Raw genomic sequence first — 72,089 nt, 5'->3', positions numbered from 1 at the left:
CATGGTGTCATGTCATGGTACTACCGTGTTGTGGTAAAAAAAATTGCAGAATAGGAACAAGTTTTGGTATAAGTTTCTTGCAAACTGGAGCTTCTCTCAAGAAGGCTCGTGGTTCTGAGAGGGAACGTGTTAGTGTGCATAATTCAAACTTTAAATACAAGCACATGCTCCAGTGCACCAAAGCTAGTTGAAAAATCACATGTGTGTCCTCGGGTAAATTTCTTGGTCCCATGCCAGAAATGGGAATGAAATTCAAACATCTGGGCGTCATGGCTCGGCTGGAAACATTGAGAAACTTAGTTTTTTAATTCCTATAAATCCGAAACACGCATGAAAATCATGAAACTTGGCTTGGTGTCATGACATGGCACCAACATGCTGTGGTAATTTTGTTGTCCGATTTGCGAAGCGCACACATTAACAATCAACAAAGTCATTTTGGAACAAGTGCTGTCACATTACAATCGGAAACACAAATATTATTGAAACCGGGGGCGTTCTATTTACCATTTACGTGCCGCCACATGTCCCTTTTTTTATTAGCTAGGAGGCGCCGTGCAGGGTAGCTATTTGAGTATGGGAGGCATGTGAGCCCTTTGACCTCCATCTGCCGTCCATCTCTCTCCCAAGGTGTCCATTAATGGCGCCCGAGCCTCTGTTTAATGGCGTGGCAATGTCTCACTCGACTGAGATTTAAGAGAGAAAAAAGAAAATCTGAAAAGAAAATTTTGCACGGATCTTGATGTAAGATCCGACAGACCTATATAACATCTACTGCGACTTATAGCAAGACTGGTGAATATATATAAGGACAACGAGAGTGGATAATAATTGTCTTACATAATTAGGAAGATAATTAAAAAAGCCACATGAAATACACAAGGGCAAAAGAAGAAGGAAGACGCATACAACGATCTGGCTCGCTGATCTCTACTTTCTTTATGCGCTGCAGGTCACGAAGACTAGTTCCCGCGACGGGCGATGATCTCTTTCATCAGTTTCATGTCCTTAATACGCTGCTTGGCAGCATCCATGGATTCCTCCACCAGCCTGTTGCACTCGATGCGGAGCATGGCATTCTCGTCCATAAGTTTCTTGATGATGACGCCCGTCCTCTGCAACAAGGCAGCGGTATCCTCCTCCTGCTTCGCCCTTCTGGCGATCTTCGCCCTTAGCAGGTCGCGCTCGCCCTGGAGCTTCGCATTGCCCTCCCCTAGTTGCTGGATGACGCCGGTGGCCTCGTCCTGCATCCTCGCCCAGCCGGAGATCTGGTCCATCTAGCTATGGACTATCGCATGCATGCGCCTGTAAGAGTCCTCGCCTACCCGCGAGAAATTTTCCCAGGCTGCCGCGGCACGGTGGGACATCTGTGCTGCTTCCGCGGCATGGCCAGACCAGTCTGCTACATCGACGGCGCGGCGGGACCTCCGTGCTGCTTCGGCGGCGTGGCGGGACCTCTGTGCTGCTACTGCTGCACGGCTGGACATGTCGGCTGCTTTCGCGGCGAGGCGGGACATCTCTCGTGCTTCCTCTTCCATGCTCACCTCTCCCTGGTGGAAATCTCTCGACCCAGCACTCATGCTGGCTATGGCTTGATTGACTTGATTGTTTTTTGTGGACGAGGAGTTGAGGAGGAATGTGCAGTCATCTTAGCATAGTAGTATTTATAACCGAGTACTACTAATATGCTCCTAAGTGGGAAACCATTTAGGTTGTGATCGGTGTGAACAGGTTTGCAATTAAATATAGCGTGGTAGTAGTAGTAATTTGGAATGTGACGAGACGCGCTCAAAATTTATTGACGGTTCTAGTTCCGAAGTGTGGCACTATTCCCGGATGGCGTAACGTCGGCACGTTTTCTCGGCCGTGGTGTAGCATATGCCATGGTACTAGTTATTTTTCTACTATTGTGTACGTGCAAAAACTGGCACCGTCGGATAGATATCTTACGTTTGGCGTTCGACAGGAATAGCCTCGTGGCGAGCTATAGACTAGTCTTTTTTCAGACGCATTACACCTATCTCTCGGGACTTCTCGCACGCACCATCACTGCTCCCTAGGTCCATGCCACACACATACAGTTGTACTCTGAGAAGAGGTGCACGCACACACTCGTCCTCTCTCACACACGCATCTATAGCTACGAATTGTAGTGTTCTCGACCATCTGATTGGCTCTATCATAGGTTTCACGTTGCTCCTTGGCCTTGAGATTGAGAAGTTTAAAACGCGGAGGCTAAGATGGAGGCGCGAGGATTTGGTTAATGTGCGGGCCGCACACGGCACCAACACGACACAAGCTTCGTCTGCCTGGTGCGCAAGCAGTTGGGTGAGTTGTCCAAGTATAGACACAACCAGGCCCTCGTTGGTATCCGCGCCTTGACTTTGGGTGGTCATAGTGGAGAGTAGCATAGACTTGTTACTAGTCTATGTTACTAGTTCCTTCATAGTGGGTAGTGTCATATAGTATATGCATAATTTGGCGATGAGCGCTCTCTATATGTACCACCTTTTTTCCTTAAAGACATCTTGTTAGTTTTGCTCCATGGGGCAATCCATTGATACTACTACTGTACAAATGTATACATTTTTTAAAGGCTAGAGGGCGGGGCAGTCTAGCTTGGTCCTTTTCACAAGAGGCGAGGGCCTTTGTGATTTGACGGCTCATTACTGTTGGAAGGCAGGGCCTTGTGATTTGACTGCTCATATAAATGTGCCGACGACCCGAGGAGGAGCAAAGAACCATGCGGTATACTCAAGTTTTCCACTGGAGTACGACAGAGGAGCACGGAACACGGCAGCCTAGTGCCATATCCTCTACTCTCTACTCTTATTATATATTACTAGCAAGAGGCATTATTCTATTGGCGATAAAGAATGAACTAATTTGCTAGTCATCTCCTTTTTAGCATTGTTCTATTCATGCCTCACAGAGAAGGTGACACGTGCGGCCAAACACCCAAAGGAAAATAAGAAACACATGAGCAAAAGAATAAGGAGGATTATCACCCCCAAAAAAGAAGGAAGACGCACACACAAGTCTGGGGCGCTGCTCTCACTACATGAAGGGTTGCTGGCCGCGGAGTCGTAACTGCTTCTTCATCGCCTCCACGACCTCCATCTCCTTGGGCGTCTCATCCGCCATCTTCATCATTGTGTCCATGAGACGGGATTTCTCAACGCGAGCCTTCATCATCTGTTCCATGGCCGCATTACGTACCTTGACAACAGCCGGGTGCTTGATGTGGAGCTTCGCCAACTCCTTCTGTTCCATGACAAGGGCCTGCAAAATCTTCATCGAGGAACTACTATTCTCATGTAGCTTCTTCCAGCCGGCGTTCTCCTCCTTCAGCAGGTCAAGCTCATGGCAGAGCTTCGCCTTGTCCTCCTGAAGTTGCAGGATTTCGTCGGTCGCCTTCTTCTCCGAGGCAATGCTCTTCTTCAGCAGCATCACCAAGCTGGCGGTCAACTCCCCCTGCTCATTGAGCTCAGCGGGCTTGCCATCGAGGCTCTCCTTCAACAGCTCCACCAAGCCGTGGATGAATTCCTTCTGCTTATTGAGGTGCTTATTGAGCTGATCAGGCATGCCGTCGAGGGATAACGACTCCAGCGCCGCCAGCTCGGCATGTTCGCCTCTGCGTCTAGGGCGCTCCTGGGAGCCATCACCTGCCCATGAGAGATCTTTCGAGGTCTCTGTGTGGCGGCGAGCCCTCTATTTTTTCCACAGCCTTGGTTGCCGCTCCCTTGTTACGAGTAGTTCTCAACCTAGAGCTCTGCACACCGGCCATGGCAAGGACGGACGAAGAAGGAGGACTTATGAGGAGGAAGGTAGAGTAATTTTCGGTTAGGTAGTTCCCCTTTTTATAACCTAAGTACTAGCACTAGTACTAAAACCTGCATAGTGGGAACACGTTCAGGTTTGGTACGTACTGGTAGGTGTGAGCAGGCTTGCACTTAATTGTAGCACTAGTACTTTCGAATGTGATGGGAACAAGGTAAAGATTAATTGATGGTTTTTGGTTTCGAGGCCCGAAACGGCTCCAGATGAGTTTAGTGGAACATAAATTTCAAGTAGACTGCACTACTCAGATGCGTAAATATTATGTTACTGTCAAAAATTGGCACAGAATACGAAGGAGACCAATGGAAGTACTACTAGCAACCCATGATTTAACTAATCGCATGTGCGCAATGGAGTAGTAATGTATTTCTTCCGCCCTCACGTCCACTCAATTTGCATGCGCTGTATTAATTGACCATCAATGAAGTGAAGGACTTTACACGCGTCAAATTATCACATGGGGTGGATCTTGGTACAAAATTGCGTCCACCCATGTACCTACGTGTGCGTGCGAGGGAATGAGTGTGTGCGTGGCGTGCGTGCACATCTTCGCTTCGTGCATGTACCGCTAGTGCGGCTCAGGGAGGACGAGTACATTCTTCTGGAACCAGCAGCACGTCACTGTGATCAATCCACACAAGGATGTCGTGACAACGCCTCCACATGTGCCATGTGGCTTCATGAACTGTAAGAGAGACACTGTGTAGCATGCCATTGTGTTTTGCACATACTCGAAGTACTAGTAAGGTACACGTGCATTGCACGCGTCAGATTTTCCAACCAAATTATGAATAAATACCACACTGTAGCATGTAAGCTCGGAGTCATATATGCCTGATGTAAACCTTCATTTAATTCTTTATAGTTCATCTCATTCAAAATCAATTAGTTTTTTATAAAAAACCTAGGGCCTCTTTGATTCGTAGGATTTACAAAACGCGGGAATAGGAAGAACATGGGATTAGAGTGGAATGTCGTCTTGAATCCTATAGGATGGTACGAGTGTTCGATTGTGCATAGAAAAAATGCACAATTCTTTCAAAGAGGTTTGAGTGGATGGGATGTTTCCTATGAAATCTAGTGCAAATGAATCATATGGAAAAATTCCTATGGTTTACGATCCTACGAATCAAACAACCAAGATAGGAAAAATTCCTAAGGATTAGAATCCTCCAAAATTCCTCTGAGAATCTTTTGAATCAAAGAAGCCCTTAATCTATTTTATGATTCATGGAATTGTGCGTTGTAAAGCATAAAGTAAAAAAACAAATAGTGGCAATTCAACTAGAAAAAAGTTTGGGTAGTTATGATACGAAAGATTCTAGAAAAAAGGAGAACCACTGTTGTTTTGAGATTTGTGCATTATGCTTAAGTTCAACCATGGAGTCTGCTAGATTGTACATGTGGCAAAATCCGGTGGGGGCTAGAAGATGGTGCGAGGGGCCGAGTGGAGGGAGACTATGAAGGAGTGCACAACTGCAAGACCGATATTTAGAGAGAGGGGGCGAGAACGTGCGCTGTTGTGCGCAGTGGCGGAGCCATGAAAAATGTCCCATGAGCTAGGGGGCCAAGCATTGCTAATCCTTTACGAGGAGGGCCAATTCTTCAACTTAAACCATTTTTACCAGCAATTGTCTAATGATCACATTCATATTAGCCTCGATATATAGTGCTGTTAGGGGGGAGGCAGGGCCCTTGCTGCCCCCTGTCTTCGCCATTGTGCGCGCATCTGAGAGATGAAGCGGAAGGCATGGATGATGAGAGGGGGCGTTGGATATATAATTAATGTGGGTGTATTAGATATATATGTAATCCTATATAGAGAGGTATAGATTGATCGATGTGGATGTGGGAAAGAGGGTGAGACCTCACTAGATATATAGATTGATCGGTTTATGTGGAAAACTATGAAAGACCTAGCTATATACACACACACACATAGAGGAACATCGATCGTTGCGCATGCACGTGAGAGATAAAGAATGCCCGATATGATGGAGAGGGGGATGTGTGTGTGTGTGCCTTCATGGGAGACCGACCTGAAGAAAAAGATTGCATGTGTGTGATGGATAATGCCGACTGGTAGTGTGTGTGCATGCATGCACGAGAGAAAGTTAATGGTACAATTATAAAGAGAAGACCAATGTGTGGGTGTAAAAGACTAGGTGAGGTCATAATCAATGTAAAGTTGAATTGAAATGTTTGAATAAGAGATCATGATGTTTGAAACCCATGCATGCATGAATATAACGGAGATCTGCGCGGTGTGGTTTGGAAACGAGCATGTTGTAATGTATACACATTGAACAAGGTCAGACTGGTTTGAATTTGAGATACCGATGGCAGACATCATTTGGCCACATTGCATCCGTGCATGGACACACTATTCTAATTGGAGATGATGGGTGGATTTCGCATCACATATCTATATTTATACCCCTATATATATGTATTATTTTATATTTTTATATAGTGTGCAGATAACTTTAACTTTGAAAGATGGTCGTTCGATGAGGCCAATCCGATGGTCCAGAGCTGGCAAATTTGAGCACTACTGGCCGTTGGATATCATCTAGATTCCACCAGATTTTGCCACATGTACAATCTAGAAGACTCTATGGTTGAACTTAAGCATAATGCACAAACCTCAAAACACAAGCACTTCTTTGTTCTAGAATCTTCCGTATCAGAATTGCCCAAATGTTCTTGTACATGATTTGTTTTTTACTTTATGCCTTACAACGCACAATTCCATGAATCTTAAAATAGATTAGCTTTCTTATAAAAACTAGATGATTTTGAATGAAATGAACTATAAGAATTAAACGAACATCTACATCATGCATATATTACTCAAAGCTTACATGCTATAATGTGGTATTTATTCATAATTTGGTTGCCAAATCTCATGAATGCAATGCACGTGTACCTTACTAGTCTAAATGGTGTCTGTGTGTGTTGTGCGTGTTAAACACATTGTACGTAGTATATCATACTAGTATAAATTGTCTTTTTTTCTTTTGGGTACATGTTAAGCTTGTTCTCCCAAAATTTCAAGCCACGCCTTGTTATGCCGAAACTTCAAGCTAGTGTCTCTGTCTATCGTGCTGCGAAACACCCGCCTCTTCAACCCGCGCCTTGTTACCCCGAAACATTTAAGATAAATCTTTGTCTCGTTTGGCTCCGACAACTCCCTCCATCTCAACCCGCGCCTTGCTATTCCAAAATTACAACGCGCGCGAAAACTCCCACCTCCTATGAAATCCCGACACGCGAAATGTCCGTGATACCCCTGAACTGAAAGAATTGCCTCAAATCGGTGGGGGTACTTTCGTAACTTACCCCACATTTCGGACAAGCGCATCCCTAAGCTATGGTTCCCCACTCCCATCCCATCCGCCCACCCATTCGTACACCGAGGCCGGGAAAACCCGCGAAGCCCAACACCCTCCTCCGTCTGCCACCCAGCCGGAGCCTCTTCCCCGATGATGTCGTCCACAGCAACACCTCGACGTCCCTCATCCACCGTACCGGATGAGGATCCGTCATTGATCTGGTCGTCCTGCCGGTTCAGCCACCCCGTCGTCCACCTCCAAGGAGCTACCTTGATGTTCCCCTCGTCTTTCGTGCCACCTCCATTCCCATACCGCCGTCTTCACCTGCACCACCGGAAGAGCATCATCATCACCGTTTCCTCAAATGAAGTTGCGGCCTAATCGGCGCCACCAAAGAGGTTGTACACTAATCGCCGCATTTTCTTCTTGATTCGATCTCACGGTGCTGCTGGCACTTGGTCCTGAGCCGACACGACGTGGCTCCATCCACGGCGGCGTTGCCGGCCACCTGCTCCACGGCGTCGCTCCCTCGGCGGCGACATCCACATCAGTAGGAGTTGCTGCTGCTTTAGCTCTTGCTCGCGTTGCTGCTCTGCTCTTGCTCTCGGTCCCCTGCCTGGTCTGCTCTTGCTCGCGCTGCTGCTCTCGCTCTTGCTCTTGCTTGCGATGCTGCTCCGATTTAGCTACACTTCAGTCGACTAAATCGACTTTTGGGTCAGTCGATATTCAGGGGGTGGGAGGGCTCGCCGGAGTTAAGGAAGAAACAGCCGCAGCGGGGAGCGGGGCTCGCCAGAGAGGTACCCCACTATCTATCTTAGGGTTCAGGGTGGGGCGGTGGTCGCCGGCGGTGGTGGGGCGGTGGCGTGGGGATCGCTGAAGAAAAATCTCGGCATGGGGGGCCTACAGGGATGGTCGGGGCTGCGGCGGACCGGCGGTGGGGAGTGTTTTCAGGGCGGGCGGGGAGGCACACCGCCGGCCGTGGGCAGCGGGGGTCGGCTATTTGGCTGGTGGTGACTGATACATCTCCAACGTATCTATAATTTTTGATTGCTCCATGCTATATTATCTACTATTTTGGAATATATTGGGCTTTATTTTCCACTTTTATATTATTTTTGGGACTAACCTATTAACCGGAGGCCCAGCCCAGAATTGCTATTTTTTTGCCTATTTCAGTGTTTCGGAGAAACGGAATATCAAACGGAGTCCAAACGGAATAAAATCTTCGGGAACGTGATTTTCTCACCGAACGTGATCCAGGAGACTTGGACCATACTCCAAGGAGTCAAAGAGGAGGTCACGAGGGCGGGGGCGCGCCCCTACCTCGTGGGCCCCTCGGTGCTCCACCGACGTACTTCTTCCTCCTATATATACACACGTACCCCCAAACGATCAGAACAGGAGCCAAAAACCTAATTCCACCGCTGCAACTTTCTGTATCCATGAGATCCCATCTTGGGGCCTGTTCCGGAGCTCCGCCGGAAGAGGGCCGTCATCATGGAGGGCTTCTACATCATCATAGCCTCTCCGATGAAGTGTGAGTAGTTTACCTCAGACCTTCGGGTCCATAGTTAGTAGCTAGATGGCTTCTTCTCTCTCTTTGAATCTCAATACAAAGTTCTCCCCCTCTCTTGTGGAGATGTATTCGATGTAATCTTCTTTTTGCGGTGTGTTTGTTGAGAACGATGAATTGTGGGTTTATGATCAAGTCTATCTATGAATAATATTTGAATCTTCTCTGAATTCTTTTATGTATGATTGGTTATCTTTGCAAGTCTCTTCGAATTATGCGTTTGGTTTGGCCAACTAGATTGGTAATTCTTGCCATGGGAGAAGTGCTTAGCTTTGGGTTTGATCTTGTGGTGTCCTTTCCCAGTGACAGAAGGGGTAGCAAGGCACGTATTGCATCGTTGCCATCGAGGATAACAAGATGGGGTTTATTTCATATTGCATGAATTTATCTCTCTACATCATGTCATCTTGCTTAAGGCGTTACTCTGTTTTTAACTTAACACTCTAGATGCATGCTGGATAGCGGTCGATGAGTGGAGTAATAGTAGTAGATGCAGAACCGTTTCGATCTACTTGTCACGGACGTGATGCCTATATACATGATCATGCCTAGATATTCTCATAACTATGCTCAATTCTGTCAATTGCTCAACAGTAATTTGTTCACCCGCCGTAGAATACTTATGCTCTTGAGAGAAGCCACTAGTGAAACATATGGCCCCCAGGTCTATTCTCATCATATCAATCTCCATCACTTTAATCTTGCTTTGCTTTTTTTTTACTTTGCCTTTACTTTATACTTTGCATCTTTATACCAAAAATACCAAAAATATTATATCTATCAGATCTCACTCTCGTAAGTGACCGTGAAGGGATTAACAACCCCTAATCGCGTTGGTTGCGAGTAGCTATCGTTTTGTGCAGGTACGAGGGACTTGAGCATGGCCTCCTACTGGATTGATACCTTGGTTCTCAAAAACTGAGGGAAATACTTACGCTACTCTGCTGCATCATCCCTTCCTCTTCGGGGAAAACCAACACAAGCTCAAGACGTAGCACGAAGGATTTCTAGCGCCGTTGCCGGGGAGTCTACGCAAAAGTCAACATACCAAGTACCCATCACAATCCCTATCTCTCGCATTACATTATTTGCCATTTGCCTCTCATTTTCCTCTCCCCCACTTCACCCTTGTCGTTTTATTCGCCCTCTCTCTCTATCCTCCCTCTCTATTTGCCTCTTTTGCCCGTTTGCTCTTGTTTGCTCGTGTGCTAGTTTGTTTGCTTGTCATCATGGCTAGTCTCATATCTTCTCCGTTGTCTCCCGAGAGTGAAGTCTTAAATTTTAAAAAAAGGGAGGGAGAAAATCTAAAAGATGCTTGGTATAGAATTTGCAATGCTCAAAATAGATCTACCAGGAAGCAATCTACCTTAGTTCTTCTCCGCAATTTTTATGTAGGTGTTAATCCTTGGTATAGATATATCCTCGATACCATTACCGTAGGGAACTTCTTGGGTAGCCATACTTTTGATTCTTATAATGCTATGCTAAATTTATTTGGCTCACCACCTCTTTTGGTTAATGGAACCATGTTAACTTTGGAGCATGTTATGAAAAGACTTGAAATTATTGAAAATAAAGTTGCTACTATTGAATTAATTGAAAATCTAGATACAAAGATCCACAATCAAATTACTCAATTTGGATCTAAGGTAGGAATGACTCTGAAAAATATTAAGGAAAAGGAACCCATAGTTAATGAGAAGATAAACTTAGATTCTACTAGAATTGATAAACTTGAGGGTATCCTTACAAACTTGGGAACTGCCTTTTCTTCCATAAAGAATACTCCAAGTCCTCCTACTAAAATTTCCAAGCTTATGTATGTTCCTAAAAATAAGGGTGAATCATCTAGTAAGGAAACTGTGGATCTTAAATCTATAAGTATTCATCCCAATCTTTTTGCTATCATTAAGGAACCAATTGCTACAAATGAATTTTTTGATCTTGTGCCTAAAAGTTTGATAATCCCTAGAAATAAAGAAACTCCTAAGGGAAATAGATGCCTCATCGAAGAATTGCCAACCAAAGATGGCAATACCTAGATCTATCCTCGCTTTTATGCCTAGCTAGGGGCGTTAAACGATAGCGCTTGTTGGGAGGCAACACAATTTTATTTTTATTCCTTGCTTTTTGCTCCTGTTTAGTAATAAATAAATTATTTAGCCTCTGTTTTGTTTGTGTTTTTTGTGTTTAATTAGTGTTTGTGCCAAGTAGAACCGTTGGGAAGACTTGGGGAAAGTCTTGTTGAACTTGCTGTAAAAAACAGAAACTTTAGCGCTCACGAGAACTGCTGTCATTTTTATTTGAAGAGCGATATTTAGTTAATTCTTTTTGAATATGATTAATAGATAAATTCCTACGTCCAGAAATTTATTTTAGAATTTTTGGGGTTGCAGATCTTGCGCTAGATACAGATTACTACAGACTGTTCTGTTTTTAACAGATTCTGTTTTTCGTGTGTTGTTTGCTTATTGTGATGAATCTAGTGCTAGTAAAATAGTTTATAATACATACAGAAGTTGGAATACAGTAGGTTTAACACCAATATAAATAAATAAGGAGTTCATTACAGTACCTTGAAGTGGTCTTTTGTTTTCTTTCGCTAACGGAGCTCACGAGTTTTCTATTTTGAGTTTTGTGTTGTGAAGTTTTCAAGTTTTGGGTGAATTCTTTTGATGGATTATGGAACAAGGAGTGGAAAGATCCTAAGCTTGGGGATGCCCATGGCACCCCCAAGATAATCCAAGGACACCAAGAAGTCAAAGCTTGGGGATGCCTCGGGAGGCATCCCCTCTTTCGTCCACTTCCATCGGTAATTTATTTGGAACTATATTTTTATTCACCAACATGATATGTGTTTTGCTTGGAGCGTCTTGTATTATTTGTGTCTTTGTGTCTTATTATGCCACAATCATCCTTGCTGTACACACCTTTTTAGAGAGCCATACATGAATTAAAATTTGATAGAATACACTATGTGCTTCACTTATATCTTTTGAGCTATGTAGTTTTGCTCTATGTGCTTCACTTATATCCTTTGAGCGTTATAATTTTGCTCTATGTGCTTCACTTAGATCTTTTAGAGCACAGTGGTGGATTTGTTTTAAAGAAACTATTGATCTCTCATGCTTCACTTAAATTATTTTTAGAGTCTCTTAATAGCATGGTAATTTTCTTAATAATAATATGCTTGGTGTTCAAGATTTGTGAAACTTTCTTTTGAGTGTGTTGAATACTAAAAAAGATTGAAGCATGATAATTGTTTTGAGATATGGAGGTGATAATATTAAAGTCATGCTAGTTGAGTAGTTGTGAATTTAAAGAATACTTGTGTTAAAGCTTGTGATTCCCATAGCATGCACGTATGGTGAACCGTTATATGATGAAGTCGGAGCATGATTTATTTATTGATTGTCTTCCTTATGAGTGGCGGTCGGGGACGAGCGATGGTCTTTTCCTACCAATCTATCCCCCTAGGAGCATGCGCGTAATACTTTGCTTTGATAACTTCTAGATTTTTGCAATAAGTATATGAGTTCTTTATGACTAATGTTGAGTCCATGGATTATACGCACTCTCACCCTCCCACCTTTGCTAGCCTCTCTAATACCGCGCACTTTTCGCCGGTATCATACACCTACCATATACCTTCCTCAAAACAGCCACCATACCTACCTATCATGGCATTTCCATAGCCATTCCGAGATATATTGCCATACAACTTTCCACCATCTAGTTCATCATGACACACTCCACCATTGTCATATTGCATATCCCGGTACACCGCCGGATGCATTCATATAGAGTCATATTTTGTTCTAAGTATCGAGTTGTAATTGTTGAGTTGTAAGAAAAATAAAAGTGTGATGAGACTCCGGACGAAAGGATGATGGAGACTATGATTCCCCCACAAGTCGGGATGAGACTCCGGACGAAAAAAATATAAAAAAATATAAAAAAGGGAAAAAGAGAAAGGCCAAAAAAGGAGAAGGACCCAAAAAATAATAAAATAAAATAAAATGAGAGAAAAAGAGAGAAGGGGCAATGTTACTATCCTTTTACCACACTTTTGCTCCAAAGTAGCATCATGTTCTTCATATAGAGAGTCTCTTGAGTTATCACTTTCATATACTAGTGGGAATTTTCATTATAGAACTTGGCTTGTATATTCCGATGATGGGCTTCCTCAAATGCCCGAGGTCTTAATGAGCAAGCAAGTTGGATGCACACCCACTTAGTTTTCAGTCTGAGCTTTCATACACTTATAGCTCTTAGTGCATCCGTTGCATGGCAATCCCTACTCACTCATATTGATATCTATTGATGGGCATCTCCATAGCCCATTGATACGCCTAGTTGATGTGAGACTATCTTCTCCTTTTTGTCTTCTCCACAACCACCATTCTATTCCACCTATAGTGTTATATCCATGGCTCACGCTCATGTATTGCGTGAGGGTTGAAAATGCTGAAGCGCATTAAAAAGTATGAACCAATTGCTTGGCTTGTCATCGGGGTTGTGCATGATGTGAATATTTTGTGTGGTGAAGATGGAGCATAGCCAGACTATATGATTTTGTAGGGATAACTCTCTTTGGCCTTGTTATTTTGAAAAGACATGATTTCTTTATTAGTGGGCTTGAAGTATTATTGTTTTTTATGTCAAATGATAGACTATTTCTTTGAATCACTCGTGTATTAATATTCATGCCATGATCAGATATGTGATCAAGATTATGCTAGGTAGCATTCCACATCAAAAATTATGTTTTTTATCATTTACCTACTCGAGGACGACCATGAATTAAGCTTGGGGATGCTGATATGTCTCCGTTGTATCTATAATTCTTGATTGTTCCATGCCAATATTCTACAACTTTCATATACTTTTGGCAACTTTTTATACTATTTTTGGGACTAACATATTGATCCAGTGCCCAGTGCCAGTTCATGTTTGTTGCATGTTTTATGTTTCGCAAAATATCCATATCAAATGGAATCCAAACGGGATAAAAATGGATGGAGCTTATTTTTGGAATATTTGGATAATTCCAGAAGAAAATTCCACGCGAGACGGTGCCTGAGGTGGCCACAAGGCAGGGGGCGCGCCTGCCCCCCTAGGCGCGCCCCTGACCCTCGTGGGCCACCCGTCAGGCGGTTGATGCCCTTCTTCGGCCACAAGAAATTTAATTTTTGGTAAAAAATCACGGCGAAGGTTTCGGGCCAATCGGAGTTAAGATCTCCATATATATACGAAACGGTGAAAGGGTAGCAGAACAGAATGCAGAACCAGAGAGAGACAGGGAGACAGATCCAATCTCGGAGGGGCTCTCGCCCCTCCCATGCCATGGAGGCCAAGGACCAGAGGGGAAACCCTTCTCCCATCTAGGGAGGAGGTCAAGGAAGAAGAAGACGACGGGGCCCCCTCTCCTCTTCTCTTCCGGTGGCGCTGGAACGCTGCCGTGGCCATCATCATCATCACCGCGATCTACACCAACACCTCCGCCATCTTCACCAACATCTCCATCACCTTCCCCCCCTCTATCTACAGCAGTCTGCTACCTCTTGAGCACTGTGTTGGTTTTCCCCGAAGAGGAAGGGATGATGCAGTAGAGTAGCGTAAGTATTTCCCTCAGTTTTTGAGAACCAAGGTATCAATCCAGTAGGAGGCTATGTGCCAGTTCCTCGTACCTGCACAAAATCCTCGCAACCAACGCGATAAGGGGTTGTCAATCCCTACACGGCCACTTACGAGAGTGAGATCCGATAGATATGATAAGATAATATTTTTGTATTTTTGTGATAAAGATGCAAAGTAAAGTAAAAGCAAAGTAAAAAAGCAAAGGAAATAACTAATTAGTAGGAGATTAATATGATGAAGATAGACCCGGGGGCCATAAGTATTCTATGGTGGGTGAACAAATTACTGTTGAGCAATTGACAGAATTGAGCATAGTTATGAGAATATCTAGGCATGATCATGTATATAGGCATCACGTCCGAGACAAGTAGACCGACTCCTGCCTGCATCTAGTACTATTACTCCACTCATCGACCGCTATCCAGCATGCATCTAGAGTATTAAGTTAAAATCAGAGTAACGCCTTAAGCAAGATGACATGATGTAGAGGGATAAACTCATGCAATATGATGAAAACCCCATCTTGTTATCCTCGATGGCAACAATACAATACGTGCCTTGCTGCCCCTGCTATCACTGGGAAAGGACACCGCAAGATTGAGCCCAAAGCTAAGCACTTCTCCCATTGCAAGAAAGATCAATCTAGTAGGCCAAACCAAACTGATAATTCGAAGAGACTTGCAAAGATAACCAATCATACATAAAATAATTCAGAGAAGATTCAAATATTATTCATAGATAGACTTGATCATAAACCCACAATTCATCGGTCTCAAGAAACACACCGCAAAAAGAAGATTAGATCAAATAGATCTCCACAAGAGAGGGGAGAACATTGTATTGAGATCCAAAAGAGAAAAGAAGCCGTCTAGCTACTAACTATGGACCCGTAGGTCTGAGGTGAACTACTCACACTTCATCGGAGGGGCTATGGTGTTGATGTAGGAGCCCTCCTTGATCGATGCCCCCTCCGGCGGAGCTCCGGAACAGGCCCCAAGATGGGATCTCGTGGATACAGAAAGTTACGGTGGTGGAATTAGGGTTTTGGCTCTGTATCTGATCGTTTGTGGGTACATAGGTATATATAGGAGGGAGGAGTACGTCGGTGGAGCAACATGGGGCTCACGAGGGTGGAGGGCGCACCTGGTTGGTAGGCGCGCTCCTACCTCGTGGCCTCCTCTTTTGTGTCTTGACGTAGGGTCCAAGGCTCCTGGGTCTTGTTCGTTGAGAAAATCACGTTCCCGAAGGTTTCATTCCATTTGGACTCCGTTTCATATTCCTTTTCTTTGAAACCCTAAAACAGGCAAAACACAACAATTCTGGGCTGGGCCTCCGGTTAATAGGTTAGTCCCAAAAATAATATAAAAGTGGATAATAAAGCCCAATAATGTCCAAAACAGTAGATAATATAGCATGGAGCAATCAAAAATTATAGATATGTTGGAGACGTATCAAGCATCCCCAAGCTTAATTCCTGCTCATCCTTGAGTAGGTAAATGATAAAAACAGAATTTTTGATGCGGAGTGATACTTGGCATAATTTTAATGTAATTCTTCTTAATTGTGGTATGAATATTCAGATCTGAAAGATTAAATACAAAAGTTTATATTTACATAAAAATAATAATACTTCAAGCATACTAACAAAGCAATTATGTCTTCTCAAAATAACATGGCCAAAGAAAGTTCATCCCTACAAAATCATATAGTTTAGTCATGCTCCATTTTCGTCACACAAGAATGCTCTCATCATGCACAACCCCGATGACAAGCCAAGCAATTGTTTCATACTTTAGTAATCTCAAACCTATAAACTTTCACGCAATATATGAGCGCGAGCCATGGACATAGCACTATGGGTGGAATATAATATAATGAGGGGGGTTTATGTGGAGAAGACAAAAAAGGAGAAAGTCTCACATCAACGAGGCTAATCAATGGGCTATGGAGATGCCCACCGGTTAATGTTAATGCAAGGAGTAGGGATTGCCATGCAACGGATGCACTAGAGCTATAAATGTATGAAAGCTCAACAAAAGAAACTAAGTGGGTGTGCATCCAACTTGCTTGCTCACGAAGACCTAGGGCACTTGAGGATGCCCATTGTTGGAATATACAAGCCAAGTTCTATAATGAAAATTCCCACTAGTATATGAAAGTGACAAAACAAGAGACTCTCTATCATGAAGATTATGGTGCTACTTTGAAGCACAAGTGTGGCAAAGGATAGTAACATTGTCCCTTCTCTCTTTTTCTCTCATTTTTTGGGCCTTCTCTTTTATGGCCTTTCTCTCTCTAATATATATTTTATAATTCCTCACTTGGGACAATGCTCTAGAAAATGATGATCATCACACTTCTATTGATTTACAACTCAATGATTACAACTCGATACTAGAACAAAGTATGACTCTATATGAATGCCTCCGGTGGTGTACCGGGATATGCAATGAACGAAGAGTGACATGTATGAAAGAATTATGAATGGTGGCTTTGCCACAAATACTATGTCAACTACATGATCATGCTAAGCAATATGACAATAATGAATGTGTCATGATTAACGGAATGGTGGAAAGTTGCATGGCAATATATCTCGGAATGGCTATGGAAATGCCATAATAGGTAGGTATGGTGGCTGTTTTGAGGAAGATATAAGGAGGTTTATGTGTGAAAGAGTGTATCATATCATGGGGTTTGGATGCACCAGCGAAGTTTGCACCAACTCTCAATGTGAGAAAGGGCAATGCACGGTACCGAAGAGGCTAGCAAGGATGGAAGCGTGAGAGTGTGTATAATAAATGGACTCAACATTAGTCATAAAGAACTCACATACTTTTGGCAAAAATCTACAAGTCATCAAAAACCTTGGCACTACGCGCATGCTCCTAGGGGGATAGATTGGTAGGAAAAGACCATTGCTCGTCCCCGACCGCCACTCATAAGGAGGACAATCAAATAACACCTCATGTTTCAAATTTGTTACATAAAGTTTACCATGCGTGCATGCTACAGGACTTGCAAACTTCAACACAAGCATTTCTCAATTTCACAACTACTCAACTAGCACGACTTTGATATTATTACCTCCATATCTCAAAACAAGCATCAAGCATCAAACTTCTCTTAGTATTCAAAACACTCATAAGAAAATTTTACTAATCTTGAATACCTAGCATATTAAGATTTTAAGCAAATTACCATGCTATTTAAGACACTCAAAATAATCTAAGTGAAACATGAGAGATCAATAGTTTCTATAAAACAAATCCACCACCGTGCTCTAAAAGATATAAGTGAAGTACTAGAGCAAAACTATATAACTCAAAAGATATAAGCGAAGCACATAGAGTATTCTAACAAATTCCAAATCATGTATGGCTCTCTCAAAAGGTGTGTACAGCAAGGATGATTGTTGTAAAATAAAAATTAAATAATCAAATCATACAAGACGCTCCAAGCAAAACACATATCATGTGGCGAATAAAAATATATCGCCAAGTAGAGTTACCGATAGAAGTAGACGAAATAGGGGATGCCTTCCGGGGCATCCCCAAACTTTGGCTTTTAGGTGTCCTTAGATTATATTGGGGGTGACATGGGCATCCCCAATCTTAGGCTCTTGCCACTCCTTGTTCCATAATCCATCAAATCTTTACCCAAAACTTGAAAACTTCACAACACAAAACTCAAAGTAGAAAATCTCGTGAGCTCCATTAGCGAAAGAAAACAAAAGACCACTTCAAGGTACTGTAATGAACTAATTCTTTATTTATATTAGTGTTAAACCTACTGTATTCCAACTTCTCTATGGTTTATAAACTATTTTACTAGCCATAGATTCATCAAAATAAGCAAGCAACACACGAAAAACAGAATCTGTCAAAAACAGAACAGTCTGTAGTAATCTTTAGCTAGCGCAAGATATGAAACCCCAAAAATTCCAAAATAAATTTCTGGACGTGAGGAATTTATCTATTAATCATCTGAAAAAATAATTAACTAAATAATATAACTTTCCAAATAAAAATGGCAGCAGTTCTCGTGAGCGCTAGAGTTTCTGTTTTTTACAGCAAGTGTAACAAGACTTTCCCCAAGTCTTCCCAACGGTTCTACTTGGCACAAACACTAATTAAACACAAAAAACACAACCAAAACAGAGGCTAGATAAATTATTTATTACTAAACAGGAGCAAAAAGCAAGGAATAAAAATAAAATTGTGTTGCCTCCCAACAAGCGCTATCGTTTAACGCCCCTAGCTAGGCATAACAAGCAAGGATAGATCTAAGTATTGCCATCTTTGGTAGGCAATCCATAAGTGGCTGTAATAATAGATTCATAAGGTAATTTAATTTTGTTTCTAGGAAAGTGTTCCATGCCTTTCCTTAATGGAAATTTGAATCTAATATTTCCTTCCTTCATGTCAATAATTACACCAATCATTCTAAGGAAAGGTATACCAAGAATAATAGGACATGAAGGATTGCAATCTATGTCAAGAACAATAAAATCTACGGGCACATAATTCCTATTTGCAACAATAAGAACATCATTAATTCTTCCCATATGTTTCTTAATAGTGGAATCTGCAAGGTGCAAGTTTAGAGAGCAATCATCAAAATCACGGAAACCTAACAAATCACACAAAGTCTTTGGAATCATGGAAACACTAGCACCCAAATCACATAAAGCATAGCATTCATGATCTTCAATTTTAATTTTAATAGTTGGTTCCCACTCACCATAAAGTTTACTAGGGATAGAAACTTCCAATTCAAGTTTTTCTTCATAAGATTGCATCAAGGCATCAACGATATGTTTAGTAAACGCTTTATTTTGACTATAAGCGTGAGGAGAATTTAGCACGGATTGCAACAAGGAAATACAATCAATCAAAGAGCAATTTTCATAGTTAAATTCCTTGGAATCCATAATAGTGGGTTTCGCAACATCTAGGGTTTTAATTTTTTCAATCCCACTTTCATCAATTTAGCATCAAGATCTAAAAACTCCGAATTCTTGGAACGTCTTCTAGGTAAAGGTGGATCATATTCAGTCCCATCAATATCAAGATTCATATTGCAAAACAAAGATTTAATAGGGGACACATCAATAACTTTTAGATCTTCATCTTTATTTTCATAGCAATCCGGTTTAGCGGTCATCCTATTGACTAAGGTAGCCTGCCTATCCGAAATTTCAGCAGTCAATTTCTCAAGATGAGCAATCTGGGATCTTAAACCATCGAATTGTTTAGACATAATCAAGCTCTTTATTCATAAAACTCATAAAAGTTTTCTGTTCCTTAAGCTCATTTCTGAAGAAACTATTATGTTCAAATTGCAAAACCATAAAACTCCTGACATTGCTTTTGATCTCTTCTAACCTTTTAAGGTGAAGATCACCAAATTTAGGTAGAGCCATCGTGACAAACAAGAAAACTAACACACAAGCAAACAAAAAGCAAGTGGGCAAAAAGAGGCAAACAAAGAAAGAGAGGGAGGAAAGAGAGAGAGGGCGAATAAAACGACAAGGGTGAAGTGGGGGAGAGGAAAACGAGAGGCAGATGGAAAATAATGTAATGCGGGAGATAAGGGTATGTGATGGGTACTTGGTATGTTGACTTTTGCGTAGACCTCCCAGGCAACGACGCTAGAAATCCTTCTTGCTACCTCTTGAGCACTGCGTTGGTTTTCCCCGAAGAGGAAGGGATGATGCAGCAGAGTAGCGTAAGTATTTTCCTCAGTTTTTGAGAACCAAGGTATCAATCCAGTAGGAGGCTATGCGCCAGTCCCTCGTACCGGCACAAAACAAATAAATCCTCGCAACCAACGCGATAAGGAGTTGTCAATCCCTACACGGCCACTTACGAGAGTGAGATATGATAGATATGATAAGATAATATTTTTGGTATTTTTGTGGTAAATATGCAAAGTAAAGTAAAAGCAAAGTAAAAAGCAAAGGAAATAACTAAGTAGTAGGAGATTAATATGATGAAGATAGACCCGGGGGCCATAGGTTTCACTAGTGGCTTCTCTCGAGAGCATAAGTATTCTACGGTGGGTGAACAAATTACCGTTGAGCAATTGACAGACTTGAGCATAGTTATGAGAATATCTAGGAATGATCATGTATATAGGCATCACATCCAAGACAAGTAGACCGACTCCTGCCTGCATCTACTACTATTACTCCACTCATCGACCGCTATCCAGCATGCATCTAGAGTATTAAGTTTAAAACAGAGTAACGCCCGAAGCAAGATGACATGATGTAGAGGGATAAACTCATGCAATATGATGAAGACCCCATCTTGTTATCCTCGATGTCAACAATACAATACATGCCTTGCTTCCCCTACTATCACTGGGAAAGGACACCGCAAGATTGAACCCAAAGCTAAGCACTTCTCCCATTGCAAGAAAGATCAATCTAGTAGGCCAAACCAAACTGATAATTCGAAGAGACTTGCAAAGATAACCAATCATACATAAAAGAATTCAGAGAAGATTCAAATATTGTTCATAGATAGACTTGATCATAAACCCACAATTCATCATTCTCAACAAACACACCGCAAAAAGAAGATTAGATCAAATAGATCTCCACAAGAGAGGGGGAGAACATTGTATTGAGATCCAAAAGAGAGAAGAAGCCATCTAGCTACTAACTATGGACCCGTAGGTCTGAGGTGAACTACTCACACTTCATCGGAGGGGCTATGGTGTTGATGTAGAAGCCCTCCGTGACCGATGCCCCCTCCGGTGGAGCTCCGGAACAGGCCCCAAGATGGGATCTCGTGGATACAGAAAGTTACAGCGGTCGAATTAGGGTTTTGGCTCCGTATCTGATCGTTTGGGGGTACGTAGGTATATATAGGAGGAAGGAGTACGTCGGTGGAGCAACTGGGGGCCCACGAGGGTGGAGGGCGCCCCCCTACCTCGTGGCCTCCTCTCTTGTGTCTTGACGTAGGGTCCAAGTCTCCCGGGTCTTGTTCATTGAGAAAATCATGTTCCCGAAGGTTTCATTCCGTTTGGACTCCGTTTGATATTCCTTTTCTTCGAAACCCTAAAACAGGCAAAAACAGCAATCTTGGGCTGGGCCTCCGGTTAATAGGTTAGTCCCAAAAATAATATAAAAGTGGATAATAAAACCCAATAATGTCCAAAATAGTAGATAATATAGCGTGGAGCAATCAAAAATTTTAGATACATTGGAGATGTATCACGGTCCACTCTCCCGCAACCCGATGTACCCTCTACTTGAACATGGTGCTTTATGCTTCATATTATTATCTAATGATGTGTTGCCATCCTATGATGTCTGAGTAGATTTTCGTTGTCCTATCGGTGGTTGATGAATTGCTATGATTGATTTAATTTGCTTGTGGTTATGTTGCTGTCCTTTCATGCCCATCATATGAGTGCGCGTGTGGATCACACCATAGGGTTAGTTGTTTGTTGATAGGACTATGTATTGGAGGGCAAGAGTGACAGAAGCTTCAACCTAGCATAGAAATTGATGCATACATGATTGAAGGGAGACCAATATATCTTAATGCTATGGTTGGGTTTTACCTTAATGAACGTTAGTAGTTGCGGATGCTTGCTAATAGTTCCAATCATAAGTGCATAGTATTCCAAGTCAGGGATGATATGCTAGCAGTGGCCTCTCCCACATAATACTTGCTATCGGTCTAGTAAAGTAGTCAATTGCTTAGGGGCAATTTCGCAACTCCTACAACCACTTTTCCACACTCTCTATATTTACTTTATTGTGTCTTTACTTAAACAGCCCCTACTTTTTATTTACGCAATCTTTTATTATCTTGCAAACCTATCCAACAACACCTACAAAGTACTTCTAGCTTCATACTTGTTCTAGGTAAAGCGAACATCAAGCGTTCGTGGAGTTGTACCGGTGGTCGATATAACTTGAGGGAATATTTGTTCTGCCTTTAGCTCCTCGTTGGGTTCGACACTCTTAGTTATCAAAAATTGTTGCGATCCCCTATACTTGTGGGTTATCACCGCTCTCTGAGGATGAGGTGGGCCTCGGCACCGAGGATTTCATCGTGCCTGAGGAACCTCGTGAGCAGCAGCGCTTTAAGTGCCAACTAATAGCCACTGCAATGAGCCTGAAAAAGAAGCAGCAGCGGCTTCAAGCTGACCAAGATCTGCTCAATGATAGATGGACCAAAGTCCTAGCCGCCGAAAAATACGGCCTTAGTGGACCAGCCAAATGCTACCCGAAGCATAGATTGCTACCCCAGGGCAACGATAAGGCGCCGAAGCCCATACCATCATCGCACAATGCGGCAGGTCGACCACAACTGGGCCCAGGTAAAGCGGAAACTCAAGCCGAACACCAGACCGCCCCACCTCGCAGTAAAAGAAAGAACAAAACAGCTCGGGGTTATACATATGACTGTCAACAAGACTTGGGTAGTAAAGCAGGAAACTCAAGAGCGATCTACGGATCGCAAGGACATACCTCGAAATGTGACGTTGGCCACCTATTCGGACGTGACAAACCTAGCCACGTCTGGGCTGAAAACCGCAAATGGACTCTGTCAGAGGTACGCCACAGTGTGGCCCAACATAGAGGTGACACACACCTCTTTGCTTCCCAAATGAAGTAATGGAGCATGAATTCCCAGACGGGTTCAAACCCATGAATATCGAATCATACGATGGAACAACGGATCCCGCGATATGGATCAAAGACTTCCTCCTCCATATCCACATGGCCCGAGGAGACGACCGTCACGCCATCAAATACCTACCGCTAAAACTCAAAGGACTAGCTCGGTACTGGTTAAACAGTCTGCCGGAAAATTCTATCGGCAGCTGGGAGGATTTAGAGCACGCCTTTCGTGACAACTTCCAAGGAACATATGTCCAGCCATCGGACGCTGATGACTTAAGTAACATTGTCCAGCAGCCCGGAGAGTCAGCCAGGAAGCTCTGGACTAGGTTCCTAGTTAAAAAGAACCAAATGTCAACTGTCCGGACGCGGAGGCCCTTGTGGCCTTTAAACACAGCGTCCGGGATGAATGGCTTGCACGCCACCTCGGTCAATAAGGACCTAGATCCATGACAGCCCTTACCGCTCTAATGACCCGCTTTTGCGTGGGAAAAGACAGTTGGCTCGCTCGTAGAAGCAACAACACCAGCGACTCGGGCACTTTTGAAATACGAGACGGCAATAGCAAGCCACGACGAAGCATACACAATAGTCGCAATTACAATGAAAGATCATGCGACACAGTGGTCAACGCCGGATTTAGCAATCCCAAGCCCGGTCAACGGAAAAAGCCATTCAAGGCAAGCAGAGACGGACCATCCAACCTAGACAGGATATTGGACTGGTCCTGCCAGATTCATGGCCACCCCAATAAACCAGCTAATCACACCAACAGAAGGTGTTGGGTCCTCAAGCGGGCCGGCAAGCTCAACGCCGGACACAATGGAAATGGGCCACCAGGCAATAGGGACAACAGAGAGGCTCACCAGCTAAATGCCGGAGGCCAGAAGCAATTTCCCCCTGAAGATCGATCAAATCCGGAACATAAATAGCAGTTCGGTTTTCGCTGCCCATCTCATATACCCGTTAAAACTATACCGCGCATACATAATTACGCACTGAAGATACCATGGGCATTGACGGAAGCACAATACGGACAAATCTGCAGGCACTCCGGTAACATTCCTTAACTGCTTTCCTATTTTCTTTTGTTTCATTATCTCTTAAAAGCAGGTGGCTCAAAGGGGAAACACCTACGACCGACCCCATAGGAAGTTCGGTTCTGTACACTCACCTATGGGGCTACTTCCTTCAAGGATTCCCCTCGCTGAGGACAGGCGGCGCAGACGTGCGACAGGAGGTCCAAAATAACTTTTTGTAGACCACACTCTCTTTTCGAGCCTGTAACATGCCTTTTTCCTCTGCCTTCGACCCAGGGCATATCAAATTGTCAGGGTCGTGGCCTTTATGTATATCAAGTAACCATTGGCATATCACTCAGGTCCCAGTTCAAATTATCCGAATTAATCACTCGCGTCTTTTCGCAAAAAGAATACGCCTCCTATGGTTGTTTCACAGATATACCCCGGCATAACTTGCCAGGGGCTCGGTACGGGAACAAACGAGTTGCCAACAAAGTCCGAACAGCTTTTACAGCGTACTTCGGCATCACGAGTTTGGCCTTATATGCATCAGCTCTGAATCATGTCTTGTGTCAATAGTTGGGTTGACCGGCTCCTGTGCTTGCTATCCTATGTTCCACTCTATCGGCTAGGGTAGTAAAGGGAGAACTACTGCGATTGTGCTACCGGTTCACCTGGTGAAGCACCTCAGTAGAGAAAGCCGAAAACTGACTGTCATGATGCGGCGAGAGCTAGTCAACCACTCAATGACTTATCGGAATCTCTAGCGATTCCTCTGTGTCACACGAAGGACCTCTTTTCTGGTCAATTATGTAAACGCATCATATGAGTAAGCCGCATACGTACTAGGGGCTATGTCGTAGACCCGCCGTAAAACACCTATGGCTAAGTGAAAGTGTTAACGCCCTATAGTCTGGTTGCTTGGTTCGCCGCATTGACACCTCCTTCACAGAACAAGACGTTGGGTCAAGAGTGATTAGATGCTTTTTCGAACACCCCTGTACTTCCTACAAGGGGGCCGAAGCCGACGACTGGAAAACTTTCATATTATATTATAATGGCCACACAGGAGGAACACAAGCTTTCGAGCAAAATATACAAATAGATTTACTATAAAATTGTCTCATACAATTCTCATACACCTCACTCGACCATTATGTCTTTCGAGCATTGACCCCCTATCAAGCGGGCGGCTACAAGGACGTCTTCAAAATAAGGCTCCGGTTCGTGGCGGTCCTTGCCCTTGGGTGGACTCTTCACCGCAACGTCGATGGCCTTCATATTCCCCCAGAACGTCTTGACTCGGGCAAAAGCCATCCGTGCACCCTCGATGCACACCAATCGCTTCGCAGCATCGATACGCGGCACTTCATCAACAACACTGCACCAAGCTGAAGTAACTGTTCGAAAGAGGCTCAGTTGGCCATAACCGGATTATGACGTTCTTCATGGCAGCACCCGATATCCTATGAAGCTCGGCCCACTGGGACATCTGCTCATTCAGCAACAAGGGGCGCTTCGAGGTGCCGAATTGTGACCAGAAAAGCTTCTTCGTTGCGTACCCGTCTCGCGCCTGATAATACCGCACCACATTAGAAGAACTCTTCAGCAAGTCTAAAAAATCGTCCGGAGAACTCCACAATTGATTAAGCTGAGCATAGTTTGGATCGCTGAACTTAGCCTGTAGCAAAAATGGCTTACCAACTGCAATCTCCCCAGCTTTCTGGATCTCCTCACAGGCTGCTCTAGATTCAGACCGTGCTTCTCTCGCCTCTCGTAGGGCCTTGTCAATTTCAGCCGTTTTGGCTTCATTCTCCTTCTCAAGGAGTTTGCACCGGCTAGCGGCACTTTTTAGCTCGAGCGCCATCGTGGATATCTTCTCCTCATCTTGACGCCGAGCAGCTCGTTCGGCTTTTAACTTAGCCGATGCCTTCTCGGCAGCCGCATTCCTACATCGGGCATGCTCCTTGGCCCGGGCTAGCTCCGCCCGAAGAATTTCAACGGCGGCAGCACCATCTGCAGCCAGGCACAACTTTCAGCGTGATGCTTATATCACAAAAATGTATGTGCAGGGACTGCTCCGAATACATACCTTGTGACTCGTCAAGACGCATATTAATTAATGTAATGTCATCCCCGACCACATCAAGCTTCCCTTGTAGCTCGGCAATATCCGCAGTCTGGGAAGTAGCCAGGGGGAAGCAGCATGTGTTCAAAGTTAATCAAATTAGTCCTCGAATATTTCTTTTGATCCTTCGTTCGCTTCCTCTGGGAAGCCAAACTGAGTCTCAGGGGCTACTGTCTATACACAGGTGTATTTTCTAAATAAAACACAATTGCACATATTACAATACAAACCTCGAAGCCTCTCAGCAGACTCGCAAAGGCCTCATTCAATCCGTCTTTGCGGATAGGACCTTTTCAACCACCGTACCCATCAAGGTACGATGTTCCTCTCAAACGGACGCCTGCCGCAGCATGTTCGTCAAGATATCCGGTGCCTCTGGGTCTTTGGAGGTAGCTGCAGGAGTATGGTCACCCTTTGAAGGGATCCATTATTTGTATCCGGCTACATTCCGGATTGTTCGGGGTCTTCATTGTTATTCCCCGGACCCTTGGCCACCGAAGTATCACCTTCATGTAGTGTCTTCTTCATCCCTTGCACCACTTGTTGGTCGGGGGAGACCCTCCGCGACGACACCTCAAGGTCGTCTGCCCTATTGGACGGAGAGGCCGGTGGGGGCGTCTCGCTTTCCATCATCTCCGGGAGAAGGTCCCCCGAGGAAGAGGATTGTTGAAGGGGACTACGCGCTGAGCTGCAAAAAATATATATTCCAGGCATCATAAGAAAAGAACGGGATATGTTTAAAACGGCCTTGTTCACTTACGATTTAGCCGGAGTCTTGTCCTAATCATGAGACTGTGCTTCGACGTCCTCCAGGCCCGGGCCGCCCCCTAGAGGCATCTTGCCTCTCTTAGGAGCCTCCTTCTCCCAATGTTCGGAGGTGGCCCTCTTCTTCCTGGGAGGGGAAGAGATAGTGGCCCCCCGTTCACTTTTGTCTTCAGATGAGGGGATTTTTATTCTTCCGGACACAAAGTCCGAGGTTCCCTAGGAATAGAGGCCATCCTTGGTCCTCTTGCCCTCCACCTTGTCCTCCTTCTCCGGCATCTGGTATGGTGTTGGGGCCAGCATCCTTGTTAGGACAGGATTCGATGGACCCTCGGGCAGAGGGGCCGAACACATAATCAGTTCCGCCTTCTTTATCCAGCCCTGGAAAGAGATAGATTGCTCAGTACCATATTACTGTATGCATGACTGCAAAGTATTCGAAAGCCAAGTGCTTACCGGGGTATCCGGACGATTACAGTTAAGGCCAGCGTCCTCAGTAGTATCCGGCCAATGTTTCCGCTTCCCAAAAAATAACTTCCACATCCCTTCGTGTGTGTCACCGAAGAAGTGTTGGGGGGTTTGTGGTCCTTCTAGATTAAACTCCCACAGTCGGCGTTCTGGGAACGGGGGTCCCCAGACTTGCCTGCCTGCGGCCTGCGGCGTGGCTCAAAAGGGGGCCCAGCACGGCCCGTCATCATCAACACAGACCCACGACCCTCGCGAGGGGCCAAGCCTCGCGGGGCGGACGACACGGAGCTTCCTCAGGCACGGCCTCATCAGGCTGGCTCGCGAGGAGGCGGAGAGATCAAGGCGGGGTACCTCACGAGGTGCCCGTGACGCAAGCCATGACGACCAAGGGTGCCAGGTGGGCGCCAGCCCGCGCAGTGTCCTCCTTTCCTCTTTGGTGCAAAGGGAGCAAGCGCAGGCGAGAGCATCAAGCAAAGGCACCCGTTTCGATGCAACGAGACCAAGACCAGTCCACCGGCAGGGAAGAAGTCATTGTGGAGCCCAAGCCAGCATCACCACCAGAGCCTTTGGCAGGCGAGGACCAACTTTAGTCAGGATCAGTGTACCAGATGTTCCCCTTCAAAATGGCCAATTGTTGGCGCTTCCCGCTCAATATTTGGGAAGAGGCCCTGGGTCTTTACCTATAAATAGGACTAGCCACCCCAGGGTAGGGGGGATCGAGAATCGGCCAACCCAGAAACAAGCTGGGATCAGATCGTGTAGCATCACACACAGAGAGAGAAGGGTGATTGAACTCCTCCCAGCAGTTCATCGCCCCAGCCAAGGACAGACCCTCGCGAGGCTGTTCTTCCTTGTATTGCTCATCATCATCAGCCCAAGAGGCAATCCACCACACCACACACTGGAGTAGGGTATTACACCACAACGGTGGCCCGAACCAGTATAAACCCTGTGTCTCTTGTGCTGTTCTTTCCATAGCTTAGATCTTAGCATGGCGGTGGGGCGCAGGTAGGTAGAAGGCGAAATCTCCGCGCGCACCCCAGTGTTCGAACCTCAAGGGTCTGCCGGGACCCGGATTCCGACATTTTGCGCGCCAGGTAGGGGTGCGCCGGAATTCGTCTTCCACCACCCCGTTCTCCTCCGACCATCGCGTCCATGTATGACGCTCGTCGGGCCCGCACCGAGCGCCGGGTCGCTCACGCTTCCCGCGTCGCCCAGATGGCTCCTGTCGGCGGGCATCCTCGCCGTTCCCCGTCACCTGCCGTCAACGCCGCCACCGGCCCGGTGGGGGACGAGCAGCAAGCGTCGTCTCAGCACCCGTCTGTGCAGCAAGACGGCCGCACCGCTACTCCCTCGCTCACCCCAGCTGGTTCTTCGTCCTGCGTGCTCCGCGCACCCATGGAGGCTCGAGCTGCACTCATCACGGCAAACGAGCTCCTGCGCTACTGTCCCGTCGACGACATCTACAAAGAATGGCTCGACCGCGTCGCCGAGCTCGTCCGCGCCGCAGGGGGCTCTCCTGCGCCGTCCATTCAGCTGCACCGCACCCCGCCCCGCGCGGGCGACGAAGCTCCGGCGGCGCCCCGGCCGCCTCCTCCTCAAGAAGGCGCCATGGCTCCAAGGCGCGTGGCCCCTGGGCGGAACCCGCTCCGTCAGGTGCCAGCGCGGCAAGAGCAGAGCTGCCAAGAAGTCCCTCGCCCGCAAGAAGCTGCCCGGGCGCTCCCTGCTCCAGCACGTCGCGACCATGCTCCTGCTCCCGCACGTCAAGACCCCGCACTGCTCCCAGCTGCAGCGCATGGGTACATGCAAGACCAAGCTCTCCATCACCCAAGGCCTCCCATGGCCACAGCAGGCTGCCGCACCTTCGCCATCGAGCTACGCAGCGTCGCGTGGCCCGGCAAGTTCAAGCCAGACCTGCCTCCTCGTTACGACGGCACGGCCGACCCTGCGGAGTTTCTCCAGCTCTAGGAGCTGGGCATCGAAGCTGCCAACGGAGACGAGAAGGTCATGGCAAACTGGTTTCCCATGGCGCTCAAGGACGGGGCCCGCACCTGGCTCCTGAACCTGGCTCCAGGCACGATCTCCTCCTGGGACGAGATGCGCACCCGCTTCATCGCCAACTTCCAAGGTACTCGCGACCGGCCACCCGCCGTGAGCGACATGCGCCGCATCAAGCAACAACCCGGAGAGACCCTACAGAAGTACATCCAGCGCTTCAACAACGCACGCCTCAAGATTCCCAAGGTGACCGAGGAGGCCATCATCTCAGCCTTCTCCGACGGCGTGCGCGATGTCAAGATGAAGGAGGAGCTGGCGATGCGTGAAGATCTGTGCACTTCCTTGGAGTTGTTCAACTTGGCAACCAAGTGCGCCAGGGCTGAGGAAGGGCGTCTCTCCCTCCTCGAGCTGCCTTCCGCAGACCCAGAAGAGAAGAAGCCCAAGGCCAAGGATGTGAAGCGCAAGGGGGCTGCCGTGCTCGCCACAGAACCAGACACCAAGCGGGGCAGAGATCAGCCTGAACCTTCCAAGGGCAGTCGGTACTGTGTGTACCACGACCTCCACACCCACAACACCAATGAATGTCAAGAGCTCCGAGCCGTGTGAGAAGGAAGGATCGGCCGTCACCTCGACCGCAGTGATTGGGGCTACAGTCAAGGAGGAGGAAGGAACGCAGGACGCTGGGAAGACCGCTGCCCGCGCCAAGGGTGGTGCGATCAACCTCGCGAGGATCGCTGGCAAGACCCGCCTCGCGAGGGAGACTGGAGGGATCAGCCTAGCGAGGATCGCCCGCAAGGCAACGCAGGCCTCCCTCCGCTGCCGCCGCAGCCAAGAAGAAACGAGGACCGCCATCAGGACGAGGGGGCTAGGGGCTTCCAGGAGCCGCGCGCGATCGCCTGCATCCTAGGAGGGGCTCAAGCCCCAGCCTCTCAGCGCATCTTCAAGCAGTTAGCCCGCGAAGTGAATGCAGTCCTCCCCAAGTTGGAAGCCACGTGCCCTCTCAGGTGGTCGGCGTGCGCCATCACGTTCAACTCAGCAGATCATCTCAAGTGTGCGGCTACAACCGGAGTCCTCCCGATGCTTTGTTCCCCAATCATCAGCAACGTGGTGGTCACCAGGACCCTCATCGATGGCGGGGCAGGGCTCAACGTCCAGTCCGTGGAAACATTCAACAATCTCCAAGTGCCCTACAGCCAGCTTCAGCCAACCAAGCCTTTCTCCGGAGTCACCGAAGGCTCCACGGTCCCGATTGGGCAGGTCCGCCTCCCTGTCACCTTCGGGGCACGCGACAACTACCGCACCAAGCTCATCGACTTCGACGTCGCTCACACTCACCTGCCGTACAACGCCATCCTTGGGTACCCAGCGTTGGCCAAGTTCATGGCCGTAACTCACCACAGCTACAACGTCCTCAAGATGCCAGGAAGTGGCGGAGTCATCACGGTGCCCTGTGAAGAGAAGGACGCGGTGTGTTCCCTGGAACGAGCCTTTCAGGCCGCATCGCTGGAAGACCCGGATCGCGGAAGCAGGAGGCTTCCCAAGACCACCCCCAAGGAGAAGAAGACATCGTCCGGCCCGGCCCCTCAGTAGGCAGGCCCCTCAGGGCCCGCGCCTGCCTAGGGGGAACCTCCTTCCATCGCATAGGAAAGCGCGCCCGGCGCCCTCCTCAGGCAGGGCTCGGGGGCTCTCCCCTGGAGGGCCACCGACCTGGCTAAGGTCACGAGGGAGGCGCTTGGGCACCACATGGAGGCGTGCTTCGAAGCACGTTTCCCTCAAGAACGAGTAAGGCAAGGAGAGCCAGACCCTCGAGAGTTCGTCAGCAAGGCCATTCAGGAGCTACAGGAGGCAAGAGTCATGAAAGGCGGCCGCCGCCTACCAGCTGTGGCTCCCTATCCAGGCGAGGATGGTGGGTTGCGCATCTGCATCGACATACCAGGGCTCAATCGGGTCGCCTCTCTGGAGCGCCTCTGGCCCTCGTGAGCGAGGCGCTGCGAAGGTCCACCTGACAGCTACGTTTGCATGCCTTATGGCTTGCCGAACACGGCTGCCACGTACCAGCGCCTCATGAGGGGTATCATGGAGGCTCAAGAGGCCAGGCGTTCCGCAGCCCTAGCGGAGATGGAGATGGTTCGCGAGGAGCCACCAGCGCCTCCGGAGCCTCCAGAGGCCCCTAGGCCTGGGGGCTCGTGAGGATCGGCTTCCGCAGCCCACCGAGCCTGCTACACCAGCACTCCTTCGTCCTCAACATCATCAGGTGACATCTTTCAAGTTTCATTTCCAGCTGGGAGCGCCCCCTGGGCTGCATTATTCCCAGGCCGCGTGGGTCCGTCCCTGTGGCATGTATCCCTTTTGTTTCATGTTGTTAGCTTGCTTTGTTGGGGGTGCCCCACGGGCTGCATCATCCCCAAGTCGCTCGGGCCTGACCCAGTGACGTCCGCTTTCCCAGCATCTATTTGAATGAATCCACTCCTTCGCGGCTAATGTGTTTGACCTAGTTGCCCGCTCAAGTGACGCCAACTGACGGAGCTGCTCCCAAACGGCACGACGCTTGTGCATGGGTCCGTCCCTGCAACGCCGACAAACCTGAATGGCTGAGCTCTGGCTGCGGCAGCCCCGCATGGCGCCACCTCGTCAAGCCTTCAGTGCCTCATCGCCCCTTGGAAGCAACCAACGGCTGACTGTCAATTGTCATGGCAACCCCTCGTTCTTTCTATGATGGGTCTACAGGGTCTCCTAGAGGAGCTGCGTCAGGAGAGGCCCTCGCGGTGTCTCCTTCACTCTCATCCGCACGAACCGCTTGCACGTTAAAGGGGGGGTGCCTGAGCATCGCGACTCAGGGCTCCCACAGGCTCTCCAGCCCTCACCCTTTGGCCTTGTCCATGGCATCGCGACCTGGCATACCAGCGATGGCTGAGACTCGCTCGAGGGCCAGGACCCGAGGACGTAGAGAAGAAAGGGGAGCAAAGGCGAGAGGGGAGGGACACGCGAGGACCTGCCGAGCAACCTCACGCCTGCCGAAGCACGGACCCGGCGACACACCAGAGAGCGGTCCCTGATTCTCGAGATAAGTCACCACCCGGAAGCACCAGCTACCGTGGCACCATCCCCGCACCTAATGCAATCCCGTGTTAGCGACGCCGCTCTCCTTTCTCACAGAACAACGGCTGCTTGAGCGCCAAAGGGGACCTCCTGAGCATCGCGACTCAGGGGCTCTTACCAGACCCCGGGTCGCTCACCTCCTGACCTTGACCACGGCATCGCGACCTGGCATACCAGCGACGGCTGAAGCCGCCATGGGACTGGGACCTGTCGGCGCAGAGCACCAAGCCCACGTGAGGTTCGAAAGGTAGGACTGAGCTAAGACGGAATGAGCAACTCGCACAGTTCTACGACAAGGGTTATATTAACAAAACAGGATCACAGGCACCTTACAAGTCCCCACGAGACGCGTCTTTGATTCCTCGCAGGGAACAGATCCTAAAAGGATGCTAACTACGCGCGCCCTTGCAAAAGACGCCATCATCAACAGTGGGCCGTCAAGCACCGACGCCAACCCCATCCAGATCAGAGTCGGCGGCGGCCTGACGGGCCCGCCCTGCTCCAGAAGCGGCGCCGGCTCGGGGGCTCATAGCTGTCGTCGCTCGTCTCCGGAGTCGCAAAGAGCTCGCCGGAGTCGCTGGAACCTCCGACACCTCCGCCGCCTGAGGAACCGCCAAGGGAGCGGTCGGCGGGCCCAGTCCTCGCCATAGCAGGGTCCCGACCACCCCTCCCGGGGCAGCACTCCAGCCGGCGCCCGTTAGCATCGAAGACCTTGAAGAACATCAACGAAGCACCATCATACTCCAAGTGGATCGCGAGGGCGCCTCTTGTCCTGCAAACTCGGGCGATTTCGCTCCAGCCTCGAGTCATGAAGACCTCGCCCGGGGCAACGACCGCGACCTCTGCCTCGGTCGCGAGGGTGCTGCAGCCGGCGTGCTGTAGCCAAAGCTCTAGGAGTTCTCCCTGCGGGATGATAGAGGCAAAGAAGGGAGGAAGGCGAATCCAAGACTAAGGAGGCATGGCGGCGTGGAGCACGAACTCTCGGGAGGAGGCCTCGGTGTGGACCCCAGGAGGGACGACCCACACCTTCGTGACCCGTCGGCGCCGACGGCGGCGCCGCCCGTGGCGATCGGCATCGACTCCTTCAGAGCCCTCGATGTGGGCGTACAAGGGAAGCGGGAACCCCGACGGTGTCCGCTCGCACCAAGGCCTCGACACCACCTGATGGGCCCCCTCGTCCCGGCCGCGGAGGGCGAGCCGTTTCTTCGGCGGGAGCGGGTCTGGTTCCTCTCGGGGAGCCTTTCCCTTCTCTGCCGTCGAGAACCGGTGGATCGGAGCCATCATAGTAAGACGGAGCAAGGACCGGGAAGAAGGAGAAGCAAGAAGGGATGGACTGGAAGGGCGCGCGCCATTCCGTACTTATGGTCGGCGAAGGCCAACCGCCGACCTCCACGATCGCAGGTAATCATGACCCGCTTTGCATGCAGGGACTTGTCCAATCCATGCAGTTGCCGAGGCGCCATGGGGAAGTGGAGGCGCCCACGTCCAGTCAACCGCCACGCGGCGCCCAAGGCCGCAGGGTGTTAGGGCCCGCGGCGCTACGCGCTTGCCCTTTCGCCTCCCTGCACGGCCAAGTCCAGGCGCGCCTTGGGCCCGGGGGCTACTGTCGGCGTTCTAGGAACGGGGATCCCCAGACTTGCCTGCATGCGGCTTGCGGCGTGGCTCAAAAGGGGGCCCAGCACGGCCCATCTTCATCAACACAGACCCAAGACCCTCGCGAGGGGCCAAGCCTCGCAGGGCGGACGACACAGAGCTTCCTCAGGCACGGCCTCATCAGGCTGGCTCGCGAGGAGGCGGAGAGATCAAGGCGGGGTACCTCACGAGGTGCCCGTGACGCAAGCCATGATGGCCGAAGGCGCCAGGCGGGCGCCAGCCACGCAGTGTCCTCCTTTCCTCTTTGGTGCAAAGGGAGCAAGCGCAGGCGAGAGCATCAAGCAAAGGCACCCGTTTTGGTGCAACGAGACCAAGACCAGTCCAACAGCAGGGAAGAAGTCATTGTGGAGCCCAAGCCAGCGTCACCACCAGAGCCTTTGGCAGGCGAGGACCAACTTTAGTCAGGATCAGTGTACCAGATGTTCCCCTTCAAAATGGCCAATTGTTGGCGCCCTTCCCGCTCAATATTTGGGAAGAGGCCCAGGGCCTTTGCCTATAAATAGGACTAGCCACCCCCAGGGTAGGGGGGATCGAGAATCGGCCAACCCAGAAACAAGTTGGGATCAGATCATGTAGCTTCACACAGAGAGAGAGAAGGGTGATTGAACTCCTCCCAGTAGTTCATCGCCCTAGCCAAGGACAGACCCTCGCGAGGCTGTTCTTCCTTGTATTGCTCATCATCATCAGCCCAAGAGGCAGTCCACCACACCACACACTGGAGTAGGGTATTACACCACAACGGTGGCCCGAACCAGTATAAACCCTGTGTCTCTTGTGCTGTTCTTTCCATAGCTTAGATCTTAGCGTGGCGGTGGGGCGCGGGTAGGTAGAAGGCGAAATCTCCGCGCGCACCCCAGTGTTCGAACCTCAAGGGTCTGCCAGAACCCAGAATCCGACACCCACATACGGTGAGGCCTGCGCTGGTAGGGCAGGATTCGGTGAACTAACATCACTTGGATCGCACTGACGAGATTGATATCTCTCTCGAGGAGGGACCGGATGCGGATTTGTAGGGTCCGCACTTTATCCACTAATCCCTAGTCTAGCCCCTTGTTGACCCATGACGTGAGCTGTAACAGTGGGCCAGGACAGAAGGTGGGGGCGGCTACCCATTTAGCACGGCGGGGCTCTGTAATATAAAACCACTCCCGCTGCCAGTAATTGGAAGCCTCGGTAAAAGAACCTTTTGGCCAGGGAGTGTTGGCGAGTTGGCTGATTGTTGCACTGTCGCACTCCTCCAGTTCCCCGTCAACTACCTTCGGCTTCACACTAAAGGTCTTGAGCCATAAGCCAAAGTGTGGGGGGATTCGAAGGAAGGCCTTGCATGTAATGATAAACGCCGAGACTTGGAGGATAGAGTCCGGGGCAAGATCATGGAAATATGGTCTGTAATAAAACATTAGCCCTCGGACAAAGGGGTGAAGAGCAAACCCTAACCCCCGGAGGAAGTGGGAGATGAATACCACCCTCTCGCCGGATCTGGGGGTCGGAATAACTTGTCCTTGAGCAGGAAGCCAGTGGTGGATCTCCACGGTCAGATATCTGGCCGCCCGAAGCTTTGCGATATCCTCCTCTATAACGGAGGAAGCCACCCATCGGCCTTGGGAGCTGGATCCGGACATGATGGGAAGGTTGAAAGTAATGGAGTCGAACCTTGGGTGCTGTAACTCGGGGTTGGGGAGGCTGAGGAGAGGTTTGGCATAAAGAGACGACCCTTGGTTCCTTTATAAAGTCCACCGGTATTGAACGTCTCCTCCTAAGCCTAAGAACCTGCCTATTCCTAAGGAATCTTTCTTACAGGACAGTTGGGTTACGCACACTCGTATTGATGAAAATCCCGCAATAAGGGGGCACGATCCCTGCTTCGACAAGACATGCCAGAAAATCCACGCCCTGAAATGTGGAACAGCGGGACGGGAAACGGTTAAAAATAAAGGTCGGGAAGGCGTTAGGTCACATTACTAAAGTTGCCAGCAGATCAGATTCATGAAAGTGCTATACTCTCCACGGCTGTGTGTTGTAGATCCGGACATGTTTGTCTCGTCCGAAGACTATTTTTTGGAGTTCGAAAGGAGGAACCCGCCTTGCAATGCCAAAGACAGCACTACGCGCTGGATACCTAGTCATTGAAGCCAGGTTCAGGGGCTACTGAAGGGGTCCTGGACTAACGGGTCCTCGGGGGTCCGGCCTGTTATCTATGGGCCGGACTGATGGGCTGTGAAGATATGAAGACCAAAGACTGTACCCGTGTCCGATGGGACTCTGCTTGGCGGACGGCTATGAAGATCCCATCTTATGTAACTGACTTTATGTAACCCTAGATCCCCCCGGTGTCTATATAAACCGGAGGGTGTAGTCCGAAAAGGATATACTTAATACCATAGCCATACAGGCTAGACTTCTATGGTTTAGCCATTACGATCACGTGGTAGATCAACTCTTGTAATACTCATATTCATCAAGATCAATCAAGCAGGAAGTAGGGTATTACCTCCATAGAGTGGGCCAGAACCTGGGTAAACATTGTGTCACCTGTCTCCTGTTACCATCGACCCTAGACGCATAGTTCGGGACCCCCTACCCGAGATCCGCCGGTTTTGACACCGACAATGGGCCGGAAGTTAAAATAGGCTGGAATTGTATTGGACGGCCCAGATGACGCTACTGGGCCTAATTTAGATAGGCCGTAAACGGGCCCTGGGTTAGCGGGATGTAAATGGGCTATATGCGAAAAGGCCGTTAACAGGCTTGCCATGGGCTGGCCCGCCACCTTTTGACCAAGTCAAACGAGCCGGCCTTTTCACAGGAATGGGCCTCTGTTGGGCCGTGCCACGTGTCGACGTATCATAGGCGCTTTGGGTCCAATGAGTGGATGACATCTGTCCCAACGGTGTGTCGAGACGTGTTCCCTCCAGCCAATGATGATTTTACATGTGGAAAATCCCCATTGGTCGGGGCTGTTAACGGGTTAAAGGATCCAAAACCGGACCCGATAGCTTAACGGCGTTCCGTTACGATGGACGCCACGTGTCGGTCACCCTTGACGAAAGCACTTCTATGACGCGCGATTTATCGTCATGGAAGTGGACACTTCCGTGATGATAATTTTGGTAATGTCATGGAACACTTCTATGACAGCACAAGATGACTATCTTGATTCTGTCATAAAATTGTCATGGATGTACATGCATGATAGAAAACGTGACCTACTATGATAAACACGTATCATCACGGAAGTGTATTTTTCTGTAGTGATAGCCCATTGATTAGCCGCGTCAATGTGATACTTTCTCTTTTTTTGTCATCTCACATAACCCCCATCATCATATGCTATACCACCTATAGTGCTATATCCATGGCTTGCGCTCATGTATTGCGTAAGGGTTGAAATGGCTGAAGCGCATTAAAAAGTATGAACCAATTGCTCGGCTTGTCATCGGGGTTATGCATGATGGGAGCATTTTGTGTGACGAAAATGAAGCATGGCCAAACTATATGATTTTGTAGGGATAAGCTTTCTTTGGCTATGATATTTTGATAAGACATAATTGTTTGGTTAGCATGCTTGAAGTATTACTATTTTTATGTCAATATTAAACTTTCATCTTGAATCTTTTGAATCTGAACATTCATGCCACAATAAAGAGAATTACATTCAAAATTATGTTAGGGAGCATTCCACATCAAAAATTATGTTTTTATCATTTACCTACTCGAGGACAAGCAGGAATTAAGCTTGGGGATGCTTGATACGTCTCCAACGTATCTATAATTTTTTATTGTTCTATGCTATTATATTATCCATCTAAATTGTTTTATATGCATTTATATGCTATTTTATATGATTTTTGGGACTAACCTATTAACCTAGAGCCAAGTGCTAGTTTATGTTTTTCCTTGTTTTTGAGTATTGCAAAAAAGGAAAGCCAAACAGAGTCCAATTGACCTGAAAATTCACGGAGATAGTTTTTGGACCAGAAGAAGCCCACGGAGTACCGGAGATGGGCCAGAAGAGTCCCGAGGCACCCACGAGGGTGGGGGCGCGCCCTATCCCCCTGGGAGCGCCCCCCCACCTCATGGCCACCTCGGGGACCCCCTGACTTGTTCCCGACTCCAACACCTCTTATATATACCCAAACTTCCAGAAAGAAACCTAGATCAGGAGTTCCGCCATCGCAAGCCTCTGTGGCAACCGAAAACCAATCTAGACCTGTTCCGGCACCCTGCCGGAGGGGGGAATCCCTCTCCGGTGGCCATCTTCATCATCCCGGTGCTCTCCATGACAAGGAGGGAGTAGTTCGCCCTTGGGGCTGAGGGTATGTACCTGTAGGTATGTGTTTGATCTCTCTCTCTCTCTCATGTTCTTGATTCGACATGATCTTGATGTATCGCGAGCTTTGCTCTTATAGTTGTATCTTATGATGTTTCTCCCCCTCTATCTCCTTCTGATGAATTGAGTTTTCCCTTTGAAGTTATCTTATCGGATTGAGTCTTTAAGGATTTGAGAACACTTGATGTTTGTCTTGTATGTGTTTATCTGTGGTGACAATGGGATATTCACGTGATCCACTTGATGTATGTTTTGTTGATCAACTCTCTAGTTCCGTGACCTCTCGAACATATGCATAGGGGTTAGCACACGTTTTCGTCTTGACTCTCCCGTAGAAACTTTGGGGCACTCTTTGAAGTTCTTTGTGTTGGTTGAATAGATGAATCTGAGATTGTGTGATGCATATCGTATAATCATAGCCATGGATACTTGAGGTGACATTGGAGTATCTAGGTGACATTAGGGTTTTGGTTGATTTGTGTCTTAAGGTGTTATTATAGTACGAACTCTAGGATAGATTGAACGAAAAGAATAGCTTCATGTTATTTTACTACGGACTCTTGAATAGATCGATCAGAAAGGATAACTTTGTGGTGGTTTCGTACCCTACAATAATCTCTTCGTTTGTTCTCCGCTATTAGTGACTTTGGAGTGACTCTTTGTTGCATGTTGAGGTATTGTTATATGATCTAATTATGTTATTATTGTTGTGAGAACTTGCACTAGTGAAAGTATGAACCCTAGGCCTTGTTTCAACGCATTGCAATACCGTTTTCGCTCAATTTTATCACCAGTTACCTTGTTGTTTTTATATTTTCATATTACAAAAACCTATTTCTACCATCCATATTGCACTTGTATCACCATCTCTTCGCCGAACTAGTGCACCTATACAATTTACCATTGTATTGGGTGTTGTCGGTGTCAAAACCGGCGGATCTCGGGTAGGGGGTCCCGAACTGTGCGTCTAAGGCGGATGGTAACAGGAGGCAGGGGACATGATGTTTACCCAGGTTTGGGCCCTCTTGATGGAGGTAAAACCCTACGTCCTGCTTGATTGATCTTGATGATATGATTATTACAAGATTTGATCTACCACGAGATCGTAGAGGCTAAACCCTAGAAGCCAACCTATGGTATGATTGTGTGTTGTCCTACGGACTAAACCCTCCGGTTTATATAGACACCGGAGGGGGCTAGGGTTACACAGAGTCGGTTACAAGGGAGGAGATCTACATATCCGTATTGCCAAGCTTGCCTTCCACGCCAAGGAAAGTCTCATCCGGACATGGGACGAAGTCTTCAATCTTGTATCTTCATAGTCCAACAGTCCGGACAAAGGATATAGTTTGGCTATCCGGAGAACCCCTAATCCAGGACTCCCTCAGTAGCCCCTGAACCAGGCTTCAATGACGATGAATCCGACGTGCAGATTTGCCTTCGGCATTGCAAGGCGGGTTCCTCCTCCGAATACTTCATAGAAGATTTTGAACACAAGGATAGTGTCCGACTCTGCAAAACAAGTTCCACATACCACCGTAGAGAGAATAATATTTCCACAAATCTAATCTGCTGACACGTTTGATAGCATGACATCACGCCATGGCCCGGTCATTATTCGAACCGTTTTTCTCAACCAGCACAGCACATATCGCGAGGCGATTTTCTTGACATGTCTTGTCAAAGCATAGATCGTGTCCCCCTTATTACGGGATTCTCATCAATACGGACGTGGGTAACCCAACCGCGCCATCAATTACGGCGCTTGGGGAATAAGCGATTTTACCAGGCAAGTGGGGAGGCGCATAGCCTCTTCTACCCTTATAACGGGACAAGGATTCACCCTTTTTACCCACGCCTTCTTCCTCCTTGCTTACCCATTCTCGCACACTCGTGCTCCAGCGCCCAAGTTCGCGTCTTTCTTCTCAAACCACTCCAAGCATGTCCGGAGCAGGAGGAAAGTGGATGGTCTCCTCCGTCACGGAGGAGAACATCACAAAGTTACGGGAAGCCAGATATCTGGCCGTGGATATCGCGCACCGGCTGCCAGATGCAGGGCAGATCATCCCTACGCCCGAACCCCATGAGAGGGTAGTCTTTCTTACCCACTTCGTTCGTGGACTAGGATTTCCCCTCCACCTGTTTGTCCGCGGGCTCATGTTCTATTACGGGCTGTATTTTCATGATCTGGCCCCCAATTTCATCCTCAACATCTCGACGTTTATCGTCGTGTGCGAGGCCTTCCTCCGCATCAGGCCCCATTTTGGCCTGTGGCTGAAGACCTTCGATGTTAAACCGAAGGTGGTGATCGGTCAGCAAGCAGAGTGCGAAGGCGCCATGGTGGGAAAAATTCCTAACGTCACCTAGCTCGAAAGCTCCTATGTGGAGACCATAAAGGGGTGGCAATCGGGGTGGTTCTACATCACCGAGCCGCGCGACACCAACTTGGTGGCGGCCCCCAAATTTCGATCTGGAATCCCCACGTGGCCCACTTCCTGGAAAGAGAAGGGCCTGTCCTGGGGTTCCCTGGTAGAGCTGACCAGACTCCAGACCTGCATCAGGAACATGATGAGCAAGAAAATCAAGCTCGTCAACATGGTCGAGGTCATGCTCTTCCCCCGGTTTCTCCCGTGTCAACGACGGGCATTCAATTTGTGGGAGTTCGACCCAGCCAAACACCAGACGCTGCAAGAGCTCTATGACACGATGCACAAGGACGTCTAGAGGGTGTTGTTCAAGGGCGCCGAGGTACCTCCTTCCCTTACCGAGGACCGCGGACTCAGCACAAAGCGCCATGACAATCCGGTAAGTTTTTATATCTCACAGGGTATTTATTTGCCCCAGTTAAATCATGTGCGAGATCTAAGCTTCCATGTCATTAACAGGACTGGATAAAGACAGCGGAGCAGCTCAATTACCCAGCCCCCTGCCTGAAGATCCTGCAGATGCTCTCCTAACGGAGATGCTGGCTCCGGCACCTTACGAGGTGCCGATGAAGAAGACCAAGAAGAAGGCCACGGGGACCTGAAAGGGTCTCCGGCGCAAGGTTGTATCGGACTCATCGTCCGATGACTCCGACACGCACTCCTCCCATGAAAACAAGGAGGAGGAGGAAAGTTCTCCCTCCCCAGCCAGGGGAGACAAGAAAAGGAAGGCCGACCCAACTGGGGAGGCCGAAGGGTCCAAGATGGGAAGGACCCTCCTTCCGGACTGCTCCACGATGGCCGCCTACAGCGGCAACAAGTGGTTACCCAAGGAGAAGCCCCTGGCGAAGTCGTAAGTATCCGGACACCATAGTAATTCATGGTATGTTTTATTGCACTGTTTCTTATTACACCGCATATGATTATGCAGTCCGTCCCGAGCTCATCTCGACGTAGATTCGTCGGACGGTTCATTGGACTCGTCAGATATGAATAGTGATTCACTTCCAACCACCTCCACCCCTTGCCCTACGGACAACATCGAGGTGTTATCCTGAAAGGCACCGTGCCGAGGGGAGGTAGTCCTGGGGGCGCCTCGAGGTGACCTTCCGGACCCTAGGCACAAAGGGAGCAAGACTCCTACAGGCTCCAAGTTCGGCCCCCATCCAAACACTGCCCCGGAACCTTCGGTGGTTCCGGACTCCGTCAGGCGATCCCCCATTAAGGAGGGCAAGCCGCCCGTGCCGGTGTCCCCTATCCACCCAGAGGCACCGGACAACTTGCTGGAAGCGCTTCACGGCGCTTCCATCGACGAAGAGCACTGCACTATCATGAGTGCGGTGATCGAGAAAGTTCAGTCCGCCAAAAATGGTGTCACATCCCTAGCTTCTGGTTTTGCACTAGGCTAGCTTCATGTGTGCATCATGTTTAAATTTTATTTAAAAGTTGAATTGGGGGTGATAAAACCCTAGCACTTTGAAGTCCAAATAGGTCCAGCTTAAATAAATTGCATTCAAGAACCCAAAATGCTCTTATTTGATGTTTGATATTTTTGGCAATGGTTTTGATCCATACCAAAAATAATGAGCATTTTTAAGGAACAAGTTGGGCATTGAATTTAAGTCATAAAATATTTGAATTGGGGCATTTAATTGCTATTAATATTATTAAATGCTCCAACAATTTTGGAGATAGCTAAGGGCCTCTGAGATAATTCAGTTATCGCCCATAATTAATTTCAGGATTTATAGAAATGATTTGGTGTTTTTACCAAATCAAAAACAAATTGCAAAAAATAGAAAACCGAAACCAAAATAGGAAAAAAACAGAGAAGGACAAAACCTACCTGGCCTTACCTGTAGTCGGCCCAGCTGCACTGGCCAGCCCACCTGGTGGCCCAGCCCACCAGGGCAGAGCCGTCTTCAACCTCTGCCTACTGGCAGAGGCGTGTCTGCGCGCGCGCCGTAGCTCGCCACCTCCTGCTTGTCGTTGTCCGCCTGGAGCTGGCTACGAACGACACGCACCCCCCAGGCCCCTATCACTCTCCCCGTTCCTCTCACCTCCTCTGCTCCCCTCTTGCGCGCACCACGGAGCGGAGCTCGTCGCCACTGTCGCCGTTCACCATGGCCACTGCCCCCCTCTCACCTCCCTGACGTGCCCCAGGGGTCCGCCTCATTGCCTCCGTCCTCCTCGCCGAGTCAAGCAACACCGGGTGCCCTAGAACGCCGCCATCGCCATTGTCATCATCCTCTTCCCCGACAATTGCCGCCCGTCGATTCGTCGTCTCTGCCGCCTCCCCGAGCACCCTGAGCTGCTCTACGACCTCGCCGTGAGCCCCTGCTCCTGCTCCCCCTCTTCGTTTTCCTCCTCATGCGCCGTAGCCGTCACCTCGTCTGCAACCGAACCCGCTGCCGCCCGCGCTCGTCTCCGCTGATGCTCCGGTGACCATTTGGTCTTGGGCATGCGCCCATCAAACTCACCACACCACGTAGACGCTATAGGTGCTAAGCGCACATCGCCACGGCCACCACAACCGTGTCCCAGCTCACGCCCGAACTCCGGCGACCACAACCGAGCTCGCCGCCGTTGACTCCAGCCACCCCAGGCCCGGAGACCACCCCCATCCGACACGCTATCGCGCCAGCTCTTCATAGGGCCAAAGGGCGCACCGAACGGTGCACCGTAGGCGAAACCCAAGCCACTCCAGTGTGCCTCCGCCGCGTTTTTGGTCGCCGCCGGCATAACTCCGGTGACGCTGACGTGGCGCTGTCATTAGCCACTAATGACCCAGCTAACTAACCCTCCTATCTCACTGACTATGGGCCCACGCCTTAATTAACCTTAGGATTTATTCCCTGCTTAGTTTAGGTTAATATAGTCGGCCCCACATGTCATTTTGACCATGCCACGTCAACGTTGACCCAGACCCACTGGTCAGCCTCTATCCCTTCCCTCTTTCACTGACGTGCGGGTCCCACTGGTCAGGTTTGACCTGGACCCGTTCTGTTGACCTGCTAAGGTCAGCATGACGCAGTGCTGATGCAATAACTCTTTTCTAGATTTATTCTTTTACAGTAAATTCCAGAAAATTGCCTAAACTTCTAAAAATCATAGAAATTAATCTATAGCTCCAAATGAAATAAATTATATATGAAAAATTATCAGAAAAATTCAAGGAATCCATCTGTACCATTTTCATGCATGTTTGAGCAAGTTAACCTCACTGTTTAGGATCAAACATGATTAGGGAAAATTTCATAATAGGTTTGGAGTTGGAATTTGATATAGTTTTGAATTCCACTTCAATTAAAATGACTTACTGTTGCATTAGCCCAAAACACATTCATATTGCCATGTCATAGCATGCATCATATTGTTGCATATCGCCATGTGTTGATTGTGTTCTTTCTCAGTTGCCGGTGTTTGTCCCCCCTCAATAGACATTGATCCAGCGATGAATTCGATGACATCGATGAAGAGTTTTACTATCTTCAGAAGTGCCAGGCAAGTAAAAAACCCTTGTTCATTCTGATACAATCCCACTCTCTCGCTCCTGCTCTCTTTTACTGCATTAGGACAATAACGTTTCAACTGTTACATGTTGCGGTAGCTAAACCCCTTTCCTCTGCATGACCTGTCATTGCCACAGTAAATAGATGAAACCCACTAGCATGAGTAGGAGTTGTTTGAGCCCTGATGTGCCTACTCATTCATGTTTGTTTGTCATGAATGCTACTGCTTAGAGTTGAGTCTGGTCTGATTCATCGGGGATGAATTGGAATGTGGTGAACATGTCCTACTGTTGAGAGCTAAGTGTGTGAACACAATTTGGTAAAGGTAGCGGTGAGAGGCCATGTAGGAGTACATGGTGGGTTGTCTCATTGCAACCGTCCTTAGGAACTGAGTTCTATGTTTGTGATCCATGAACAGCTACTACCATGCATTAGAATGCTTAAGTGCCCCTCTCGACTTATTAATCAACTCGATCTCTGTCCAGGAGTTGCAACTAGTTTCTGGTGTTTGTAGGTAGTGTTAGTAGTCTACCAAGTGGCACCCGGTATAGGTGGGCTTGGGACAGACTAGGCACAGTGGCACGATGTACCAAGTGGCACCCGGATGGTGGGCTTGGGAACCCTGCACACATTGTTTGGGGCCGTGAGAGACACCCCGGCCGGATCTCCTTACGGGTGGAACCCGAATAGGCGATAAACCTGGACTAGAGAATTGTTGGTTAGTCAGGTCATGGCCGACTCCCTCGCCCGGCTTCCGCTTGAAGGTTGCCGAGGTACATGACGTGTACAGGGCGATAAGTGGCGAGAGCATGTGTGAAGAAGTACACCCCTGCAGGGTTATCATTATCTATTCGAATAGCCGGATTCCTCAGATATGGAAAGTTGGACCCCTTGCATAGTTCATAGGCAAGTGAAAGTGGATGCTCTAAAACTCACAAGATAAGCGTGAGTGCTATGGATGGCGTTCTCGCAGGGAGACGGGAGCGGATCCATAGTTGTGCATTGGTATGGTGAATTTGTGGAGTCGTGTGCGCCACCTCAAAAGAGTTACTTGCAGTTGTAGTTCAGGTTATCCACTGAGTCAAAGTTGGCTTGCTACAGTTAAACTCCACCACCCCCTTTGCTGATACCAATGCATATGTAGTTAGTTCTGATGTAAGTCTTGCTGGGTACATTTGTACTCACGTTTGCTTAATTTATGTTTTGCAGAGAGACTCCAGTCTCACTAGTAGTTCCGCGTGGACTTCACGTTTAGCTTGTTACCTCAGCTATGGTCTTGTACCTTGGGAGGGTCTTGTAGATAGTCAGGCTTCTGAGCCTTCTTCATTTGTAGTGGTCTGTACTCAAAGAAGTTAAGCTTCCGCATGTGCTTGTTGCTTGTATGCTCTGGATGTTGGGTCATGAGACCCATGTTTGTAATATCTCGCTCCTCGGAGCCTAATGAATAAATACTTGAGTCGTAGAGTTATGTTGTGATGCCATGTTGTATTTACACATATCAAGCATATTGTGTGTATGATTGAAATGCTTGGTATGTGTGAGATCCGGCAACCTAGTTGTTTATCCTTGGTAGCCTCTCTTATGGGGAAATGTAGTCTTGTGCTTCCATGAGCCATAGTAGTCCGCTACAGCCCGGTTCACCGGAGTCCTGCTAGTCCAGCACTACTGCTCCGGAGCACTTGACTGGCTGGCATGTGATTCACTTCGTTCCTGTGTCTGTCCCTTTGGGGAAATGTCACGCGGTGACATCCGGAGTCCTGCCTAGCCTGCTACAGCGTCCTGTTAGCCCAGTGCTACAGCCCGGATTCACACGTTGCTGACCGACATGCTCGATGTTGATTCATGTATGCCTGTCCCTGTAAGTTAGTGCCACTTTGGGTTCACGACTAGTCATGTCGGCCCGGGTTCTCTGTCATATGGATGCTAGCGACACTATCATATACGTGAGCCAAAAGGCGCCAACGGTCCCGGGCCATGGTAAGGCGACACCCGTGGGAATACCGTGCGTGAGGCCGCAAAGTGATACGAGGTGTTACAGGCTAGATCGGTGTGACTTAGAATCGGGGTCCTGACAGCTTTGGTATCAGAGCCTAACTGCCTGTAGGATTACCAAGCCAAGCTGGTCGAAGTTGAGTCTAGAAATGCTTTAGTTATATAAGGGAATTGATTGTGGAAGGGAACGTAAGGCTCTTTTTACTCCTTATCCTCATGACCTTCTGATTTGAGTCATCTTATCTTTTCTACGGGGTTAAGAACTAGGCTTCTCTTCTATCTCTCAGGATGATGTGTTACTAAACCGTAGTTGCCTAGGAATGTTGAGTTTAAGCCTCAGTTCAGTTCCTACTACTTCTGTGTGTTCATAGCCGGCCTCAGAACCTTGATATTGTGATGTTGAGTGGTTATGCCACCATTTTTGCAGGTTGTCTCAAATCTTTTTGAGCATTTACAGTTGTTATGCTGTCCAAGTCATCTCAGGTTTCTAGATAGTCTGATGCACTTGCAATCATTCCTCCATGTTCCTGATGTCCATTTGGGCCAGATTAATCACACTAATCGGTGAGTTGAGGTACTCTATTGCCTCGGTATATATGTTGGGGCTATTATTATGACCCTAGGTGTTTTAGGGAGTACCCAATAATCTAGCCATGTTTTGTGTTCCCGGTGTGATGATTCTGGCCACCATCCATGAAAGCATCTCGTGATGCCATTTAGTTAGTAGGCCTTCTATTTCTGGGTTTTGAACCCGAGATTCACCCTACTTACTTCATGTTGATAGTGTTTGCTCGTTCCTTTAGGTTATTATTAACCTTTGCATTAGTCCTCGAGGTCTGTGGTATTTCCTTCTTCCAAATACTATGAACCACTTATGGCAGAAGTTTGTTGGATCAAAAGATCACAATCAGAGTACTCTTGAGGAGTTCTCCATTCATAATTGTGATTCTGCCAGTTCTACCTTTATGCATGGGTTATCCGGAAGAATTATGTTGAACTCGTTCGACATGCTAATCTATGCTTCTACAACTCAGAAAGATATATGTTCCTTTGAGTTGTCCCTCTCTTTAGTGGTATCATGATCTCCGTCTATCACTTGATAGTTAAGAACATGTCTTGCATTCATGCTCATTGATACCTCTTATTCTTGTGGTCTGTCAAGCCATTCTATTCTCGAATGACTAGGAGAAACAAACTCCAGTACCTCACCCATTTCTAGGATTGGTCAAAGTAGTTGTATTCCACAGATCAAAATGCGAACCCAGCTTTTGCTCTGTTCTACCTTGGAGTGTTACCATATTTATGTCAAGAATGTCATGAGAATTGCACCACCTCTTATGAATTCTTGACGCGGTGATACTTATCGCCATCATTATTCATTCTTTGGTCCCGTGTTGTTGTAACCGGAATGCCGACAAGTGAACTGTGATGTGTGAAATCAATACTCCTAGCAACCTCGTTGCTTGGTAGTAAATGGACAATACTCTCATTCTTAGCGTGCTGGTTATCGAATCATCATCCTAAGATTGATTGTGCTACCTAGTCCATATTTCCTGGTGCACTCTTCGATCAATGAGTTAGGATTGTGTCAATCCCTCGCTCCCTTGATCATATCGTCTTGCCCTGAAAAGCAAGATTGTGCTCGAGCTAAGTAACATATCGGTGGTTTGTGATTTTCCGAATATCTTCTCGGAAGTATTACCAGGTTGTTCCCTGATCGCTATGTTGAGTTCGTGATCATGTTGGTTTTTCTCTAAACCATCCGTTCTCCAAGAATTTGTGTTGGATACCCCCGATCTAGTTGGTTAAGCTAAACAACAACTTGGAGAGTTGGAAGATGGAAGCTTGTCTGACTTAGTTCATGATAAGGGATATCTTTTTGTGTGTGTGTGTGTGTGTGTTGAAGAAAGATGAAATCTTCATCGATTGGTCCCTATAATCAGTTACTGGACCTATTGTCTTATCAACTTTGATTTGAGTATGGGCTATCGTCAAATCAAATCAGAACCAACGATGTTCGTAATGTTGTCTTACTCGTGGTTGGTCCCTCGAGCATACACCATTACATCCTTTGGGTCTGACCAATGCTATCACCGTGTTCACATGATGGTGGAAGTCCAGTGATATGGAAATTCCAATGAGTTGCTGTTGAACCCATCAGCAGCATTTTGTCTCCCCCATGATTCATGTTGAACATCAACCTAGTATTGGAAACTTTGTAATCAATGCCTTCGTGTTCCGTTCATGAAGCTTATGCTTGGATGGAAGAAGTGACTTCCTCAAATTCATGTGCATTTGGAGCAAGTTGCCGCCATAAGATCGAGAAAGCTTGTTTTTTCTCCCTCTGGAATCATCCCAAGTTAGTCATGCCTATGTGCGAAGTACTCTATGGTATGATAGGTTGGCCGCCTCCATTTTGTATGTGTTCCTAGCACACCAAGCCACTGATTGATTTGTTCAAGGAGAAGAAGTTCCTTCTTAAGAGCTAATGATGACTTATGCAAGGACTTTGTTATCCTTGATGATGGTTCCCCACGTGAACTCGGTAGTGTTTTATTATAAGAACACTACGTGGTCATGCTTGTCTGGGACAACATGTTCACATGTGTTAGCAGAACTAGCTCATGTTTTGGAGCTTACTACCGTAGTCCATTCCCGAGAATCTTGCAACGCCATCTCGTCGATTTGTGTTGCAAACTTTCATTTTCTTCTAGACTCGATGGGTCTGGAATATCCTGTTACCAACCAGATCTGAATCTTAGGCAGATATGATGGTTGGAACTTTTCCAAGATCTATGATGTAGGTCCCCGACAAGGTTGATGTTCTGGCCGACACACCTAGCCAGAAGATCTATAATTGTAGTATATTGATTGAGCTATTTGACCATCTTCTCCATGAGAATTTAGTGTGACTTATTCTTGAAGTTGTTCCTTAGGGATCCTTGTGCTCTCAGTTTCTTCGATGACTCTATAACCATTGGAACGTTGGAAACACTCTCGACTGTTGAGTTCTTCCCCAGTTACCAGAATGATTCCCAACATTTGCATTTTGTTCCCAGCTTGCATCTCAGTAGTTGTTGTTCAGGATCATCTTCAAAAGTGGACTTACCATGGGTCCCATCCATTTCCGATGATAAGCTAAAAATCATCCATTGCGTTGTCTTCAATAAGGTAGTCCACATCATCCATCCTAGTCGGAGTATGCCATTCTTTCGAACCCCTTCCAATGATCGATTGTGATTACCTCAGGCTGGTATAAAGAGTTTCAATGATCTTTGTATCAAAAGTAATTCTTTTTGCCAATTAAGGGAAATGCTCTACGAGTCACCTTTCCCTAAGGTGTCCCGTTATGGTATCGTGGGCAACTTAACTCCTCACTACTATGAAATCCCCTCACCATCTATTTAAGCGTCGAATTGTTGCCTACCAATTTGAACCTTTGTCATATGTTTCTCATCCATCATCTCTGATGTGTGTTCTGCATCTCACCTCAAGGGATGTTTCTACGTCTCATTCCGTGAGTTGATCTTGTGTTCATTAAGATCAATGATCCAGTCTTGTGAGGTTGTCATGCTCTCATGTCGCCATGTTGGATGAAGTTCTCGAAGGAAAGGATCTCATAATCAATTTGATGTAGCGGATCAACATCTCCGAGAAGGGCAGTTGGATCATGAAGATCGTGTTAGCTTTGTGTCCCCTCTGATTTCTTACCTCACGTCTTGAATCTCGGGACGAGATTCTTGTTTTAGTGGGGGTGAGTTGTCACATCCCTAGCTTCTGGTTTTGCACTAGGCTAGCTTCATGTGTGCATCATGTTTAAATTTTATTTGAAAGTTGAATTGGGGGTGATAAAACCCTAGCACTTTGAAATCCAAATAGGTCCAGCTTAAATAAATTGCATTCAAGAACCCAAAATGCTCTTATTTGATGTTTGATATTTTTGGAAATGGTTTTGATCCATACCAAAAATAATGAGAATTTTTAAGGAACAAGTTGGGCATTGAATTTAAGTCATAAAATATTTGAATTGGGGCATTTAATTGCTATTAATATTATTAAATGCTCCAACAATTCTGGAAATAGCTAAGGGCCTCTGAGATAATTCAGTTATTGCCCATAATTAATTTCAGGATTTATAGAAATGATTTGGTGTTTTTACCAAATCAAAAACAAATTGCAAAAAATAGAAAACAGAAACCAAAATAGGAAAAAAACAGAGAAGGAGAAAACCTACCTGGCCTTACCTGTAGTCGGCCCAGCTGCACTGGCCAGCCCACCAGGGGCAGAGCCGTCTTCAACCTCTGCCTACTGGCAGAGGCGTGTCCGCGCGCGTGCCGTAGCTCGCCACCTCCTGCTTCCCGTTGTCCGCCTGGAGCTGGCTACGAACGACACGCACCCCCGAGGCCCCTCTCACTCTCCCCGTTCCTCTCACCTCCTCTGCTCCCCTCTCGCGCGCACCACCGAGCGGAGCTCGTCGCCACCGTCGCCGTTCACCATGGCCACTGCCCCCCTCTCACCTCCCCGACGTGCCCCAGGGGTCCGCCTCATCACCTTCGTCCTCCTCGCCGAGTCATGCAACACCGGGTGCCCTGGAACGCCGCCATCGCCATCATCATCATCCTCTGCCCCGACAATTGCCGCCCGTCGATTCGCCGTCTCCGCCGCCTCCCCGAGCACCCTGAGCTGCTCTATGACCTCGCCGTGAGCCCCTGCTTCTGCTCCCCCTCTCCATTTTCCTCCTCATGCACCGTAGCCGTCACCTTGTCTGCAACCGAACCCGCCGCCGCCCGCGCTCGTCTCCGGCGATGCTCCGGTGACCATTTGGTCTTGGGCATGCGCCCATAGAACTCACCGCACCACGTAGACGCCGTAGGTTCTAAGCGCACATCGCCACGGCCACCACAACCGCGTCCCAGCTCGCGCCCGAACTCCAGCGACCGCAACCGAGCTCGCCGCCGTTGACTCCGGCCACCCCAGGCCCGGAGACCACCCCCATCCGACGCGCTATCGTGCCAGCTCTTCGTAGGGCCAAAGGGCGCACCGAACGGTGCACCGTAGGCGAAACCCGAGCCCCTCCAGTGTGCCTCCGCCGGGTTTTTGGTCGCCGCCGACGTAACTCCGGTGATGCTGATGTGGCACTGTCATTAGCCACTAATGACCCAGCTAACTAACCCTCCTCTCTCACTGACTATGGGCCCACGCCTTAATTAACCCCGGGATTTATTCCCTGCTTAGTTTAGGTTAATATAGTCGACCCCACATGTCATTTTGACCATGCCACGTCAACGTTGACCCGGACCCACTGGTCAGCCTCTATCCCTTCCCTCTTTCACTGACGTGCGGGTCCCACTGGTCAGGTTTGACCTGGACCCGTTCTGTTGACCTGCTAAGGTCAGCATGACGTAGTGCTGATGCAATAACTCTTTTCTAGATTTATTCTTTTACAGTAAATTCCAGAAAATTGCCTAAACTTCTAAAAATCATAGAAATTAATCTATAGCTCCAAATGAAATAAATTATATATGAAAAATTATCAGAAAAATTCAAGGAATCCATCTTTACCATTTTCATGCATGTTTGAGCAAGTTAACCTCACTGTTTAGGATCAAACATGATTAGGGCAAATTTCATAATAGGTTTGGAGTTGGAATTTGATATTGTTTTGAATTCCACTTCAATTAAAATGACTTACTGTTGCATTAGCCCAAAACACATTCATATTGCCATGTCATAGCATGCATCATATTGTTGCATATCGCCATGTGTTGATTGTGTTCTTTCTCAGTTGTCGGTGTTTGTCCCCCCTCAATAGACATTGATCCAGCGATGAATTCGATAACATCGATGAAGAGTTTTACTATCTTCAGAAGTGCCAGGCAAGCAAAACCCCCTTGTTCATTCTGATACAATCCCACTCTCTCGCTCCTGCTCTCTTTTACTGCATTAGGACAATAACGTTTCAACTGTTACATGTCCGAGGCCGAGGACAATGCGGCCAAGGAGCGCATTGAGCGTGAAAACCAAGAAGCTAGGGTAGGCGAGGTGCAGCAAGAGCTCGAGGCTCTCGCCAAAAACACGAGTCCTTGGAGCTTGACTCTAAGACGCGAGAGTCTGAGCTTGCGAAGGGGCTCGAAAGCGCCCGGAGCGCCAAGGCTGAGGCCCACAAGGCCCTCCGGGAGATTGATGCGGTGAAGAAGATAGCAGCGAGTAAGGCATTCATTATGCAAAGCAAGCATGTGAAGGAAACTTTCCTTTTACTTACCCGAGTTCGGAGCTCTCCAGGATTGTTCGCAGATCTTCCCGCAGTGTGCTGGATGCCGCGGAGTTTTACCGAGCTGAGGAGGGGAGCTCAATGGAAAAGTTGGTCTAGTCTCTGTATACTCGGACCGAACACCGAATGCCCTTGAGCGACCAGCTGAAGCAATTGGTCGAGCTCCACAAGGCAGCCGAACAGGCCATGAAGGGTCTTATAGTCTGGATGTGGCCTGGCGAGCCCCTGCCCGGCAGCTACTTCGGTCTAGTGAGGCAGCTTGTGGATGTCTTCCCTCAGCTTGAAGTCATAAAGCGGTCCGTCTGCATCGAGGGTGCGCACAGGGATTTTGCCCGAGCGAAGGTGCACTGGGCGAAGCTGGACGCCGTGAAGCTGGTGAAGGAGGGGCTGCCGGAGAGCAAGGAGCATCGCTGCCCCGAAATGTATTATGAGAGTGTCCAGAAGGGTTCCCGCCTTGTGGCGGATGAATGTGCCAGAGATGTATTTTTTGAATGAACATGCTCATGTGATCCTGTAATGTGAAACGAGCTCATTTGCGCTATGCAACACTGTTTTAGTTTAAAATATTACCTTCTGTGCGGCCGTTTATAAAATCTAAGAGTTGGCCAGTTGTCGGCTTCTGCCCCCATGTAACTAGTACTGGGGTGTTCGGGATAAACCTGAGCACTCTTTATCCCAATTATGGGTCCTTCGAGGGAGGTGTTCAGCACAACAAACCAGGCAATCGGACTATAAGGCTTTATCACTCTCACTTAGCCATAGAAGTCTACAATTTTAAATTTTGGCGAAGCCCCTAGTATTCTGAAGGACAAATTTGGGGCGCTATACACGCCTAAGTCGGGCAAGGCCGACTCCTCGCCCGAAGCGGAAAAAGTCTTTAAGGACTTGAGACCTCTCGAACAGCGACCAGCTCTCGCCCTATCATGATAGTCAGTTTTCGGCTTTCTCTACTGAGGTGCTCGTCCGGAAGAATCGGGACACAATCGCAGTAGTTCTCCCAGCGCTACCTTAGCCGATATAGAGGAACGTAAGGTACCAAAGCATGGGAGCCGGGCAAACCCAACTATTGACCCAAGACATGATTCAGAGCTGATGCATATAATGCTATAAGTTCAGGGTGCTGCACTGTCGAAAGTGTTCGGACTTCTCACACCGTATTATGGGGTAAACGAAAGCCCCTGGCATGCTGACCGTACCAGAATGTACGGGTGCAAGTTGTCGTGAATGAACATATAAGAAAAAAGGGATGAATAATGCAATAATAGACTAATGCTATGCATGGTTGTTTAAATAATACGTCAAAGCGTACTGATACAAGTAGTGCAATAAGCAGGACTATTTGACATGTCCTATCCAAGGGCAAGCTGCATATGAATAGTAGAAAGCGGGTATATCGATTATTATTAGAGACCACCTGGGGGTTCCCGTGTACATCTTAGCTTCTTGCCTCCTTGGATGTTCCTTCCCGTAATGTGTCCGACAATCGTACTGCTAGAAAGGGCTTCCAGAGAGTTAGGTCCTGAAAGAGAAAAAATGATAAAGGTATACAGCCCCTAGGGCGGTTAAGCCGCATTGTGGGATGTGCCTTGATCGTGCCCCGCCTATGCCCATGGTATTTTCAGTGCATAATTATGTACGCGTGGCACGGATTTCGTCGCTTAACTGGGACTGGGATGGGGGCCAAATTGCTAGGCAAGCTCTGAACGTGCCAGGCGATCTTGTTGCAGTTTACTCCGGACTCGCTGGATGGTGTCCGGGGGCTGTATCGCCGAATTGGTGGTTTGCCTGAAAAGGTTGTTTTCTGCTTCTGCTGCGAGGGCCGCAGTGTGCTCTTCCATGTGGAGCGAGCGTTCTGTGTTTCCATTGACTGTCATGACCCCCCCTAGGTCCTGGCATCTTGAGCTTGAGGTATGCGTAATGCAATACCGCATTGACTTTTGCAAATGAGGTTCGCCCGAGCAGTGCGTGATAGCCGCTGCGGAATGGGACGATATCGAAGATTAACTCCTCGCTTAGGAAGTTGTCCGGAGATCTGAAGACCACTTATAGTGTGATTGAGCCCGTGCAATGTGCCTCAACACCTGGGATGACGCCCTTAAAGGTAGTTTTGGTGGGTTTAATCCTCGAGGGATCTATACCCATTTTGCGCACTGTATCCTGATAGAGCAGGTTTAGGCTGCTGCCGCCATCCATATGGACTCGAGTGAGGTGAAATCCGTTGATGATGGGGTCTAGGACCAGTGCGGCGGATCTGCCATGACGGATACTAGTGGGGTGGTCCCTGCGATCAAAGGTGATCGGACAAGCGGACCATGGGTTGAACTTTGGGCCGACGAGCTCCATCGCATAGACGTCCCTTAGTACACGCTTCCGTTCCCTCTTGGGAATGTGGGTAGCGTATATCATGTTCACTGTCTTCACTTATGGGGGGAACCTCTTCTGTCCTCCCGTGTTCGGCGGTCGGGGCTCCTCCTCATCATCACTATGTAGCCCCTTGTCCTTGTTTTCGGCATTTAACTTGCCGGCCTGCTTGAACACCTAGCATTCTCTGTTGGTGTGATTGGCTGGCTTATCGGGGGTGTCATGGATTTGACACGAGTGATCCAGTATGCGATCCAAACCGGACGGGCTCGGAGTACTTCTTTTGAATGACTTTTTCCGCTGACCAGATCTAGAGCCTCTGAATCCGGCATTGACTGCCGTATCATCGGTGTTATCGCCGTTGTTGCGGCGCTTTTGTCTGTTACGACGTGGACTGCCGTTGGCATCTTTGGTATCCGGAGTACCCGGATTCCTTGATGTGTTGTTGCTGCGAGCCAGCCAGCTATCCTCGCCCGCGCAAAAGCGGGTCATGAGTGTTGTGAGGGCTTCCATAGACTTCGGCTTCTCCTAGCCGAGGTGCTGGGCAAGCCACTCATCGTGGATGTTATGCTTGAATGCCGCTAAGGCTTCTGCATCCGGACAGTCGACAATTTGGTTTTTCTTAGTTAGGAACCGTGTCTAGAATTGCCTGGCCGATTCCCCTGGCTGCTGAGTTATATGGCTCAAGTCATCAGCATCTGGTGGTCGCACATAAGTGCCCTGGAAGTTGTCAAGGAATGCGTCTTCCAAATCCTCCCAACTGCTGACGGAGTCTGCTGGCAAGCTATTCAGCCAATGCCAAGCTGGTCCTTTGAGTTTTAGCGGGAGGTACTTGATGGCATGTAGATCATCACCGCGAGCCATGTGGATGTGAAGGAGGAAATCCTCAATCCATACAGCGGGATCTGTTGTACCATCATACGATTCGATATTTACGGGTTTAAAACCCTCCGGGAATTCGTGATCCATAATTTCATCAGTGAAGCATAGGGGTTGTGTGGCGCCTCTTTGCTAGGCTATATCCCAACGCAGTTCATATGACTCTTGTCTCCTGTATTCGGCCCGGCCAGATTTACTGTTAGTGTATTCGGCATGACGGTCAGCGTCCTGCGTTGGCGCGCGCCCCCGTGACCCGTATATTGACCTTGCATGTTTTGCCCTGCTCTCCAATACATCTCGCAGGTCTCGTGTGTTGCCCTGTGCCTTGGTATTTTAGATTGAGTGGCGGCGAGGTGCAGGCTGAACTTCAGGCTGAAACGCCTCTCTGGCTTGGCCACGCGGTGGCCGGTCAGCCGCATCGTACACTGGTGACGGAGGTTTCAATGCTTCCTCCTCGAGGTGAGGTAGCAGCCTTCGCTTTGGGTAACTCTTGGAGGGGCGCTCGAGTTCATATTCCTCGGCCGGAAGGACTTCGGTCCATCTGTCTGCCAGCAAGTGTTGATCAGCTTGAAGCTGTTGTTGCTTTTTCTTCAGGCTATTTGTTGTGGCCATAAGCCGGCGCTTGAAGCGCTCCTGCTCAACAGGATCCTCAGGCACGATAAGTTCTTCGTCGCCGAGGGTCACCTCGTCTTCGGAGAGAGGCATGTAATTGTCCTCCTCCGATTTTCCATCTGCTGCCTGCTCTGGAGGGCTAGCTTGTTCACCCTGCCGCTCTACATCGTGCTGGAGGGGATTGTGGTTGTCTTCCGCACTATCCGGAGTTTTATTGTCTCTTGTGCCGGTATCACTACTTTTGCTGTGGCGGGACTTAGAGCGGCGCCGCTAACGTCGGCGCTTGGGTTGCTTCTTGGAGGGGTCATCCTCCGCTCTCTCGTCGCCGTTGCCTTTTTTGGGGGTTTCCACCATGTATATATCATATGATGAGGTGGCGGTCCAGCGCCTTGTGGGTGGTGATTCCTGTTCGTCTCCTGCATCATCGTCCATACCGTCGATGTCTTCGGAGTCGAAGTCGAGCATGTCGGTTAAATCATCGACAGTGGCTACTAAGTGGGTGGTGGGTGGGCAGCGAATTTCTTCGTCGTCCGCATCCCATTCTAGCCGGACATAGTTCGGCCAAGGTTCTCCTGACAAGGAGAGAGACCTTAATGAATTTGGCAAATCGCCAAAAGGCGAGTGCTGAAAGATATCCGTAGAGGTGAACTCCATGATTGGTGCCTAGTCGGATTCGTTAGGCACGGATGCAGGCGGCTCGGAGTCCGTGGCCGGAGACGAACCCAGTGGTTCGGCCACAAGGCTCTCGTAAGGGGTGAAGTCAGTATCCGGCTCCATCGCCACTGAGAGTGCAGCCTCCATGGCGGGGTCTATCCCTCCGTCCTTGGATGGTGCAATTTGTTCCAGATTGAAGGCCGGAGCAGTTGTAGGTGTGATTTCCCGAACACTGCCTGACGGTAGAGCTAAATCATGCTCGTCGTGATCGTGCGGCGCACCTGACATGTGCTCGAATCCGTCGAAGATCAAGTCTCCGCGGATGTTGGTAGTGTAGTTTAAGTTTCTGAACCTAACCTGATGGCCAGGGGCGTAGCTCTCGATCTGCTCCGGATGGCCTAGCGAATTGGCCTGCAGTGCGAAGCCGCCGAATACGAAGATCTGTCCGGGGAGGAAAACCTCACCCTGGACCGCATCGTCACCGATGATCGAAGGGGACATCGAGCCTTATGGTGACGGCACAGTGGAACTCTCAATGAAAGCACCAATGTCAGTGTCAAAACCGGCGGATCTCGGGTAGGGGGTCCCGAACTGTGCGTCTAAGGCGGATGGTAACAGGAGGCAGGGGACACGATGTTTACTCAGGTTCGGGCCCTCTTGATGGAGGTAAAACCCTAAGTCCTGCTTGATTCATCTTGATGATATGAGTATTACAAGAGTTGATCTACCACGAGATCGTAGAGGCTAAACCCTAGAAGCTAGCCTATGGTATGATTGTGTGTTGTCCTACGGACTAAACCCTCCAGTTTATATAGACACCGGAGGGGGCTAGGGTTACACAAAGTCGGTTACAAGGGACGAGATCTACATATACGTATTTCCAAGATTGCCTTCCACGCCAAGGAAAGTCCCATCCGGACACGGGACGAAGTCTTCAATCTTGTATCTTCATAGTCCAACAGTCCGGCCAAAGGATATAGTCCGGCCGTCCGGAGACCCCCTAATCCAGGACTCCCTCAGGTGTGTTGGGGACACAAGAGACTCTTTGTTATTTGGTTGCAGGGTTGTTTGAGAGAGACCATCTTCATCCTACGCCTCCCACGGATTGATAAACCTTATGTCATCCACTTAAGGGAAATTTGCTACTGTCCTACAAACCTCTGCACTTCAAGGGCCAACAACGTCTACAAGAAGAAGGTTGTGTAGTAGACATCAGCGCCTGGCTCCGCTCCTGGCGTGCTCGCGCCCCTTATGGAAGCTCATGGATGAGGGAGGCGACCTTCGCCTGTGCCCGGACGCCTTGTCCGACGAGGAGCTGGACAAGGCCCTGCGCTTCCTTGTCGAGAAGGACCAGGGTTACCCGCCAGATACTCATCTTCCGCTATACCGCCGCCCAGATGGGGCGAAGATCGTCGCCGCTATGCCTGTCTTCAATGAGCGCGGGCACGTTCTGCTGGCGCCCACCGGGCCGCCGGGCTCCCCAGTGGTGGCGGCTTCTGGTGAGTCCAATGAGGAGGGGGGTCGGACTCGGAGGAGACTGTGAAAGGTGCGGGGGATACCTCCTCCCCGCGCCAACCTGACCTCCTCCTCGTCCTTTCTAATGATGATGGCGACTCCGGCGAGCACCTGGCTCGGGAGCCCCTGCACTCCGGGGGGGTCACCACGAGATCCAGGGGCACCCCTCTGAAGAAGACGGAGTCAGGGGTCCTGAAGAAGAGCCGGTCAGTGCTGATCTCCCTAGCTGGCGCCTCCGACTCATCATCGGCTGGCGCTGCCACAGGCCCGGCCATCACGCCCCTGTCTACCCCTGGGGCTCGTGCGCCAGTGCCCCAGCCTGCGAAGACCACGTGCATGGTGCTTCTGAAGAGGTCAAGAGATTACACTGTCGTGGATCAGTAAGTGCTCTGCCCTGATCTTCCTTCTTTGCTTTGGTTGTAGTATCTTGATGCCTCCCTTGGTATGGCTAGGCTGATGCCGGTGGTGAAGAAGAAGAAGGAGATGGCTGTGGTCCCCGTAGTTCAGCAGCCTGCCGCGGCCGCACCATACTCGGCACGGATGGATGGTGATGACCCTCGCGCTTTTGTGGCAGGGTTGCCCTCGCAAGACCCGGAGCCTCAGCCTCAGGAGAAAGCGGTCTCTGTTGTCAAGCCAGCTCCGGAGGCGCCTTCCCTTAGCTCGCATGACGAAGCTTCGAAGGCTCTGGGGCCCTCGGCCCCCTCTGCTACTGCTAACTTGCTGACCCTGGCGCGAGTGTTGCCGCCTCCCCCTTCCATCATGCTGCTGGGTCGTGATTCTTCTGCTTCGCCCGATGCTCTGGAGGAGGCTTTTTTCGCACTGACCCAGCTTCGCAGCGACCTTCAAGGCGTTGATCATCTCCTGGCTTCGGGGCGCCTGGAGTTGATCTCGGGGTGGCTGCGGTCCGACGCATCCGTTAGGGCGGCGTGGAGCCAGGCCGTTGCAGCTTCCGAAGAGGGTGGACGGGTTGCCGGCCTGGCTGCGGCCGCCTATGATGCGGCGTTGAAGGACACCGAGGCTGCCGAGGAGCTGCCGGGAGGCGAAGGCCGAACTGGAGACCCTGCACACTGAGCGCGCCACCGAGGCCCGTCAGCGTGAGGCGCGGGAGGAGGAACTGGCGGCTCGAGAAGACGTGGTCGCCGGTCGTGACACCGAGCTGGAGCAATCGGCGCGGGAGCAAGCTGCAGAGCATGATCACCTGGAGACGCTGAAGAAGGAGGTGGATGAGGAGAAGATCCGCCTAGAGGCCAAGGCGAAAATCCTTGCCAACGATCGTGCCTCCTTCGATTCTCTTGAGGAGAGGTCCTACAAGGCATTGCGGGAACTCTACGGGAGGGGGTTGAAGGAGTCATTAGTGACTACTGGGGAGGGCCCCACTGAGCTGATCCCCCATCTTGCCGTGGTGCTCGAGGGCGTTGTTGATGGAGTCGGCCCCATGGTGGATGGGGAAGCCCGCGCGCTCTCCGCTTCGGCTATGACGCGCGTCTTCAGCCACCTCCATCTTCGCGACCCCAGCACCAACTTCGGGGCCCTACTTCAGCCTGTGGACGAGGAGCACTACACCGCCGCCGCCGAAGCCGTGAAAGACCAAGTGGAGGCCTTGTTGCAGAAGTTCCTTGCCATCAACCCCGTGGCCCCAACTGACAGCGCCGCCGATCCTACAGCCACAGCCGATGGTACAGGTGACGATGATGTTGTCTATGGCGGGGCGCTCCTTGCGGGCAATGGCAGCACCCAAGGATGAAGAAGAGGCTTGCTGGTAGCGCTTCCCTCTATTTTTACTTTGCAACATGCATCGTGCCTCGTGGAGGCATTAAAACTTTATGTGTCTGTGCTTTTTAAGATACAATGTTTCTTGTAATAATTTTCTAGGGTTTTGCAATTTCCTTCCCCCTTGCTTGACATTCTGCGTTGGTAGGGCCCGACCCCGTGCTTACCTCAGTCGCCGTTGGGTCGTCTGGATCACCAGGTAGAGACCAAGGGGTGACGGGCTACGTGGCCAGTTAGGCTCCTGAGTCATGATGCTCAGGAGTCCCCCTTGACGTGAGAACTGCCCGCAGGAAGGAGGTGCGAAAGTAGGCTTTAGCGTTCTGCGTCGGCAGGGCCCGGCCCCGCGCGTACTTCAGCCGCCATTGGGTCGTCTGGATCGCCAGGACGAGACCAAGGGATGAGGGGCTACGTGACCAGTTAGGCTCCTGAATCCGATGCTCAGGAGTCCCCCTTGATGTACAAACAAACCTCCATACCTTTCCTCACCGAGGTCCCGCTCGGGAGGGGGTGAGGGACTCCTAGATTAGGGAGTCTCCGGGCAGCCGGACTATATCCTTTGGCCGGACTGTTGGACTATGAAGATACAATATTGAAGACTTCGTCTCGTGTCCGGATGGGACTTTCTTGGCGTGGAAGACAAGCTTGGAAATACGGATATGTAGATCTCCTCCCTTGTAACCGACTCTGTGTAACCCTAGCCCCTCCGGTGTCTATATAAACCAGAGGGTTTAATCCGTAGGACAACAACAATCATACCATAGGCTAGCTTCTAGGGTTTAGCCTCTACGATCTCTTGGTAGATCAACTCTTGTAATACTCATATCATCAAGATCAATCAAGCAGGACATAGGGTATTACCTCCATCAAGAGGGCCCGAACCTGGGTAAACATCGTGTCCCCTACCTCTTGTTACCATCCGCCTTAGACACACAGTTCGGGACCCCCTACCCGAGATCCGCCGGTTTTGACACCGACATTGGTGCTTTCATTGAGAGTTCCACTGTGCCATCACCGTAAGGCTCGATGGCCCCTTTGATCATCGGTAACGATGCGGTCCAGGGTGAGGTTTTCCTCCCCGGACAGATCTTCGTATTCGGCGGCTTCGCACTGCGGGCCAATTCGCTTGGCCATCTAGAGCAAATCGAGAGCTACACCCCTGGCCATCAGGTCAGGTTCGGAAACTTAAACTACACTGCCAACATCCGCGGAGACTTGATCTTCGACGGATTCGAGCCCATGTCAGGTGCTCCGCACAATCACGACGAGCATGACGTAACTCTGTCGTCGGACCGTGTTCAGGAGATCGCATCTGCAACTACTCCGGCCCTTAATCCGGAGCAAATTGCGCCATCCGAGGACGAGTGGATAGACCCCGCCATGGAGGCCACACTCTTAGTGGTGATAGAGCCGAATACTGACTTCACCCCTTGCGAGAGTCGTGTCGCCGAACAATTGGATTCGTCCCCGTCCATAGGCTCCGAACCGCCTGCGTCCGTGCCTATCGAATCTGATTGGGCACCGATCATGGAGTTTACTTCCGCGGATATCTTTCAGCACTCGCCTTTTGGCGATATGCTAAATTCGTTAAGGTCTCTCTCCTTGACAGGGGAACCTTGGTCGAACTATGTCCGACTAGAATGGGATACGGACGACGAAGAAATTCGCTCCCCACCCACCACCCACTTAGTAGCCACTGTCGACGATCTAACCGACATCCTCGATTTCGACTCCGAAGACATAGATGGAATGGACGACGATGCAGGAAAGGATCAGGAACTAGTGCCCACAGGGCACTAGACAGCCACTTCATCACATGACATATACATGGTGGATACACCCAAAGAAAAAGATGACGAGGAACGAGAGGAGATAGCGGAGGATGATCCCTCCAAGAAGCAAACAAAGCGTCGGCGTAGGCGCCGCTCCAAATCCCGCCTCGGCAAAAACAACGATAACAGCGCAAGAGAAAGTAACACTCCAGTCGACCCAGAGGAAACGACGACGACATTGCCCCGACGGTAGAGCACGATGAAGCTGCAAACGGCGAACATAGTACAGATCCGATGTCTGAACATGGTGACACCTAGGATAAACCTCATCAAACCCCCTCTGGGAAGGAAAACAGTATGGATAAAGATGCACACATCATCCCGGAAACGCACTTGGAGCAAGAGAACCTCCACAAAAGGCTTATTGCCACAGCGAGGAGTCTGAAGAAGCAGAAGCAAAGGCTTAAGGCCGCACAAAATACGCTCAACAGCAGGTGGAACAAAGTGCTCGACAACAAAGGAAAGTATGGTGGAAGTAACCACACAAAGAGCTATCCAAAGCGCTAGCTATTACCTAAATTCGACGATGAGGCCTTAGAGCCCACACAGCCGAAAAACAAAACAGCCAACCGGCCGAATCAACCACCTTGTGACCGCGATAGAGAGGCTAACAAGGTCACACATAAGTCAACACACGATCTACATGAGGACTTGCGCCAAAAATCCAGTATGACCAGATCCATTTATGGATCTAGGAAGTGCGCTCCGGCACAAAATCAAAACCGAATACTACAACCGTCCGAACGCCATGATACATCCAAATACAGGGGTGCCGCACACCCCCTATGTTTCACCGATGAGGTGCTGGACCACGAATTCCCAGAAGGATTCAAACTAGTGAACATAGAGGCGTACGACGGGACCACAGACCCTGGGGTCTGGATTAAGGACTTCATCCTCCATATCCATATGGCTCGCGGAGACGATCTCCATGCCATCAAGTATTTGCCCCTCAAGCTTAAAGGACCAGCTCGGCACTGGCCGAAAAGCTTCCCCGAAAACTCAATTGGAAGTTGGGAGGAGCTCGAGGACGCTTTTCAGGCTAATTTTCATGGGACCTATGTCCGACCTCCGGATGTAGACGATTTAAGTCATATAATTCAACAGCCCAGAGAGTCAGCCCGAAAGCTTTGGAACAGGTTTCTCACTAAGAAGAACCAAATCGTCGACTGTCCGGATGCCGAAGCCTTAGCAGCTTTCAAACACAGCGTCCGAGCCGAATGGCTCGCCAGACACCTCGGCCAAGAAAAACCGAGAACAATGGCAGCCCTGACAAGCCTCATGACCCACTTTTGCGCGGGCGAAGATAGCTGGTTAGCCCGCAGTAGCACCAGCGACCCAAGCACATCCGAAGTCAAGGATGGCAATGGAAAACCACGACGCAGTAAAAGCAAGCGTCGCAATAAAGAAGACAGCCCAGATAATACGGCGGTAAACGCCGGATTCAGGGGCTCTCGGCCAGGTCAGCGGAAAAAGCCTTTCAAAGGTAGCAGAGATGGACCGTCTAGCCTAAATAAGATTCTAGACAAACTACGTCAGATTCATGGCACCCTCGATAAACCTGCAAATCACACCCACAAAGAATGCTGGGTCTTCAAGCAGGCCGGTAAGCTAAACACCGAACACAAGGGGGAGACACCAAGCGAAGACGAGGACGAACCTCGCTAGCAAAGCACTGGAGGACAGAAAAATTCCCACCAGAGGTTAAAACAGTAAACATGATCCATGTAATGAAGAGGAGAAGCAAACATGCACTCCGAGACATACGCGTCGTAGAGCCCGTCACCCCCAAGTTCACCCCCTGGTTGGCCTGCCCGATCACTTTTGATCGTAGGGATCACCCGACAAGCTTCCGGCATGAAGAATTGGTTGCCTTGGTGTTAGACCCAATAATAAACGGATACCATCTCACACAAGTCCTTATGGACGGCGGCAGTGGTCTAAATCTGATATATCAGGACACAGTCCGCAAAATGGGGATAAACCTGACAAAAATTAGCCGCAGTAATACTACCTTCAAGGGAGTAATACCAGGCCCAGAGGCCCACTACACGGGCTCTGTATTACCAGAGGTTGTATTCGTATCTTCTGACAACTTCTGAAGCGAAAAGTTAACTTTCTACATCGCTCCGTTCCGAAGTGGCTATCAAGCACTACTCGGGAGAGCGGCTTTCGCTCGTTTTAATGCAGTACCGCATTATGCTTCTCTCAAGCTTAAGATGCCCGGTCCACATGGCACCATCATAGTTAGTGGAAATATCGAGCGTTCTCTATGCATGGAAGAACGTGTGGCGGCTTTAACAGCCGAGCACTAGATGGCCTCACCAACCAGAATAAATAACAGGTCGTCAAGACCACGGACACGGTTAGATGGGTCCGGCGCATCACTGCATATACATGAGATTGGTTTGATGGTTAAACCCTCATAGACGGTACCAGGGGCTTCCCACATGTAATCAGGGCTAGTTCGGCTCAACTTGACTTATCTTGAATTTTAATGGCTTATTGATAATAACCAATTTTCTAGCATGGCAACTTTCACCTAAGTTCTTCTCTTTTACAGATGAAAATCATGCTACAGCCATCTAGGACACGGCACAACGGAGACACAGGCGCAGACGTGCAGCAGGGACCCGCTCAAAGGTTTCTTTTCAGATTAAGACCCTGCATAAACCTTTTTTACTGTCTCTTGTTGTTCACATCCTCCGGATACTCAATACAACCAAGAAGGATGCTGACGTTATTGGCATGTGGCCACGTCAGGATATTGAACGTACCTGGACAATCAAGGTTTATTATTAAGGGCATTGTTTAGCCCGGCATATGTTATAAAGACCGAATACCTTAGGGAGTGTTCGGCGTCGCGAGTTTGGCCTTATATGCATCAGCTCCGAATCATGTCTTTGGTCAAATGTTGGGTTTGCCTGGCTCCTGTGTTTTGCTACCTTACGTTGCGCTCTATTGGCTAAGGCGGCACCAGGAGAACTACTGCGATTGTGCCCTGGTTCATCCGGGTGAGCACGTCAGTAGAGAAAGCTGAAAACTGACTGTCATGATAAAGCGCGAGACTGGTCAACCACTCGATGACTTAGCGGAATCTTTGGGATTCCTCCACATTAACGAAGGGCCGTTTCCCGGTCATGTACGTACGCGCCCCATATTCGGACGAGCGCGGAAGTACCAGGGGCTATATAGTAGTCCCACCGTCAAACTCCTATGGCTAAGTGAAAGTGTTAAACCAATATAGTCCGATTGCCTCGTTTGCTGTGCTACCACCTCCTTAATGGACCAAGATATCAAGTGTGAATACGCGTTTTTTGCGAACACCCCTGCATTATATGCGCGGGGGCTGAAGCCGACGACTGCAAACTTTCAGGTTATATACATATATACATAAACGGCCGCACAGGAGGCATCATAATACTTTCAGGCAAAAGTATAAACACAGCCTTTATAATTCAATAAAACATTGTTTTTACAATGGGAATACATGTCACTAGAACATAATATTCTTCAAGCACTGAGCCCCTATCAAACGAGTGCCTTCAAGGACTTCTTCAAAGTAGTGCTCGGCAGCTACTCAGCCCACGGCCGAACCCTGTGTTGCAATAGTGGTGGCATCCATCTCTGCCCAGTATGTCTTGACACGGGCAAGTGCCATCTGTGCACCCTCTATTCACGCCGACCTCTTCATAGCGTCGATATGCGGCACAGCACCAAGGAATTGTTGCACTAAACTAAAATAACTATTCGGCCTTGGCCCTTCCGGCCACAAATGATCCACAACAGACCTCATGGCAAGTCCGGACAACCTATGGAGCTCGGCCCACTTGGCCATTAGCTCATTCAACAGCAGCAGACGCACTGGAACATGGAACTGTGACCAGAACAGCTTTTCCACTTCACGATATTTTTGATCCTTGAAGTACTCGGCCGCATCAGCAGCACTTGCTGCCAAATCCACGTATGCGTCTGCAGAACTCCATAGTTAATCAAGAGGAGCATACTTCGGATCTCTGAACTTCGTCCTCAACAAAAAGGGCTTCCCAGCCACGATATCCCCAGCTTGATGCAGCTCCTCCTTCGCCACTCTGATTTTGGAGCGAGCTTCCTTGGCTGCTACAATGGCCTTCTCCAGGTCCGTCGCCTTCGCTCGGCTTTCTTTTTCAAGAAGCTGGTAACGGTCGGCGGCATCTTCTAACTCAACGGCCATCTTGGCTATTATTTCCTTGCTTTGGCAATGCGCGGCTTGTTCGGCCTTCAGCTCTTTGACCGCCTTTAGAGCAGCCGCATCGCTATTCCTGGCTTGTTCCTTGGCTCGGGCAAGTTCCGCCCGAAGGGTCTCCACGGTGGCAGCTCCATCTGCAGTCACAACATATTAAAGATACTAGCATCATGCTCCTCTTACTATGTGTTGATCACCGGAGAAATCATATACCCTGTGCCTTGTCAAGACGCTGGTTGACAAGCACGATGTCGGCATCAGCCGCATCAAGTTGCTGCTTTAGCTCGGCAAACTCATCAGTCCGGCTCGCCACCGGACCTTCAGCCACCTGCACATGAAGGAGACCTAATTATTACCTGGGACTATGATCCTCTGTTTGCCGCCATTCTTGATGGCAACCAGAATCTCATGGGCTACTATCTGCATAGGGCACACCTAACATGTGCGGTACTGTCAAAAACATACACTATTTCACGTACCTCAAAGCCTTTCAGCAGACTCATAAAAGCTTCATGCAACCCGCTTTCGGCGGATGAAATCCTTTCAATCACCGTACCCATTAGCGTACGATGCGCTTCTGAGATGGCCGCTCGCTCCAGAAGATCCTTCAGTGCGTCCGACCGCACATTGTACGGTTCCGGACTCTTTCTTTTGCTCTCTTTAGGAGCCGAATACTGAGGACTTCGGGTGGCCAAAGGATTACCCTCTGGCCTTGGCGGATCAGGAGAAACCCTCCGCGACGACACTTCAGGGTCGCCCGCCTCATGAGGTGGGGTGGCAGGGAGAGGTGTTTCGCTCTCCATCATCTCCGGAAGAAGATCCCCCGAAGACGAACTCTGTCGAGAAGGGCTACGATCCAAACTACAATATATATGCTTCGGTTATTGTCATCAGAGGTAATATAGGATATTTTACTATCAAGTACTTTTTGTTTACCTATAGCTCGGTAGAGGGCTGATCCCCTTGCGGGCACTGTGCGGCAAGAGTACCCTCCGAGGTAGGACCCTCTGGCGAAGATTTCTTCCCCCGTTTGGAAACCTTTGTTTCCGGGTCTTCAGAGGTGGTCCTCTTCCTTCCTTGGGGAGAGGGAATTTCAGATTGTTCTTCCTGGTTATCCTCCTTCGCGGAGGTACTAATTCCCCTGGTTTGGATGAATAATGAGTGAGGCCGGCTCTTGGCCTCTTTACTCCCCCCTTTATCTTCCCCTGAGGGCGCCTGATAAGGCGCCGTCTCGAGCATTCTGGCTAGTACTGGATTTGCTGAGCCTTCGGGAAGGGGGCCGAACACCTGATCATCTTCGCCTTTGCTACCCAGTCCTGGTCAAGGAGCGAATTTTCAGAATGATTTTATGATAAATAAAAAGACAGTGTGTTCGGTCACGTGATTACTTACTTGGGTATCCGGGTGATTACAGCTCAGACCCGCATCCTCGGTGGTGTCCGGACACTTTATTTGTGGGCCGAAGAACAATTTGTACATCTCTTCGAGCATCATGCCGAGGAAGTGCTGAATAGTTCACGGTCCTTTCGGGATGAATTCCCACATACGGAGGGGTCGACGTTTGTAAGGCGGGACTCGACGAACTAGCATGACTTGCATTACCGTGACCAGGCTGACATCTCTCTCAAGGATATCTCAGATGCGACTCTGCAATATCGGCACATCATTTACTGGCCCCTAGTTCAGCCCCTTGTTGATCCATGACATCAGTTGTGGTGGGGGGCCCGAGCGAAAGGCAGGGGCGGCTACCCACTTGGCACTTCAGGGAGCTGTGATATAAAACCACTCCCGTTGCCATAAACCGAACACCTCTGGGAAGGAACCCTCTGGCCACGGAACATCAGCACTTTTGCTTATTACGGCACCTCCGCACTCTGCGTGTCGCCCCTCGATCATCTTCGGCTTCACATTGAAAGTCTTGAGCCACAGGCCGAAGTGTGGGGTAATGCGAAGAAAGGCCTCACACACGACGATGAATGACGAGATGTGAAGGAGGGAATCCGGGGCCAGGTCATGGAAATCTAGCCCATAATAGAACATGAGCCCCCTAACAAAGGGGATCCAGAGCAAGGCCTAGCCCTCGGAGGAAGTGAGAGATGAATACAACACTCTCGCCGGGTTCGGGAGTGGGAATGACCTGCCCTCGAGCAGGCAGCCTGTGCGAGATTTCGACGGTTAAATACCTAGCCTCTCTTAGCTTCTTGATGTCTTCCTCTGTGACAGAGGAAGACATCCACCGACCTTGGAGGTTGGATCCGGACATGGTTGAAGGTCTGAAGCGCCTGACCTGAGCCTTGGGGGTTGGAATTCGAGGCGGGGGAAGGATTCGATTGAGCACGAGAGGGAAAAGGGACAAGCCTTGGCCTCTTTATAAAGAGGGTGAATATCAAGCGTCCTCCTCGTGGCCATTTGGGACTTGCCTAAAATCGAGGAGTCATGACAATGGGCACGATTGGGTTACCCACGTCCTTATTGATGAGAATCCCGTAATAAGGGGGATACGATCTCTGCTTTGACAAGACATGTCAAGAAAATCGCCTCACGATATGTGCAGTGCTGGTTGAGAAAAATGGTTCAAATAATGACCGTGCCATGACATGATATCATGTTGCTAAACGTGTCAGCAGATTAGATTTGTGGAAATATTATTCTCTCTACGGTGGTATGTGGAACTTATTTTGTAGAGTCGGACACTATCCCCGTGTTCAAGATCTTCTATGGAGTATTCGGAGGAAGAACCCGCCTTGCAATGCCGAAGACAAATCTGCGCGCCGGACTCATCGTCATTGAAGCCTGGTTCAGGGGCTACTGAGGGAGTCCTAGATTAGGGGGTCTCCGGACAGCTAGACTATATCCTTTGGCCGGACTGTTGGACTATGAAGATACAAGATTGAAGACTTCGTCTCGTGTCCGGATGGGACTTTCCTTGGTGTGGAAGGCAAGCTTGGCAATACGGACTCCCTTGTAACCGACTCTATGTAACCCTAGCCTCCTCCTGTGTCTATATAAACTGAAGGGTTTAGTCTGTAGGACAACAACAATCATACCATAGGCTAGCTTCTAGGGTTTAGCCTCTACGATCTCGTGGTAGATCAACTCTTGTAATACTCATATCATCAAGATCAATCAAGCAGGACGTAGGGTATTACCTCCATCAAGAGGGACCGAACCTGGGTAAACATCGTGTCCCCTGCCTCATGTTACCATCCGCCTTAGACGCACAGTTCGGGACCCCCTACCCGAGATCCGCCGGTTTTGACACCGATAGGGGGCACGACGACCAGGTCCAAGGGACCTAGCAGGATGGCATGCGCTAGGCGTGACCTAAGCGTAGCCCCCGTGCCCAGCCCCCTCGCGCAACCCTCCCGAGGGGAACGTGTTGCGATGAGGCTGGACACTAAGCCTGGCGGCTCCCTGAGGTTGATGCGGCTAGGGGTCCACCCTCAGTTGTTTATCACCAGCGTAGAGCCTGGCGCTTCCGCACTTGCATGGGCATAGCCACTCCTCTACCGTGTCGACTGCTAGCACGGAGCATGGTGCTTCCACTGGTGCATGGGTGGGGGCTCCCTCTGAGTGGGACCCCCGGGGCGTGTACAGCCCCGCCCTGACACATGGCTTGCACAATAGGGCTAGACGAGGTGTGTCTGGGCACTCATGAGCTAGCGCGGGACTCATGAGGCCCTACCTCAAGGCGGGTTATGCCTGAATTTGATTCTTGACAGCTGTGATGGCCCTGCGAGGTGGTTAGACAACCTGCGCCGAATGAATCTCCTAAGGTGATCACATGAGAAGGTCAAACACCAACGACCCCAGGAGGTGACGTGAACGGGATTGGCCCGCCAGACAGAGCTCAGTCATTGGGTTTATCGACACGATGCACTGACGGACCCGAGCACAGACGCTGTGCCCAGTTTTCTCATGCAAAGATCCTGAAGAAAGGCAACCGGCGCGCGGCTCCCGTGGTGTTGAGGCACCGAGGCGTGCGCCCTAGCTCGTCCGCTCACGATTAGCTCATGCGAGAACAAGGCACCAATGACCATGGGAGGTAAAGTACACGGGAGCTGGCCCGTGAGCCAGAGCTCAGCCTCTTGGCTTTAGCGACGTTGCAGGGACAGACCCGAGCACAGACGTCGTGCCAGTCCTTAATCATGAGGCAGCCGTGGGAGGGTTTGCAAGGGCGTACAACATTCATGGTATCAAAGTACCGGACATGCATATAATAATCATAAAGCAACTCATGGAAGGAGGTAACGCTAGTTCTAATAGATGCAAAACGATACATGCCGCAGGGACGGACCCACGCGGCCTGGGGATGATACAGCCCAAGGGGCGCTCCCAACAAGGTAATCAAGGACACGAAATGATACATGTCGCAGGGACAGACCCGTGTGACCTGGGGATAATGCAGTCTGAGGGGCGCCCCCAACTGAATGAACCGGAAAGAGTCACCTAGCACCATTGCTGGAGAGATGTTGGTGTAGCTGAAGACGCGTGTTGACGAAGTTGCTCCTCATGAGCCTCCAGGGTCCTGAACCTCGGGAGGCTCTGGAGGCTCGGGAGGCTTGTGAAGAACCGTCGCCATCTCCACTAGGACCAAGTGGTGCTTAGCCTCCTGAGCCGCCATGATGCTTTGTAGGTGGCGCTGGAAGGTAACAGTGAAGATGGTGGCATGCAAACGTAGCTGTGAGGTGGACCCTCGCACCGACCAACGCGCGAAGGCCAGAAGCGCTCTTGGGATGTGGCTCTGTTGAGCCCTGGAATGTTGACGTAGACGTGCAGATCATTGTCCTCGCTAGGACAAGGAGTCGCGCCAGGTGGCACGTGGCGGTCGCCGCGCATGGCTCTTGCCTCTTGCAGCTCCTCGGTCGTCTTGGTGATGTACTCCTAAGCACCTGGCACCTCGTGCCTCGTGCCATCATGAGGGAAGCGTGCGATGAAGCATGCCTCCATGTGGTGCCCTAGTGCCTCCCTCGTGACGTTGGCTAAATCAGAGGCCCTCCAGAAGAGAGCCCCCGAGCCCAGCCCGAGGAGAGCACCAGGCACGCCTTCCTATGCAAGGGAGGGAGGCGCCCCATCCATGGGCGTAGGTACCGAGGTGGTGTAGCTGGAGACACGCTCTCCTGAGGCTCTTGGAGGAGCAGCTACTTCTTCTTCTTGGGGACAACCTCAGGAGGGTAGATGGCGCCTTCGTTGTCTGGGTCTTCAATTGCCGCAGCCTAGTAGGCACGCTCAAGGGAGCACACCGCGTCCTTCTCGTCGCAAGTGATCATGATGATGTCGCGGTTCCCTGGCATCTTGAGGACGTGAGCCATGGTGGGTCACCGCCATGAACTTGGCCAGGGCCAGATATCCAAGGATGGCGTCATACGAAAGGTGGATGTGGGCGACGTCGAAGTCGATGAGCTCAGTGTGATAGTTGTTGCGCTGGCCGAAGGTGACAGGGAGGCGGATCTGCCCTATCGGGGTGGTGGAGCCTTCGGTCACTCCTGAGAAGGGCTTGGCGGGCTATAGCTGATCATATGGCACTTGGAGGCGGTCAAATGTCTCGATG

The sequence above is a fragment of the Triticum urartu genome, chromosome 6, assembly GCF_003073215.2.
Source record: "Triticum urartu cultivar G1812 chromosome 6, Tu2.1, whole genome shotgun sequence".
NCBI lineage: Eukaryota > Viridiplantae > Streptophyta > Magnoliopsida > Poales > Poaceae > Triticum > Triticum urartu.
The sequence above is the reverse complement of the archived record's forward strand: the minus strand, read 5'-3'. Positions refer to the sequence as shown.